This window comes from Hevea brasiliensis, chromosome 12, assembly GCF_030052815.1.
Source record: "Hevea brasiliensis isolate MT/VB/25A 57/8 chromosome 12, ASM3005281v1, whole genome shotgun sequence".
NCBI classification, from domain to species: domain Eukaryota; kingdom Viridiplantae; phylum Streptophyta; class Magnoliopsida; order Malpighiales; family Euphorbiaceae; genus Hevea; species Hevea brasiliensis.
In genome coordinates, this window is record NC_079504.1 from 13,721,956 (window position 1) to 13,794,044 (window position 72,089).

General features: G+C 33.2%; 1 protein-coding gene, 1 long non-coding RNA gene and 1 other non-coding gene across 3 annotated transcripts; all 3 read right to left on the minus strand.

The window, feature by feature from the left end:
- Positions 1-24,577: 24,577 nt before the first annotated feature.
- Positions 24,578-24,683, minus strand: LOC131171629 (small nucleolar RNA R71). Its single transcript, XR_009142288.1, has one exon. It is a non-coding gene; the product is annotated as a small nucleolar RNA R71 (small nucleolar RNA).
- A 17,089-nt stretch (positions 24,684-41,772) lies between these two features.
- LOC110672152 (putative laccase-9) lies at positions 41,773-45,612 on the minus strand. The gene is made up of 7 exons (XM_021834847.2): positions 45,457-45,612; positions 44,068-44,219; positions 43,717-43,961; positions 43,497-43,622; positions 42,813-43,395; positions 42,353-42,711; positions 41,773-42,258 (listed from the first exon to the last, which is right to left on the minus strand). The coding sequence occupies exons 1-7, from the start codon at positions 45,565-45,567 to the stop codon at positions 42,065-42,067; spliced, it is 1,770 nt and encodes a 589-aa protein (XP_021690539.2). The 5' UTR covers positions 45,568-45,612; the 3' UTR covers positions 41,773-42,064.
- A 19,046-nt stretch (positions 45,613-64,658) lies between these two features.
- Positions 64,659-67,083, minus strand: LOC131171072 (uncharacterized). Its single transcript, XR_009141817.1, has 3 exons — positions 66,823-67,083; positions 65,977-66,057; positions 64,659-64,965 (listed from the first exon to the last, which is right to left on the minus strand). It is a non-coding gene; the product is annotated as an uncharacterized LOC131171072 (long non-coding RNA).
- Positions 67,084-72,089: the final 5,006 nt, after the last annotated feature.

Consider the following 72,089-nt stretch of genomic DNA (forward strand, 5'->3'; position numbering starts at 1 on the left):
AATATTTTTCTAGCACTAATTGCTGACACCAAATTATATGGAGCCACACTCCTGTCACCATCAAAGCTAAACTCTTCCACACCAGGTATGTGGAAATACACCTTTTTGTTCCTGCAGTCTAAAGTGGCATAATGAGTTACCAACCAATCTATTCCCAAGATTACATCGAAATCCATTACTGGTAGAGGAACCAAGTCTGCTGGGAGGATCTTTCCATCCACTACTACTGGGCTACTCGAAAAAACCATGTCTACATCTATGTTGTCACTAAGTGGGATAGCTACAGACAAAGGGCATTCTAAAGTTATAGGGTTCCTACCCAATCTCATGGCAAACACTGAGGAGACAAATGAGTGCGTAGCATCCAGATCTATTAAAACACGAGCCTTATAGGAATAGACCAGAAGAATACCTGTCACAACTGCATTGGAAGCCTGAGCATCCTGGTGGGTCAGGGTGAAAACCCGAGCTTGACCCCTACCCTGAGTGGCAGAACCCTGATACTGATTTCTACCTCCTGATCTGCCTCCAAATCCACGTCCCCCTTGTCCTCGTACATTGTATGAGCCCGACTACCGCCATCTTTGGAAGCACCAGGATACAACTGACGAGAAACATTTGCAACAGAACCCTGTGACCCCATCTGTGGCTCGCTGAACACGGGGCATTCCCTAGCAAAGTGACCTGGTTGGCCACACCTGAAGCATACTCCTGAACCCATCATACAAGGTCCTGAATGTCCTCTTCCGCACTGTGCACAAGGTGCAAAGGAGGATCCTGAACCAGACCCAGAATTGCTGTACCTCGAACTATGACCACTGCTGGATCCGTACCCTGGCCTGAACCCTCGAGGTTTGTGTCTAAAATCACTATTCTTGTTTCTACTTCTTCCTCTGTAATTACTCTGGCCACCACTATCCCGAGCACCCATGTGGGGAACACCTGAAGAACCCTCTGCTCTATTTTTCTTTGTCCTTCTGCTGTTATCCATAGCATAGCTAATCTCAATCTGTCTGGCTCGATCAACCATCACATCAAAAGACTGATCCGACATCATGGCCAGGTTTGCATACCTCCTGTCAAGCCCCTTTAGGACCCTCTTCACCTTCATAGTTTCTGTAGCTACTGCTGTAGGGGCATACCGCCGATTCGAAGTGCAGCATATTCATTCTGGACACTGCCATTACGCCTTAAGGCCTCAAAGGCCCACTGCTTTTGAACTCTGAAACTTTCTGGTACAAACCGGTTGATGAACAGTTCCACAAACTAAGTCCACGATAAACCCTCCATCCGAGGTAATACATAGTCATTCATCCATTATCTAGGCATAGGCCCCATGACATGCTGCACACACTCTATGAGTCTCCTATCAGTCAACTGCAACTCTGTTCCTGCCTGTCCGCAGGAATCCAAAAATCGATATGCATCGTCTGACATATCATAAGTACCAGGCACCAACTTCTTGAAATTGATTATCTGTTTGTAAGGTTCCCCTCTTGGTGCGGTGGACTGCTGCTGCTGTGGAGGGTGGACCATATACTGTGCCATCATATCGATGGTTCTAGAGTAGCTGCCATTGGGTCCATGGGACCCTGTGCCATAAAAGACTAATCCTGAACTGGTGGCAGCTGCTCTTCTACTTGAGCAGCTCTAAGCCTCCTACGCTGCCTCCTCGGGGCAGGCGCCTCATCCTATGCCGACACCTCGTCAGGCACATCTGGTTCTGGTGCAGTGGCAGCTCTCATGCTTCTACGTATTTTCCTAAAATTCAGCAGCATTAGCCCACAAAATTCAAAACAGCATGTTACACAGCTCTATAGACTCATATTTACACACAATTATATGAAGTAGAAACTAGAAGCAAAGATGACAATGCAAGACGAATGTGGACCCTATTTTCTGCATATGACTCCTATTAGACTCTTCCCAACATTTTAGACAATTATTCCTTATGAATCTGGAGCCTAAGCTCTGATACTACATTTGTCACGACCCAACCTATGGGCCGAACCGGCACTAGGACCTGGGCCAGCCTAAAGCCCCCGAGGCCCGTAGTAAGCCTAACTATTCCTTAACCCAACCATAAGGCCCATTTGGGCTCAATTTCAAAAATTCAATCGGACAGAGTCTGACCATAAAGTGGACCTTTCAACGGGGAGTTTTTGACTCACCGGACCTGTAAACACAATATATAATCAGTTGGGGGGCTCAGCTCACCCTCCACATACTCAATAGGTCATAAAAATAAATGGGAGCTTAGCTCCCTTATCCAGTCCAACAACCATGCACATAATAATAAGTTTACAGGCCCAACATGGTAATTATATTACAACCCAAATCAAATAAATATTTCTGACACATGCGAAAATTCTAGAAGTTAACAGAATTATACAAACATTAATAAACAACCTGCGAGGGAGAAAAGCAGGTTAACCTCAAAAAATATCCTCCTGTGGCCTAGAAAAATATTAAACAAGAGTGAGCGTTCGACTCAAAGAGTAAAATATCAATTTTAACCATAATCTCTATAACTATCTAAAGCTAATGCATCATGTAGAGTGAAATGCAACATCAGCAATATTTTCACATCATAACAGCAAAAAGGTAGTTTGGAGCACTCACACACCCAGTGATGTCAAACCATAAATATATGAGAGCTGATCCCCTATACAGCTCTCTTAAATCCAACCTGTGCCAGTGAAGAACTCAAGCCGGACTTTCGCTTAATAAACCAAATCGAGGTTCCAGCGAAGAACTCAAGCCGTGTCTACCCCGAAGGACCGGGTCCCAGCGAAGATCTCAAGCCGTGTCTACCCTTCCTATCCATAGCCAACACCACATCACACGCACACCAATGCACGCACACTGCTCTAAATTACCACAACAACATCCATGACACTTTAACAGTTGTGAATGCAACATAAAACGTGCCTAGAGTTTAACTACATAGATATATGCATATAAGTGATGCATGGGTATGCTTGAACATATAATAATATCGAAATTACAATTAAAATTAATATTTTACTCACAGACTTGATAGCAGTCACTGTGGCGGCTGGGCGGAGGAAAAAGGCTGTCTCGACTCACCTGACAATTTTATTACAATTGTTTAATACAATTGACTCAATATAAACCAAGAAAAGACCAAATACGTCATAAGTCGTGCCGAAAATCCGGCAGAGTCTCCCCTATACCTAGGACCTACCCAACCTGCAAATGGGTTTAAAACACACTTCTATATCCACCAACCATACACCCACAACTTAATCATATCACACAGCCCCTCCTAGGCCCATCCAACTAATCATCAATCATAACATGTAAAATTACAGTTTACTCCTTATAATTGACCATTTTTTGCAAAAACTACCCAAATAAACTCTAAAAATTCTAAAACTTTGCCCCGCGGTCTTTAGCAATATTACAAGGCTAATGCAAAAAGAATCATAATTTTCTGAGCTACCACGAATATTTTATGGATTTTTAATCTCATTTAAGCACTAGAAAATTACGAAAAAGTAAAGTTTGGGTTTACCTATGCCGATTCCGACTCCGGGGACGCGCTCGAGACGTCTGAGAATGGAGGGGTAGCCAAAATCTCGATCCAATTCGGAGACCTTTTCAATAGCCGGTCTGTCTGGTCGGAAATTCACAGACCCAGACAACTGTCGAATCTCCGCGAATTGAAGATACCTACACAAAGCCCACAACATGGGGGTTAGTACATAAATTTTACGGAATTTTCTAAGCTCATTTAATGCTCGGAAAAACACTACGAAGTTTAGTGGGACCCATCGAAAAACGATGTCGGAAAATTTCAAAATTTATATTGTCGCGAAGCTCTCGATGAGTGGAGCGCTCTGGTACTCTCGGTTTCCTCGTGGGGTTCACGGTTTGTGAGAAATCTAGCCCGAAAGTCAAAATGAGCTAAAACTTCTCGGACAAAAATTAGACAAATCGCTCAATGGATTTTGGTGTTCTTGGTGTTTATGGAAAGCTCTCAAGGTGTAGATGTTGTTTGACACAAGACCCGGCCCAATCGGTGGCCGGATCGGCCAGATTTTGGCCTGGAAGTTTAAACGGTGTGCGCGCGTCGGGTGGTCTTCGCGTGCGTTTTTCGGCCGCCTGGAGCGTCGGCCGGCCGTGGGGAGGTGGTGGGGCTGCGTGCCGGCGAGGTGGGGTGTTGGTGGGGCGGCGCGCCGGCGAGGTGGGGTGGCTGGGGAGGCGGCGGCGGCGCGACCTGGGGGTGAGGGAGGAGAGAGAAAACCGGAAGGGAAGGAGGGGAGGTCGGGCGCGCGAGGGAGAAGAAGGAAGAAAAAGAAAAGGGCCGGTCCGATCCGATTCGGCCGGTTCGATTCAGGATACAAAATTTTGAATTTTTACTCTGCCTTGGGACCTAAAACAAGGTTCAAAAATTTCGAAAAAATTCTAGAAAACTCAGAAAAATTCGTAGACTCCAAATATATTTTTAGTTTTGCCACGTAATCTTTAAATTAATTTTTAAAAATTATCAAAGTTTTTATTTTCGGAAAATCGAACCCGATTTCTAAAATCCGAAAAATTTCAAATAATGTTCTAAAATTCAAATAAAATAAAATATCAATATTTACCCAAAAATAATAAATTTGAAAATTAGGGGTGTTACATTTTATCTCCTACTTCTGTTGAAAAGGCAGGCGCTTTTTTTTTTTTTTTTTTTTAATGAGGCTTTGATTGAGCATTAGATTGGAGATGAGATAAATCCAAATTTGAGGTAACAAATGAGTCATATGGTTTTGAGTCATCTCGAGTTTTTTTTTTTTTTTTTGTTCTCAATAAATTAAATTGAGTTATATCATTTTGAATTGCAAATTAATTTATTGAATCAAAGGAAGAAATGCAGAGAAGAATTCATTGATTAATAAGAAGAGTAAATGATTGTTTTTGCACTAAATTATTTTAATCAATTTGGATGTGTTAAAAGTTATATGACCTTTTATTCACATGTGTGTAGGATTATAGGTATATCAGGGACACTAAGATTTCAATTATCTAGTATAAATGTGTTAATTCATCTTTTAATTAACCTGAATGATTAATTATGTAGCAAAAAATAAATGACTGAATTTTCTTTTGAATTTCTTAACGATATTGGGATGCGTTTCATCATCAAAATCTCTACCATATCAATTTAGAAATTTAAGAAAACTGTAGGCTACGAAAGAAATTTGTGAGCAAACGAGTGATTGAAAATGAAATTACTAAACATTGCTAAGAAAATATGTACTGAGAGCTTGGTTGTAAATTGAAAACAAAAATATGGGGAGTGAAATTGTAAGACTGAGATATAAAATAAAAAATCGCTTGAAGAAACGTGGAATTGATTATTTAAATTAAAAGAGCATTGTTGCATGAAAGGTAAAGGCTATAATTGAAAATTAAAGGTTGTTTATTGCTGCAAATGTAAAATATTACATTTAAAAAATAAAATGTATAGAGAAATGTAAATTATGTGCTCTTTAGAAAAGTAAAGTTCTTGTAGTGCAATTGTAAATAATATATGTAGAAAAGCAAATGAGGGCTTTGAAAAAAATTAAAAAAATTAATTGCTGAAATTGAAAAAAATAATAATAATAATAATAAAGAATGGATTGATCTCAGGAACTAACTGTTGATGTTTCTTATCTTGTGCAACAACTTCTTCATCTTGAATCACTGATTCTTGAATATAGGAATAGTATTACTTAGCTCCCCACTCCAAGAAACCACTGCATCTTGACTTTTGCTTTCCCTTTGACACCAACAATGGCTGGACCTTTTTATGTGAACAACTTGTTTTTAATTCTCAAATTCATAATTAATTTAAATTTAAAAAAAAATTAAAATTCGGTTATGGTGGAAAAAAACACACAGCTCAGTTATATATATATATATATATATATATATATATATATATATATATATATATATACAAAGAGCAGATATCTTGCACGTGGAAACTACCCAACTAACTTTCTTTAATGGAAAAAAAATTAAATTTAAAAAATTAACTGTTCATCAACAGAGCAGATAGTGCACGTGAAAACTATCCTAACGAACTTTATGCTTTGACAATGTCTGCTTTTTATTTAAACTGATTAATTTAAAGGTAATGTAGTTTTTAAAAATAATTCGTAATTTGAAAATTTAAAAAAAAATATATATATTTTTAGTTGAATATAGCATTTCACACCTTAATTTAAAAAGAAAAAAATTCAAGACACCTAAATTTTTAAAATGTCTGTTAGAGTCTAGTCCAATTGGAATTAGGAAGTATAATTAATTTAAAAAGTATAATTAATTTAGAAAGTATAATTAGTTTATGAAATTTAGTAGAATTTAAATTATGAAGTTTAATAATTATAATGATAAAAGGACTAGGTTTTAGTGACTTATATATGTAAATAGTTGGTTGACCATTATATGAAATGTATTGCAGAGAGCCTACAAAGTGGAGAGATGTGTTGAATTTCGTGAGTTTTATTTGAGTGATTTTGATAGTGAGAAAAATAATTAGTAGTTGTAATTATTTTTCCTTAATAGTAGATTTGTTTGGTGGGGTAAACTTACGCTGAACTACGTTAAATTTTGTGTTGATGTGATTTTTCACAACAAGCCTGGTTCGAGATGTCAAAGATGGCGAGTATAAAATTTGAGGAAGAGCCGTTCGATGGGAAAAATAATTTCAGTTTATGGAAAAGCACCGTGAAGTATGTCCTTGTACAATAAGGATTAATTAAAGCATTGAACGAGAAGAAACCAATGACCATGAAAGATGATGATTGAGAGGAGCTTCAACAAAGGGCTGTGAGTACGATTAGATTGACGTTAGCCCCAGATGTGAAGTACAATATCTTAGAGAAAACCTTACCTGTTATTTTGTGAAAGAAATTGGAGAGCCTGTACATGTCAAAATCACTCACAAATCGTTTGTACTTTAAGAATGAGTTGTACCAACTCAAAATGGATGGAAGTACTGATGTGAGGGATCATCTTAATATTTTTAATAATTTAATTACCCAATTGGTTAGTGTTGGTGTGAAGATTGACGAAGAAGATAAAGCCCTCTTACTTTTAATCTCTCTCCCACACTCTTATAAAAGCTTGGTGATAGTTCTAACAGTTGGAAAGGAGACTTTGAAGGTAGAGGAGGTTACTGCAGTTATCTTGGATGATGAAAAGTTCAAGAAGACAAGTAGTAGCAATGAAGGTGGAGCTTTTGTTACTGATTCTAATCGTGGTAGAAGCAATTCACATGGAAATAATTGGAGAAGGAATAATAGATCGAGTTTGAGACCATGAGTAGACCATGAATATATATAATACTACTACTGTCATGAGAAGGGCCACATTCAATACCATTGTATAAAGATAAAGGAAGATCTTGTAGAGTTTAAACAATTCAAAAGGAGTCGCGAAAAAGAAAAAGAATGAATTGCTGCAATTGCAATGGATGATGGTATTGATAGTGAATGTTTGAATGTGGATGATGATAAGGAAAAGGCAAAAGATCCATTACAAGGTGAGTGGTTAATGAATTCTACTTGCACATTCCATATTTGCTCAAAGGAAGAGTTGTTTGATGTGATTGAAGAAAAGAAAGGAGAAAAGTGAAGCTAGCCAATGGGAACAAGATGGAAGTTGAAGGTATTGGAAGAGTGAAGATCAAGCTGCATGTTGATCAAGTAAAAGTGTTCGATGAAGTGAGATATATTCCTAAATTTGAAAGGAATTTAATTTTCTTGGGTAAATTGGATTCTTTGGGTTATGGGTGTTCGATTCATGGTGGAGTCATGAGAGTTAGTCGAGTTGCTCTTGTGATCATGAAGGGTGAGAAGATTGGTACAAAGAATCTCTACAAATTGGAAGGAAGCACATTGATTGGAAGAATACAAGTGGAAGCAAGAGACAACATCAACAATCAAGAGTGCAAAGAAGTACCAAAGAGAAAATTGACTTTTGCAGAAATTGTGAAGACTAATTCCATTTGACTTGGAGGTGGAGATTATTAGAGTCCAAGTCTAATTGAAATTAGGAAGTATAATTAATTTAGAAAGTATAATTAGTTTAGGAAGTTTAGTAGAATTTAAATTATGAAGTTTAATAATTAGAGTCTTAAAAGGACTAGGTTTTAGTGACCTATATATATGAATAATTGGTTGGTCATTATATGAAATATATTGCAGAGAGCCTACAAAGTGGAGAGGTGTGTTGAATTCTGTGAATTTTATTTGAGTAATTTTGAGAGTGAGAAAAATAATTAGTGGTTGTAATTATTTTTCCTTAATAGTAGATTTATTTGGTGGGGTAGGCTTACGCTGAACCACGTTAAATTTTGTATTTTTTATTTTGTGTGAGTGTGATTTTTCATAACAAGGTTCTATGACAAACTTTCAACTCCTGTAAAATGGAATTAAAATATCTTTAAAACTCTGTGTGAACTCCAATCGCGCTGGCATGGTAGTCTATTGACTACAATCTAAATATATCTTAATTTCAATTTTATAAGATGTAAGGTGTGTTATGAGAGTTTTACATTAATTCAGATGTGTTATGAAACATTTTAAAAGTTTAGAATATCACGAAATTTTTTTAGTAAAACTCAGATGCCCATTAAATTGGTAAGAGAACACATTGCCTTGTCTAATACCTTGAAGGAACTTCAAAACAACCTTAAAGGTTTTAAATACTTTTTCTTTTCTTCAATTACCCTTTGTCTTTAAAATTAATCCATTTCAATTCAAAGATTTAGCTAAATTGAGAAAAAAGTTTGCTTATCTTGGAAAGTCGAAGTTCATACTAAAAAAGAAGAGATTTTATTTTCCTATAAAATTTATTGATATCAATGTGAATAATTTGCCTTTAATAAAATTATAGATGAAATTAATATAATTTAAAAAAATTAATGCGTATAATTGATTTTTTTTATAGAATTTAAAATTATTAATTATTTTAAGATCATATCTTTTGTGATTATCTCCACTCAATAAACCAAATGTTCATGTTTTAGCCTCAATTAATGTATTAGCTCTAATTTATTTGAAGTTAATATTAGGCTTATAATTTTATTTTATTTTATTTAAGTTTCATGAGTTTTGGTCATCAAACATTTCAGTCCATTACTTTTGATAGTTAGAGAGACAGAGCTTTCGCCATTGAAACTGCATAACTCGATGGCTAAATGCTTTATTGCTTCGTAGCCTATGACATTTTTTCCTTATAAGAATTTTCAGTGTGCAAAAAAATAAAAAAAATAAAAAAATTGACCATTAAGATTTAATCCTTGAGAATTAAGTCATAAAAAATAATTATTTTCTTTAAAAAAAAATTATATTTTAAATTTAAAATTAATTAGAGCAAAATTTAGGGAAAAAAAAAATCAATGCACAAGCTGCACGTGCCTACCTATCAGGTGTCCATCTAACTTTCCTCTTGGTATATCGGTGCTCGTCGGTCAGTTCATATCGGTTTGATTTGAGTAATTAAAGATCATAAATCAAAATTTTTAGTAGATCATATCAAATTGAATTGAACTAAACAAATCAAAACTTTTAACATACACAAATAAATTGAGCTGAATTTAATCGATTTGATTTGATTTATATTTCATCTTGGACTTTTTTGAAATTATTTTGGACTCATTTCAGACTCGATTTTAGCCATATTTACTATTTTTTCAATCTAATTTGAGGCCTAATAATAATTGATTAAAGAATAAGTTGTTCACTTTAGTTCAACCGATTTTTTAAAAAAATCGAATCAAATTAAATAAATTAATTTTTTAAAAATTTATAAATAAAGTGAATCGAATTACTAAAAAAACCAAACCAAATCATTGAATTAAATCAATTTAGCCGATTTTTTTTTTTTTTTTTTTTTTTTTTTTTTTTTTTTTAAGTTTGAACTAAATCTGTTCTCTGTTTTCCCTAAAAATCATTTCCAACAATCCACTAAATTTTGAACGAGTCAATGAGATTTCTTGAGGTATTAACATTATCTATAGCTTAAAATTAATTATTAGGCTTTCTTTAAGTGTTAAGAGTTGATTACTCAAATCAAAGTTGCCAGTAATTCAGTGATGGACTGTTTGCGTTGTGGGTTTAAAAGAAATTTGTGATAAATCAAAAATAAAAAATATAAAAAAAAGCTGCTAATCAAAATGAGAAGAAAAAAAAAAAAAAGAAGCAAAGATCACAGGAAGCCATATTGATAAATACAAAAACAGGCGATGAAATGCTTCCAGTGATTTTGGGTCTACCCAAAATTCAAAACCAAGTCATAGAAGAGAAAATTGAACTGCCTGACATTTTGATAACTCGTAATTTAATTTATGAAAAAGAAAACCAAGTTCTACCTGGTCCATACTATAGGCTATATATGTACCTAAACTATTCTATTATGTATGAAAGGGAAATGGAAATGAATGTTAGGAAACAAGAGTCCCACGTCAGTGGGAAACAAAAGGAAAAAGTGAGAAATAAAAGGAAAAAGGGCTATATAAAGAATTAGCAAAAAGTAACCATTTTTTGATAAATCGACTTGGAATTCAATAATGCCAAGACTCATTAAACTCAAAGCCATTCTACACTCTCCAAGGCTCACAATAACTCTCACAAGGCCCACCCATAGTGAAAAGCCAACAAATGGTATCAAAACCCAAATAGCTTACCAGCCCAAGAAGATCCTGGATCCAAGTCTAAGAAGAGAAGGTTCAAGAAGATCATCCTGGGTCTAACAAAAAAATCTCTTTGAAACCCCAACAAAGGAAGGCGCATCTGGCTTGAGACTCGAGGAGAAGAAATCCAGGTAAATGACGGAGGACCCATCTTGAAGGATGAAAGAGTCATAGGGAGGAAGCTGCTTGGATTGAAAAGCCCAACAAAAGTAGAAAAAGCTAGAGTTGAGAGAGAGAGAGCTAAACTGAAAAGCTCACTGTGCATATTGCAAGTAACAAGCCCAATTCAAAGAAGCCCATGGTGCATGTTGCAAGTGACAAACCCAATTCAAGACAACTAATGATGGACTTGGACTTGGACTTGCCTTTGAAGGGGAGTGTTAGGAAACTGAGTGTCCCATTTCAGGTGGAAACATAAGGAAAAGTGAAAAACAAAAGGAAAAAAAAAAGGGGCTATATTTGATAAATTGAGCGGGAATTTAATAATACCAAAGCCCATTAACACCCTCCAAGGCTCATAATGACTCTCACAAGACCTATAGTGAAAAACCAATATTGGAAAAGGAAAATTATATGAAGATGAAGTGAAAAGTTACAGAAATTAAGTGAATGTTTATGAACTTGCTTTCTTATATATATTTTATTCTTTACCTTCCTAATCATCTAGCTATTTAGATTTAGCCAACAAGTCAGTGTCAGAGCATAATTACCAACACATAAGCAATATCCAACAACACTTGTATGGAATCATAAAAATTTTCTAGAGTTCAGTTGTTGGTGGATCGGCATATTAGCTAGGGGTTAGCGGAGGGCAGCCTCAGAAGTTCCACCATTCTTCACTATAATAACTGTGTTTATTCCCCAACTTAAATGGCGATCTAAGTGAGTGCCATAGCCATACTCCTGCCAAGATTAATCAGTAGTTAATTAGTCCATTGTTTTCTTAACAATGGACTTAAAAAGATGATTATGTTATTAATCATCTTGATAAAAAAAAAAAAGGAAGCTTGCCATGATTGAGTGCTTTGAATCTAACGGCTAGCCATCCATTCTTGCGAAGAGTAGCAGTGTTCACAGATGGTGGATCAACCAAATTGTATGTTTTTGGGTCTTCTTCGAAATCAAAATTGCCTCCTCCAGATCCAACTACATAGAAGCTTTGACCATGGAGATGCATTGGGTCATCCTGTGATGCATTCAATACATTAGATGACTGGAACACAATCTCCACTTCTTCTCCATATGCCAGCACCGTCACCTTCGTCCCCATCAAGGATTGTGGTATTAGGCAATAATTCTGAAACGAAGTCATAGAAAGTTGGAGGCAGGTCTGGGGAATCTTCGGTATAAAAACTACTCATGTTGCTGTAACCAAGATTTCACTTTCAGCTTTTAACTTATGTCCTGAAGTCAATAAAAATACTGCTCTGTAAAGAAATTAAAGGGTGCATAGAAAAGCATACCTGTAATAGGCATGAAGAACATCCACATTTGGATTTACCCAAGTTATTCTAACTTGCAGCAAGAGAGAGTAACTTTTCCTGAACTGTTAAACAATAATTTGTTTTGAGGAGCAACAATGTACTTCTGGGTACTAATGTTTTCGGGGACTTTCTGCTCACTAAGGCTCCTCAATTTATTTCTGAAAGTTATTCCAGTAGGATAATCCACGTAAAGAGGGAAGGTGTCGGATGGGAAAGAAGGAGAAGCTGGGGGAGTGTAGTTGCCTCTATATTCAAGAATTGCAGTAACATTTGCTTTGTCATATCCAGTGAAGGCTGCTTTACCTGTGTAGAGTTGCCTGGCAGCCATGTAATACTGGCCAAGAAACTGGTTTGCTGTCACAAGAATGTCCATGGCTCGTCCGTGGCCTATCATCATATAGTAGCTTGTGACGAAGGGTTTAAGGTATGATGCATCCATTCCCACCACACTGAGGTTGTATCCAGCAATGACGAAGAATACTTCTCCATTCATGATTGCATTAACAATACGAAGAAGATAGGCATTCAACTACTGGATTATGACCGAAAATCTAGGTCACAGAGGCCAGGAATCTGATTAAGGGGTCTGTTTACTTGATTAGCTTGGGAGGAGATGATTACTTTAATTTTGCTACAAATTATCCCAATACTACAGAGGCTGAGATGGAAGAATTTTGTCACTTTACCAGTAGAATTTAGAAACATGAGTTTGCTTATCTTAGAGAGTCAAAGTTGATACTTATTTAATTTTCGCATAAAATATATTAATATCAATAACAAAATTATAAATGATCTTAATACGATTTAAAAAGTTCGTGTACAATTGACATTTTCTAAAAGAATTTTAAATTACTAATTATTTTAAGATTAATCATTTGTGATACGCATGTTTAAGGGTCCAGGGTGGGAAAGTAACACATGTTGTGGCAGTGGGGCATACAGGGATCTGATTGTGGAACAGAACCTCATGTGCTCTAATAAAAATGTCACCAATATCTTGTAACCCATAAAAATTTCCTTGATGATCATATGAATATGATTATATCTCTACTCAATAAACCAAAGGTTTCAAGCTCTTGGAACTGATGTTGTACCATGCCTCAAAAGAAGAATTGGCTCCAATTTATTTGCACTTGCCCATGTGTCCATCCATCCAACTTTCATCCTGGTACATTGCAACTTGACTTTAAGATAATCAAGTTGTGTTCTTGGCAGGCAAATGTCCTCGCATACCCGTCTCTGTTCTGTGCTTTCCGTAAGAATCAGTTCCAACTATCCACTAAATTTTGAATGAGTCATTGAGATTCCTTGAAATATTTGTTAGGAAGCATTAATTCTCAATTAAACAAGATCAACTTTAATTAAGTATGGAATGGTGATAATTAAAATTTTATTGTTTAGCAAACTTAACTCAAACAGCTTGAGAAATTTTCTGACCACCGGGCCGGGTTGTAACAAACCACCAGCAGTCCAGATGTCCGGCCTCTGATGATATCTACTCAAACCGATTGTGAGAAAATTCTCCAAGACACTCTTAGAGAATATTGAGAGTTTTGAATGCTAGCTCCTTTCTTTTTCTTTCTTCACCTTTGAATGGAAGACAAGCTTCCCTATTTATAGGGAATAACATTTTATAATTATAAATTTAATGCTTTAAATTTATTAATTATAAATTGACCTCTATAGGAATTATAATTCACACAATTAATTCCTATAATTCTAGAAACTTTAAATTAAGTCTACACTCAATTATTAGGATATTAAGCAGTCTAAATAAAATTTATATTTCAGTCCTTAAGTCTCTAGAATTATTTTTATTAAGTCCAACTTGATAATTCAATTTAATTCCTCACTTACAGTCTTTATGTGTGACCCATTAGGTTCCTAATATGTTGGCAACAAATATAATTAAATAAAATTAATACTTTAATTTTATCAATAATTCACAATTGATTAATTATATTTGTAGATCATTATTGGCATCTAGCAATGTGTAACGACCATCCAAATATTAGAATTTGTCAAAGTGGTTTGACTAACCTTTCTGTGATCAGTCTGTCAGTGTAATTAATATCCCTTCATCATAATATTTCAATTTATACATTGATGCATGGAATATGTCTGCTATATATAAATCATTTCTGTCCTCCCAGTATGATTGATTAATTAAATAAGATCTCAATCTTATTTTACCTTGCGCAAGGATTTAACAATCCATACTGGCCAAGAACAATTGAAATATTTTTCTTAATTATCTAAGGTGATGAATTCTATCTTGACAATTAAATATCTCCACATAGTTCATACTATATCCAACAGCCGTCACATTCATTATCTTTATATAGAATGACATGTGAGCAGTATCAAAATACAGTAATTCCTATATAAGATAACTTAATGTCTCAAGTCTAAGGATCATTTACACTACTATCACATGAGTCTTTCCATAGACACAAGTAAACTTTCATATGGAATCCTCGTACGGGTCAGTTCAGTAAACTTGTCACCACAAGCACTTACATGTTGGTTCTAGGTATCTCACATACCTCAACTTAATGAGAACTGCTGCTTCCTTTCATAAAGGAAAGAATGCAACGTGTATTGGTCTCAATAGTTATATCAATGTCTGATCTTGATATAACATTGACCAAGAACATTTTTGAAACAATGCTATAATGCAGTCAGAATCTCATAATTATAACAATATTATAATTTTCACTGCTATGCATATAAGTCCCATGGACTTTATCTTTATTAATTAATATTCATTAAAATTAAATTAAACATTAAAGATAAAGCAGCCTTTTATTAAGAATAAAGTATATATACATGAATTAAGTGATCACACTTGCAATTAACACATTGGTTGCAGTGCACATACACTAACAATCTCCCACTTGCATTAAACCAATCACCTATGTATCTAATACCATAACCCTACAGGTGGTGATCGTGTCTTTATTGGGACAATGCCTTAGTAAAAGGATTTGCAAGATTTTCTTCAGTGTGAACCTCTTCTATCATTGCATCTTTTCGCTCAATGATCTCTCTGATCAAATGGAATCTCCTAAGTACATGTTTGGATCGCTGATGAGACCTTGGTTCCTTAGCCTGTGCTATGGCTCCATTGTTATCATAGTACAGAGTTACTGGATCAACAATGCTAGGAACCACACCAAGTTCAGTGATGAACTTTTTGATCCAAACAGCCTCTTTTGCTGCCTCAGATGCAGAGATGTACTCAGCTTCAGTTGTAGAATCTGTTGTAGTTTCCTGTTTGGAACTTTTCCAACTCACAGCACCACCATTAAGTATGAAAATATAACCAGACTGGGATTTGCTATCATCTTTGTCAGATTGAAAGCTGGCATCGGAATACCCTTGAACTACAAGTTCACCATCTCCATAGACCAGAAACATATCTTTAGTCCTTCTCAAGTACTTAAGAATGTTCTTTACTGCTGTCCAGTGACGTTTACCTAGATTAGCTTGGTATCTACTAGTTATGCTTAAAGCATAAGATACATATGGTCTTGTACATAGCATCGCATACATGATAGATCCAACAGCTGAGGCACAAGGGATCCTATCCAATTTCTCTTTCTCAATCTGTGTCTTAGGAGACATATCTTTGGAAAGACAAATACAGTGCGATATAGGAAAGAATCCTCGTTTTGATTCTTCCATATTAAACCGTTTTAACACTTTGCCTATGTACACAGATTGTGAGAGACTAAGGAGCCTTCTGGATCTATCTCTATAGATTTTAATTCCCAAAATATAGGCTGCCTCTCCCAAATCCTTCATGGAGAATTTCTTGGATAACCATATCTTTAAGATTGGAGTAATGGCACATCATTTCCTATTAATAATATGTCATCTACATATAAAATAAGGAAAATGATTCTATTCCCACTAACCTTCTTGCAAACACAAGGTTCATCCACATTTTTAATGAAGTCAAACTCTTTGATTGTTTCATCAAAATGGATGTTCCAACTTCGTGAAGCTTGCTTTAGTCCATAAATGGACTTTTGAAGCTTGCATACTTTGTTAGGAAATTCTTTGGATTCAAACCCCTCAAGTTGTGTCATGTACACATCCTTTTGCAAATTCCCATTTAGGAATGCGGTTTTGACATCCATTTGCCAAATTTCATAATCATGGTATGCAGCTATAACAAGCAAAATCCTTATAGATATTAGCATGGCTACTGGCAAGAAGGTTTCATCAAAGTCAATGCCTTGCCTTTGCCTGTAACCTTTAGCAACCAGCCTGGCTTTATATGTTTGTACATTGCCATCCATGTCAGTCTTTCTCTTAAAGACCCACTTGCACCCAATGGGTTTTGTCCCTTCAGGTGGTTCAACCAAAGTCCATACTTGGTTAGTGTACATAGAATCCATCTCAGATTTCATGGCTTCAAGCCATTTCATGGAGTCAATGTCACATATTGCTTCCTAAAAGTCAATAGGCTCTTCTAGTAAGAGTGATATGTCATTATCAGCTTCTATTAAAAGATCCAATCTTGTAGGAGCATGACGTATTCTATTAGACTTTCAAAGTACATGTTTTACTTGAGTTTCAGGATGTGCATCTGATGCTACAGTCTCACTCATCGATTCCATTTGGATGGCAATTTGTGGTTCTTGAATTTCTTCAAGATCAACCTTACTCCCACTGCTACCTTTGAGAATAAATTCCCTTTTAAGAAAAGTAGCATGCCTTGAGACAAACACTTTTTGCTCAGTTGGATGGTAGAAATAATATCCAATTGTTTGTTTTGGATATCCAACAAATTTGCATTTATCTGATTTAGAACCTAGCTTATCAGATATTTGACGCTTCACATAAGCATCACATCCCCAAATCTTTATATTTGACAGTGAAGATCTCTTGCCCATCCATATCTCATATGGTGTCTTTTCAATAGATTTGGATGGAACTCTATTCAGAAGGTATGTAGCAGTTTGTAGGGCATAGCCCCAAAAAGAAACTGGAAGGTCCACATTGCTCATCATGGATTGCACCATATCTAATAGGGTTCGGTTCCTTCTTTCAGAAACACCATTGTGTTGTGGCGTTCCAGGAGGTGTCAACTGGTGAAGAATCCCATTTTCCTTTAAATAATCTTGAAACTCCCAGCTTAAGTATTCTCCACCTCGATCAGATTGAAGTATTTTGATACTCTGTCCAGTTTATTTCTCCACTTCATTTCTGAATTCTTTGAACTTTTCAAAAGATTCAGATTTATATTTCATTAGATATACATGCCCATATCTAGAATGGTCATCAGTAAATGTAATGAAATATGTGTACTATGGCATGAGTAGTCATTGGCCCACATACATCTAAATGTATTATGCTCAATAATTCAGTAGATCTTTCACTCTTTCCAGTAAAGGGTGATTTGGTCATTTTTCCCATTAAGCAAGCTTCACAAGTTTCATATGATTCATAATCAAAAGGATCAAAATATCCTTCCTTATGTAATTTTGTGATTTTTGTTTCATTTATATGACCTAATCTACAATGCCATAGATAGGATGGATTTTGATTATCTGATTTTAATTTCTTGCTATTTATGTTAAGAATAGGCCTTTCAAGATCAAGTATATACAAACCATTTGCATAAATACCAGATCCATAGAAAATATCATTATTATAAAAGGAACAACATTTGCCTTCAATAATAAATTTAAATCCATTCGAGGCCGTGCAAGAATACTATATGATATTTCTAGTTAGTACTGGAACAAAATAACAATTATCAAGTTCAAGCAAAAGGCCCATAGGCAGAGACAAAATGCATGTTCCTACGGCTAAAGCAACAACCCTTGCTCCATTTCCAACCCGTAGGTCCATTTCACCTTTCTGTAAAGGTCTAGGTCTTCTTCCCGTGATATTATTACATATTATTACATCCACAGAGATCCACATATACCCAAGAACATGAATTTGACATAGATAAATTTATCTCAATTATAAACATACCTGAAGTAGAAGCTTCAATAAGCTTCTTCTCCTTCAGTGCAGCAAGATAATCAGCACAGTTCCTCCTCCAGTGACCTTCTTTGCCATAGTGATGGCAAGTACCTTTGTCCTTTTTAATGCCCCCAGTAGGCTTAATTTCTTTAGGGAAAGTCCCTTTCTTCTTATTGTTCTTCTTCTTGGACCCTTTGGATTTGGTCTTAGAAGATTGAACCATAAGAATAGGGGACTTGTTCTTCTTAAGTTCCCCTTCAGTAGTAGTTAGCATCCACAACAGTCCAAGCAATATAGTTTCCAACTGATTCATGTTGAAGTTCATTATGAACTGTGATAAGCTAGGAGGTAGAGACTGTAAGACCAAGTCAAAACTTAACTCATGATCCATGACAAAACCCAATTGGCCTAATTTTTCAATATAGCCAATCATCTTCAGAACATGAACATTCACTGAAGATCCTTCTGTCATCTTACAGTGGAACAATTCCCTTGATACCTCATACCTCTCATTCTTGCATTTGAATCAAACAACTCCTTGAGATGCAAAATGATAGTTCGAGAATCCATATTCTCATGCTGCCTTTGAAGTTCAGGAGACATGCTAGCCAACATCACACATGTGGCTTGCTCATCATCATATGTATGACGAATGAACTCACTTAGTACCTCTTCAGGAGCATCACAGGGAATAATACTGGTTTGCACATATAGCCTACATATAGCTTTTCTTGCTTGAGAATAATTCTCAAGTTTCTGTACCAGTCTAAGAAATTTAGTCCAGTCAACTTATTAGCGTCCAGTATGCTACGTAGGGAATGGTTGTTACTCATGGTGATATTAGTGATTTACAAATGCAAAGATAAAATTGTATTAATTTCATGTATATAATTTTCATTAACCAAATTAATATAAGGTCTTTAATATCTATTTAGTCTCCCACTATTTTACTCAAATTAATAGCCCTCACCATGAATTCGGGAAATTCAACGCATTAATTTCCTTAGTGGGCTAGGACCCCATTTAATTTTATTTGACCTTGAGTGTGCTCAACAAATCAAAATAAAATTAAATTAGGTAGATAACTATTTAACAATCACATCTCTATGTGACTCCTAAATCAGTTAAGTGACAACTATTTGTGATTAACATAATTTTATGTTTCTCCTAACTATGCCTCTGACTCTACATGATCATGAGTGTGCTCATCCAAATCAGTTAAGTAAAACCCATTGTTCAGAAATATCCAATATTTCATAGCCATAAACATGTTCGAGAGAAAAGCAACCTTGAGTGTGCTCAACAAGTTAACTTTAAAATAGAACTAAGGTTTATACTATGACAATGGAAGGCATCATGTTCATAACATGTACTTAATATTTGAATGAGGGATTTTAGTTCTATGCCAATTATTAGGTCTTATTAATTAACATGCCAGCAATATCATACATCACATAAATATAACATACACCCCTAGCATGCATTTCTAATTGGATGATTATGGACTTTACTAAATAATTCTCTCGAGCAATTTGAGAGAATTATAGGGTCAAAAACCTAGGTAGTAGCATTGTAGGACTTCATAAGTCTTTTTAGCAGCTCCTTGAAGTATATTCATCAGCTCCTCTTTCTGCTTACATTCACAAATAATTTTCTTATCTACTCTTTCTAAAACTATATAACGTTTACATACTTCAGAAATAGAAACCTTGAGTTACATTCGAGGAGAGTAAGATGGGAAAAGAATTTACAACACAGAATATAAGAGAAGGCAGGGAACACAATCCCTATTTATGAATAAACAGACACTCAACCATATAAAGAGCAATCACATTGGTCTTTAGTCCATAACCATCCATCATGCATTATAATCAAATTAAAATGCATTAATAAATTTAATCATCCTCATTATTGTTTTTGGTTTCATATGTAATTAAAATAATATTTCTAACAATTAGAAATATTAAATCAAAATATATAATGTTCCTCCCACTGAATAATTCTATTTAATTGTCTTGGAAACAATTTCCTTTAATTAATAAGTAATTTAATCACAATTAAATACCTATTAATTTAACAAAACAATTAAATCAAATTTTATATTACCCAATGCAATATATAATTTAGAAACAATTTTCTAATATTATATATATGTGAGTTAAACAATTTAATTCAATATCTAATCAAATTAGATAATTAAAATCTAAAACAATTTTAGATGCTCCATAATTTGCCTTCAATTTTAGAAAACACATTTCCAAAATTGATATTGAATTAAACAATTTAATTCAATAAATTCCTTTATTTCAAATGCCCTAAATTAATTTTAGAAACTAATTTCCAAAATTAATATTAAATTAAACAATTTTAATTTATCTTCCAATTGAACTAAAATAAAATTACAATTTTATTTATTTAAAAACCAATAGTAGAATTAATTTTAATAAAATAATATTATGTAATTATTAATTTTAGTCAACAGGAAATTCAAGGGCAAAACTGGAACAAGGAAATCATAATGGTATAATTGCAAATTCTGCCAAAACAAGAACCTATCTACAGCCACATGACCGATGGCAATTTTGTAAATAAATAGCAGTGCAGTTTTGCAATTACAAGCAGAATTAATGGCAATATTACATAGTGACAAAACTGTAAATATCATGAAATAGAAGGGCAGCAGACTGCCCCTTTCTCCTTACTCGTCCAGTCTAGTTTTCCAAAAAACCAGCAGCTCGCACTTGAAACCACCAAGTGCAGCAGGTTCAGCAGCCATCACCAACCATCTCCATGGCTATTTCCGGCCGCAGGTCAGTGACATCGCTAACCCAAAGAAGCAGACATCAAGTTGCCATTCTCCGTCACACAAAAATTTAGCTGCATGGCTTTGATAGCAATCATTTGAGGCACCGATGACGATCGCCACCGTGAAGACCATCGGCAACATCCGCATGCATTCGGATGATCCTCCTTTAACCAATCCACAAACGAGCTTCCTCGATCCGAAGACCCTCAAATGGGTTTCAAAAAAAAAAAAAATCCAGATTTTTCCTTTTTTAATTTTATGAGGAAAATTTCAAAATTACTTTGATTAAAATTAATTTTTATAGATTTAAATCTATAAGAAACAAAACCCAAATCTTCAAAATTTTCAGATCTAAATTTGAGCAGAGGAAAAAATATTTGGGAGAAACAATATATAATCACATGAATTTAATACTCAAACTAACACCAACAACAACAAACCATTCCATAATTAATTAAAATAGCTCTGATACCACTGTTAGGAAGCATTAATTCTCAATTAAACAAGATCAACTTTAATTAAGTATAAAATGATAATTAAAATTTTATTGTTTAGCAAAATTATCTCAAACAGCTTGAGAAATTTTCTGAACACCAGGCCAGGTTGTAGCAAACCACCAGCCGTCCAAATGTCCGGCCTTTGATGATATCCACACAGACCGATTGTGAGGAAATTCTCCAAGACACTCTTAGAGAATATTGGGAGTTTTGAGTGCTAGCTCCTTTCTTTTTCTTTCTTCACCTTTGAATGGAAGACGAGCTTCCCTATTTATAGGGAATAACATTTTATAATTATAAATTTAACCCTTTAAATTTATTAATTATAAATTGACCCTTATAGGAATTAATTTAGGAATTATAATTCACACAATTAATTCCTATAATTCTAGAAACTTTAAATTAAGTCTACACTCAATTATTAGGACATTAAGCAGTCTAAATAAAATTTATACTTCAGTCTTAAGTTTCTAGAATTATTTTTATCAAGTTCAACTTGATAATTCAATTTATTTCCTCACTTATAGTCTTTATGTGTGTGACCTATTAGGTTCTTAATATGTTGGCAATAAATATAATTAAATAAAATTAATACTTGAATTTTATCATCAATTCACAATTGATTAATTATATTTGTAGATCATTATTGATATCTAGCAATGAGTAACGACCACCCAAATATTAAAATTTGTCAAAGTGGTTTGACTAACCTTTCTGTAATCAATCTGTCAGTGTAATTAATATCCCTTCATCATAATATTTGGATTTATATATTGATACATGGAATGTGTCTGCTATATATAAATCATTTCTGTCTTCCCAGTATGATTGATTAATTGATGCATACATTTTGCATAGTCATTTAGGTCTAATTTTATAGCCATTTTATTCTATTATTAGTTATCTTTAGCTAATTTCATTAGTAAATTAGTTAGTTTTTCATAGTTGTCAATTTTGCATTAATTTGTAATTTTTACTTTGTTTTGTAGGAAAAATGGTGTTTTTGAAGGACTGAAGAGAATTTTGCCATTGAGGAGTGTCTCCTACAGCCAAAAGATGTCAAAAACAGGTTTTCAAGCTGAAATATGCATTGACCAAGCTGTGCATAACTTGTCGCATAAGCTATGCAGATCTGCATAAGGAGAAAGATCATCGCTTGTAACCAATTAAATGTGCATAACGAGATAGCTTATGCACATTCTCGCCTCTTATGCACCTTCACGGATTGTGCATAACCTATGCACTAAGTCATGCATTCGCATAAGTGACCCAACAGTGAAATCAGATAGGATCGCATAACTTATGCACCACTTATGCAAATCCCATGAAGAGTTCATTAATGAGTCGGTGAGATTCCTCAAATAATTCCTCCTAGAACATACCATTTTAGGGCTCCATGTCAGAAAAATGCTATAAATAGTCTCATTTTCCCATTTAAAAAGGGAGGCAAGGAGCAAAGAAGAAAAGGAGAATTTGAAGAGTCACCTTCACCTTCCACACTATTTTCAACCAAGATTTGTAGATTTCTTTCTTCCCTTATATTTTTCTACATTTCTAGTGTTTAATTTCTTACTTCTTAGCTTAGATTAAAGCTTTATTTCCATTTGAACTCATCATATCTTGTAAGCATTATGGATAGTGAGTAGTTTACTTTTGATTCGAGTAAGGGTTGTAATATTTGAGATATTTTGTGGATCTTGATTGGGTAATCCATATTTTGTGGTCTTAATGAGTTTTATTCATTTCTTTGTATGCTTAATGACATGCTTAGTGTAGGATCCCATTAAGTGATGTTCTTAATCCATGCAATCGAAAAGGAAGGCCTTGTGATAGATAATCAAGAAATTGGACTTAATTAACTTAGACCTAGAAATAGGCTAAGGATTAAGAGGATTCACTACAGATTAATTAAAGAACTTAATGGGTCTTAATTAATTCTAACTCCACGAAAGTAGGATTAGTTTGATTAGGGACTCTTTGTCTCACTCGAAAGGGAATTCAAAGGATTTAAGAATTAATCTCCTTAAAACCCATTAGTTTCATAAGATTGGATAACCAATTTAAAATCCCAAAATAGCTCGAATATGAAATCTAACTCCGTAATCACCTTTTTACCATTGTTAATTTTCAATTGAATTTAATTGCATGCCATTTTCAATATTGCCATATTTGAACTCGTTTATTTCAATTTGATGCAATTTTAGTTTAACGCAATACATTGTTAAATAGAATATTGATTTTGCACATATAGATTTTTACCCATTACTCATCAATTAATTTCATAGATACTTCGATTTAGTCAACTTTTATATCGAAAATTCAATCATTAACACAACTCGTGGATCGATATTTTCTATACTACTTGTACGACCCGTGCACTTGCGGTAGGGACGATCAAGTTTTTGGCGCTGAGCGGAGTTGTTTGTTTAAGATTGAATTCTTGATTATTTTAGTTGATTATAGTTTTATTTTTGTTATCTTTTCATTTTTGTGTTTGTTTGTTTCTTTTTTGTACTTTTAATCTTTTATGAGAAGAGCTAGAAGCTCAAGTGATACATCCTATTGTTCAATCTCAAATAGAGAAATTTTGTAAGGCCAACAAGAAAGAAACCAAAAGGAAGGAAGCTTTGAGAAAATTGAAGCAGATATGGTCGATGAAAGAATTAGAATTGGTGTTGGTAATGCCGGCCAAATGGTCAAAACAATGAAAATGAAGCCCAAGGAGAAGAAGTTGTTAATGCAAACGTGCTCTAGGAAGTATGATGGATCATGCTTTTCCCTCGCTTTGATGACTTGAGGGAGAGCATAGCAAGACCAAGGATTGATGCAAATAGTTACAAGATGGATTTTGGAGTTCTTCAAATGATTCAAAATTCTCAATTTGGAGGACATCCTTCAAAATCCACACACACTCAAGAAGTTTGCTATGATTTGTGACATGCAAAAACATGGAGTGTCTGATGATGCAGAAGATTGAAGCTATTCCCATTCTCTTTGAAAGATAGAGGAGCACCTGGATTGGCTTGATTCTTTACCTCACAACTCCATCACAAATTGGGAGCAACTCATGCGATGCATTTCTTGCACAATATTTTCCACTGAAAACTCAAGAGCCGAGGAATCAAATGTTTCTTTGCACCAAGAGAAGATGAAACTCTCTATGAGTCATGGATGAGATGGAAGGAATTAGAGAGATTATGCCCACATCATGCCATTCCAAAATGGATGATAAATTTTTACACAAATGTCACTCCCCGAGAGGATTATTGATGCTCAAACAAGAGGAGAATTTATTAAATGAAGATGAAGCTTATGAGTCGTTGGAGAAAATTGGAAGACTCAAGAATCATCTTTGAGTAGTCCAAGAGGACCAAAACTCAAAAGAAAAAGTCAGGGAATGTATGATCTTGACCCATTCAACATGATTAATGCAAAATTTGATGCACTTACAAATGTCCTTGCTAAGAAGATGGAAGATTTGAGTATGTTGGTTAGTTCATCATCATCAGCTGGAAGTTCACAACAAGTGGCTTATGCAGAGGAAACAACCAGCTGTGGAGTAGATTATGGAGAACAAGCAGCATATGTTGGTAATTATGGAAACAATGTCACACCCTACCCCTCTGTAAGGCATAACATGATCCCGTAGTATACCTAATGAATTACCAACTCCGTCTACTGATAACCCATTAAATACACTACAAGGGATTTTCAAAACTTTTCTTACTTCTTTTACAAGTGAGCACTATTTAGTTAAAAACCTTTTTGAACCATGATAAAACTGACACATTTGACTTATTTTGGAATCAGAAAATTTTTGCAGAGTGCCATCTATATTTTGGACAAATCAGTTCTTCAGAAAACCTGTAAAAAAAAAACACTTCAATATGTATTTGCAAATCTCAACTCCAACATATTTTTCAACACAACATATTTCTCAACTCAAATCCATAGTGATTTTCAAGATAAAGGAAATATAATACAAAACTATTCAAGTAAATGAAATCTCAAATTTACATTTACAATAATTTACATTTAATTACATACCAAAATATTTTACAAGAGTTTTATATACAATCGCCAAATAATTTACATACATATTATTACATGCTTACATCAAAACCTATGTACATGGGTATATCTATGATATAGTCGAAATCTGAATGTATCCTCAAAGCAACTTAATCATCGCTTCTGCTTACTCGCGAAGATACAAAGCTATCGTGAGTGGTGAACTTGGTGCATAACTAATTTAAAACATAGTACAATATACATTGACAAATTTCTGATAAATAATTTGAGAATCAAATTTAATCAAATTTCACAACTCAAAATATTCATTGCCAATAATGTAAATCATTTGTATAAATAACTTGGAGCACAAAATTCAATTTATCAAATCTTGACTATCCATTTAAGTAATTCCAACAAAATCAATTACACACAAACCATAATTGAAATCACCATTCCTTACCATTCAAAAGCCATTCTGTATCTCAAAATTATTTTGTATCTCAAAATCATATCAGATCTCAAAAGTCATTATGCATCTCAAAACAATGTTGTATCTCAAAAATCAATCTTTATCTCACTAACTATGCAAGACTAATCCGAAAGGGCCATATTCGATGTGATTCTAACTCCCTATGGTGGGAGGTCGACCGATTCTAACTCCCTATGGTCGAGGTCGAATCATCGTACAGCACCATCACAATAATGAATCTTCCGCAAGGGCCATAACGATAAAATAAACTTAGATCTAACCTCAAAGAGGAGGAAAATCTAAGCGCATTTCATAGTAATCAAAACACAACTCACTCCATTGTCTTCTCAACAAATGAGAGAGACTAATAACCTAGTCAATCTATAGTAGTGAGATATAAAACAATATCACAATCCTTTTAGCGAGCATAAATCACAATATAATTCGATTCAAAGTCAATTCCAATATCCAATAATTTTTATACTCATCACAATTCAAATTATAAATTCATTTTTTCCATGAATATTACCATCACAATTCAAAACATATTCTATCACAATTGTCCAAAACATAATTTACTGAATCCATAACAATGCTTAATACTTAGGGATATACCATTTGTCAAAGCCAATTTCATAAATACAATAACTATTTTCAATAATCATGGAATTAAATCCAATGCTTGTTAAACATAATTCATAAGAAAAATATATCATTTAATCATATGATATGAATATTCAAAACAAAATCGATTAAAAACTAGTTGTGCACAAACCCTCGATGACGTTTCCCGATCCGACTCAGTGTTTCCTTTCCTTTTGTCTTGTTAAATCGAGAAACACAATTTGAAGTGTTTCAAGATTAAATTAAACTGTCTCTATCGATGGTGTTTGGTAAATAATGCACCGAACTCAATTATTCACTTAATCACCTAATATACCGACCCTCATTGCGTTTTAGGTAAATTAGGTTTTAGTGTCGTTAATATGTCACATTCGATAGGGTTTAGGTTTGGTACGTTTTTAAAGTCATTTCTTGTTTAGTGCATTTTAATGCAAATTGTCGGATTCGAACTGACCTAACCGACGATCTAGTTCCTCCCCGGTCGGTCTCGGTCGAAACTACAAACTTGTAGATCTAGGTCTTATTGCACGCGGTGCAAAATTTCAGGTCAATCCGAGTTAAGTAGACCAAGTTATGGTCATTAAACTATTGCTGGTCAAATGGTACCATTTTAGGTCAATTTTAGGTCAAATTGGTCAATTTTGGTTCGGCCAGTTTTTGACCCGAACTTGTGCAAGTTGTTTGACTTGCTTATGGTCATTTCTGGGCTTTGGTGTCTTCATAAGACTTGTAGGTATGGGTCTTAACTATTCTTGGTCAAAATTTCAGGTCAATTGGACCTGGTTTGGAGTGAGTTATGGCCTAAACACTCACTGCTGCCCAATTGGTCATTTTTCAGGTCCTAATTGCACCTAATCCGAATTGGTCATTTTTTAGGTCACCTTGCAAGCAGAATTTTGGCATGGTTTCTCAATGAGTTGGCACATTTTGTGCCTAGTTTCACCTCAAATTGGTCTCATACCAATTGAGGTTACATTCAAGGTTATAGGCTAAAATATACACTGCCCTCAATATGCATTTCACACCCCAACTTCAAACACACACTTACTCATTTGTTTACTTACCTACTAAAAACTGTTTTGGCACATTACCAAAAGCATTTTCTACATTACATTAGCATTATTTTGGGCAGATTCCAATCACCCTCAACACACCAAATATCATTCACAATTACAATTTCTAAGTACCATTACAAACACACCTAAACATTACAAACTTTACATACACTTTACAATGTTAATTTACATACATATCATCAATCCTTCTAGGTCAATATTCTGCCCACACTTCCTTCAATATATACCATTCCTCAAGTGTCCACAAGCTGTCACAAACCATTCTTCAACATCACATTGTCGTCCCATATACCAATTTCCATCAAAGTGCATAATTCACCATATAAACATGAAATAATTCACTAAGTTACTAAATCACCATGATTAACATTATTTCTCATCAATTATATGCACAAATACCTCATCAAAAACGTGACTCATGGCTGTCCAAAATGAAAACAACAATAACCCTTCAAACTCAAAATTTTCCTTCACCAATCTAACACCCATAACATGAACATAAACTTTAACAAAGAATTTCTCAAAAATGCAAACTTACCTTTGATTGTAACTTGCTAAACCTTCACCAAGCTTCTCAAAATTGGTATCAATATCTTCCTTGTGATGTGTAGACCATTTTTTGTGAAGGAACCTAAGAGCTTGGAGTTGAAAATGGAGGATGGATCAAGCTTTACCCAAAATGGCCATGGAGGTTTTTGTGTTCTTCAATTCGGCATTCTTGAGAGAATATGAGGAAGATGATATTTCAGCTGGTTAGTGGACTTACTTCAGCCATATTTATGTGTTTATTTTATGCATTAGTGGTCCACTCATAAATTTAATCATATTATAAACTTAACTCCCACTTATTCCACATTTAACCCATGATTTCCACTATTTATTTTAGGTACCACCAATTTAATTTTTCATTTCATTTTCTAAGTGTAATATTATTTATTTTTAATGGACATTTAGGTCAAAAGACAATTCGGGATGTCAAATGACCATAATGCCCCTGTTCGGGTTACGTTCCCGATTTTTCGGTAAAACCGTATTTTGTCTGTTTTTCGATTTCTCACTTTTCTTTGTACTAATTATTTAATTTTTCTTTAATCTTTCTAATGAGATTTATAATTCAATAAGGTTCTATTTAAGTCCTAAAAATATTCGTGTTCCCGCATCCGTGTATAGTCAACGGTCCACGCCAGGATTTCCACCCATCGCTAGGTTTCCCGGCTCGTTTAACTTGATCACATTTCTTTGCTATTATTTTTCATTTGTTTTTCTTGTATTTTCTTTTCTTGTATTTCATTATTTTATGTCTCCTCACTCATATTGAAGTGTAGTTCTAGGCATCATAAGCTGGACAAAGATCAAACGAATGCTATAACGCAGAACTTTGGGGTGTTGCAAACAAGCAAATGGGGAATCCTTATTCTCAAACTTACAATCCAAATTGGAGGAATCATCCCAACTTTTCATGGGGAAATCAGCAAAATCAAGTTCAAAATCAGAATTTTCAACCACAACAGCAACAAGGAGTTCCATATCAGCAAAATAGGCAACCACTGCCTAATTTTCAGCAGAAAAATATGAACCCTCCAAAACAAAAGAAGAACGAAATTCCACCATCAAGCTTTATTACAGATACTTGCTAACCAAAATAAGCATGATGAGGAGATGAGAGAGGTGAAAGCAAGGGCTGAACAGATGCAAACATACAAATGTATCGCCGAAAACCAGATTGCACAACAAGCATCCTCTCCTCCTCAAGTGCTGTCTTTGGAAAGCTTCCAAAGTCAAAATCCAAGAGAAGCGATGTCAAGCTATTACTTTAAGAAGTGGAAAAGTTATAAATGATGAGAAAGAGAAAACAGTGAGAAGAGAGAAAATGAAAGGAACTGGGATGGGAGGAAAACAGAGAGAGAAGAAAAGATGAAAGAGGAGAGAAGAAGGAAGAGAAATATATACCTCCCTCGAACCCTACAAGCCACAATCCCTTTCCACAAAGATTTCACAAAGCCAAGCTTGATAGGCAATTTGGGAAGTTCTTAGAAGTTTTGAAGAAACTTTACATAAATGTGCCTTTGTTGATGCTCTTTCACAAATGCCCTTTATGCAAAATTCTTGAAAGAAATTCTCTCAAACAAGAGGAAACTTGAAGATGATGATGAAAAGCTTGAAAGAAGAATGTAGTGCTATCCTCCAAAGGAAACTTCCTCAAAGCTTAAGGATCCAGGAGTTTTTCAATTCCATGCCACATTGGAGGAGAGTCTACAAAAGCTTTATGTGATTTAGGGGCTAGTGTTAGCCTTATGCCCCTTTCCATTTATGAGAAGCTCAACATGGGAGATCTTAAACCAACCCACATTTCTCTTCAGTTAGCTGACAGATCAATTAAGTATCCTGAAGGGATTTTGGAGAATGTGCCTCTGAAGGTTGGGAAGTTCTACATACCTGTTGACTTTGTCATCTTGGACATGGAGGAAGATTTTAATATCCCAATCATCTTGGGAAGGCCTTTCCTGGCTACAGCAGGAGCATTGATTGATGTTAAGGGAGAAAAGCTGACTCTTAGGGTTGGTGAAGAGCAATTGGTTTTCAATACTAATAACACTATGAAAAAGCATCATTCTGAAGCTGATACTTGCTTGAGAGTTGATATTATTGATGAGCTAGTTGAAGAACACTTCAGAAAGAAATATCCAGAAGATCCACTTGAAAATTGTTTGGTTCATGGAGGAGGCATGGATTATGACAACTCTCATGTAGCTGCATATGCTCAACACTTAAAGGGAAGTCCACCATTTATTTCTACTCCAGTTTTTCAACTCACACAAAAGGAAAAAGTCGAATCTAAGCAACCATCATTCAAGGAAGAAGATGCACCTAAGGTAGAACTTAAGCAACTTCCTCACACTGTATGAATTTCTTGGCACTAATAACACTTATCCAGTAATTGTAAATGCAAATTTGAGTACATTAGAGGCTGATAAGTTGTTAAGAGTGTTGAGACAATTTAGGAAAGTTTTGGGATACACCATAGATGACATTAAGGGAATAAGCCCACACTTTTGCATGCATAGAATCAATTTGGGAGAAAATTGTAAACAAAATCTATTGAACATCGAGGTTGAACCCAAATATGAAAGAAGTTGTTAAAAGGAAATTTTGAAGTTGCTTGATGGATCATTTACCCTATCTCATATAGTACTTGGGTGAGCCTCCCAAAAAGGGTGGAATGGTAGTTGTCAAAAATGAAAATAATGAATTAATTCCCACCAGAACAGTGACTAGTTGGCGAATGTGCATAGATTACAGAAAATTAAATGTTGCCACTAGAAAAGATCATTTTTCACTTCCCTTCATTGATCAGATGTTGGAAAGACTAGCTAGGCATTCTTACTTTTGCTATTTAGATGGATATTCAGGTTTTTTTCAAATCCCTATCCATCCAAATGATCAAGAGAAAACCACTTTTACTTGTCCATATGGAACCTTTGCTTATAGAAGGATGCCATTTGGGTTATGTAATGCACCAGCCACTTTTCAAAGGTGCATGATGGCAATCTTCTCAGATTTCATTGAAGACATAATGGAGGTTTTTATGGACGATTTTTCTGTTTATGGATCTTCATTTGATATATGCTTGGCTAACCTTTCTAAAATTTTGCAGAGATGTGCAGATACTGACCTTGTGTTAAACTGGGAAAAGTGTTATTTCATGGTTCAGGAAGGGATAGTGCTTGGACATTTGGTGTCTAACAGAGGAATAGAGGTTGATAAAGCCAAAGTTGAAGTGATAGAGAAGATGGCTCCTCCTACCAATGTCAAGGGAATTAAGTTTCCTAGACACGGGTTCTACAGAAGCTTTATCAAGGATTTTTCTAAAATAGCTAAACCTTTGTCTAATTTGTTAAGTAATGACACACCATTTGTATTTGACCAAGAGTGTTTGGATGCCTTTTGCAGGTTGAAGCAAGCTCTTATCACTGCACCAATCATGCAACCACCCGATTGGAGTCTACCTTTTGAAATTATGTGTGATGCTAGCAACTATGCAATTGGGGCTGTTCTTGGTCAAAGAAAGGACAAAAAGGCTTATGCTATTTATTATGCTAGTAGAACACTGGATGAGGCTCAAACAAATTATGCAACAACTGAAAAGGAATTTTTGGCAATTGTCTTTGCATTGAAGTTCACTTTACACATATTTGACAAAAGGTGGGTTATTTTTTCAGATCATGCAGATCATATATTTGCAAAAAAGAAAAGGGAAAAAAAACATTAGCTCATTAGGTGGATACAAGATGTTGATTTTTTGATTAGAAGATTTAAGAGAAGAAAGGAAAAGAAAAAAATAAGTATTCTTAATCTGTAGGTTGAAATTGGATGGTGAAGAATTGGATGAAATCCCTATTGATGAGTTTTTCTTGGATGAACAACTTTTCTCTCTTGTTGCTAAACTACCTTGGTATGCAGACTTTGTGAATTATCTATCTTGTGGAGTTTTACCTCTAGGAATGACGTGGCAACAAAAGAAAAAGTTTTTGCATGAGGTAAAGTTTTATAGATGGGATGATCCTTTACTCTTTAGGAGATGTTGTGATGGTCTAATTAGAAGATGTATTCCTGAAGAGGAGGTACAGAGTATTTTGCATCATTGCCATGCTTCTGATTATGGAGGTCATTTTGGCATCTCTAAGACAGCTAGTAAAATTTTGCAAGCTGGTTTCTTTTGGCCAAATCTTTTTAAGGATGTGAGGAAATTTGTGTTGAATTGTGATAAATGTCAAAGGAGTGGAAATTTGTCAAAAAGAGATCAAATGCCCCTAAATAATATTCTTGAAGTGGAATTATTTGATGTTTGGGGAATAGATTTTATGGGGCCATTCCCTCCTTCATATGGTAATAGATACATCTTAGTTGGGGTTTACTATGTGTCAAAGTGGGTGGAAGCTATTGCAACTCCAACTAATGATGCTAGAGTGGTAGTGAAATTTTTGAAGAAATTTGTCTTGAGCAGATTTGGAGCTCCTAGGGCTATAATTAGTGATGGGGGTTCCCATTTTTGTAATAAGCAATTTGAGAGCTTAATGAGGAAGTATGGTGTAGTGCACAAGATAGCTACCCCATACCATCCTCAAACTTCAGGACAAGTTGAAATTTCTAACAGAGAGCTCAAGCATATTTTGGAGAAAACAGTGAACAATTCTAGGAAAGATTGGTCTATTAAACTAGATGATGCTTTATGGGCATATAGGACTGCCTACAAAACCCCTATAGGAACTACTCCCTTTAGGTTGGTGATGGTAAGTCTTGTCATTTACCTGTGGAGCTAGAACATAGAGCATATTGGGCCATTCAGACCTTGAATTTTGATCTTAAGCAATTTGGTGAAAAAGGTTGTTACAACTTAATGAGCTTGAGGAATTGAGGATGGATGCTTATGAAAGTGCCCGTATTTACAAAGAAAGAACTAAAGTTTGGCATGATAAGCATCTGAGGAAAAAGGAATTCAAAGAAGGTGATTTAGTTTTGTTGTTTAACTCAAGATTGAAATTGTTCCCTGGAAAACTCAAGTCAAGGTGGACTGGTCCATATAGAATTTCTAAGGTTTTCCCTTATGGAGCAATTGAAATTTGGAGTGAAAAATCTAGGAATTTTAAGGTCAATGGGCATAGATTGAAACATTACATAACTGGAGACCCAATAATAGGAGCAAGCTGTTACAAGCTCTCCACTCCCTCACCTCTTTTGATGAAATTCACGAAGAGTCGACAATAAGGACTATAAAATAGCCATCTTGGGAGGCATCCCAAGTCCTTTTATTTTGCTTTTGCTAATTTACTTTCATTTTCATTGATTTTGTTTTATCTTAAATCTCCCCAAATTCAATTTTTGACATTGTTAAATCTTGTCCCTTGTAGATGTAATTCAATGAAGAACGCAGTGAACTGTTGTGGAACTAATTCATAACTTGAAAAATTTTTTCCTTCAAAAGAATCGATAAGTTTTTCTTGCATAATCTGTCACGGGAGCCGCAATCTAGTTCATGCAGAGGAAAAATGAAATCTGCAAAAAAGGGTGTCTGCAGCAAATGGCTTGTATTTTTGGTGAGGTTGGATGTATATAAATGGAGGAAGGTTGGTGAAGCTATGAAGTTGCTATCCAGTTTATGCGAGCGAGAAAAATAAAATCTGCAGATCACTTAAGTTCTTGGTGAGGTTGGGTGTGTATTTTTTTATTTGTGCTTTTAATGTTATTTTTGTGGTAAGTGAGTCATTTTTGCAGTTTTGAGCTTCTTTGGGTTATAGGATACAAGGCAGAAATGCTGCATTTTCTTAGCAAATCTTGGAGAGTTCATTTCTCATTTGTGGTTAGATGCAACTTTATGTAGATTTTTTATGGAGTTTTATGTGCTGAATGTTGATTTGCAGAATTTGAGTCAAAATGGCATAGCTCTCAAAGGTCTTTTATGTAAGATCAATGTCTACATGCCTGTGTGATGCATTTTTGATGAACTTTGTATATATTGATGTGTTTTTGGTGAAAAATTCTCATGGTTTATGCTTCATGGAATTATATTTCCTCATTCTAGGGTATTTTTCACACTTGCAATCCATGTTCTATTGCATTCTTGATCTTGTTAAATTGTGCATAAGCAACTGCATAGCTTATGCAATCCTGCATAACCACAATTCTTGCCATTTTTCACCTTTATTGCAAGTGCATAAGGAGAGTGCATAGCTTATGCAACTCTGCATAGCCTAATTTTGTCAAATTTCACATCTCCAGAAACTTGCATAAGCAGAGTGCATGACCTATGCACATTTGCATAACCTCAAATTCTTCATTTTCTCTCTGCCAAAGTTTGCATAAGCGAGTGCATAACCTATGCATACGCATAACCAAAAACTCGAATTTCCAGTGCCGAGGGTGCATAAGCGAGTGCATAACCTATGCATACGCATGACGTAAATCGGAAAAATCAAACTTGCCGAGGGGTGCATAAGCAGAGTGCATAACCTATGCACTTCTGCATGACCAGAAACCCAGAAAAATCAAACTTGCCGAGGGTTGCATAAGGAAGATGCATAACCTATGCACTTCTGCATAACCAAAAACTCTGAATTTCCAATTCTGCCGAGGGGTGCATAAGCAGAGTGCATAACCTATGCACTTCTGCATGACCAGAAATCAGAAAATTCCAAAAGTTGCCGAGACCTGCATAAGCAATGTGCATAGCTTATGCACTTCTGCATAACCAAAGATTCAATTTCAAAACCCACGAAGAGTGCATAAGCGAGTGCATAGCTTATGCACATCGCATGACCACCAACCAAAATTCCAAAAATTGCCGAGCGATTGCATGAGCAGAGTGCATAACCTATGCACTACGCATGACCCACTTTACGAAAAACCGCCGAGAGATGCATAAGGGGAGTGCATAACTTATGCACTCCCGCATGACTTCTCTCCTCAAAATTTCTAGGGTCACCGAAGCTTGCATAAGGAAGGTGCATGACTCATGCACAACTGCATGACCACTAACCTAAGCTTTCAATACCTGCCGAACAGTGCATAGGTTATGCATAAATCATTTTTCACTTATGCAGTCTTTTACATAACTCATTTAAATCAAATTTTTTTCCTTTTTCTTTCCCACCTTCAACCCGATAAACCCTGTTCACTTCCCTTCCTCTCTCAAAATCCTCATTCCGGCATAACTTCTTCTCACACCTTCTTCTCCATTTCGATTTTCACGACATTGGCCCTAATTCTCCCTCTTCTTCGATTTTCTTCTTTCCCCATTATCTTTTCCATCTTCCCATCGGCAATGGATTACCCTCCACATTCCCACCCTGCTTCTCCTCACAAAGTCTCTCCATTGTCATCGATACACCCCACCCCCATTCCTCCTCCTGGCGACACCCCCACCGCCTCCCCCAACCACATACAAACGCAAAATCCAGTCCAAATCTGTGCGACCCATGTCCTCTGCTCCTCCTCTGTCCAAACGCAAAGACCCACCCACCCCATTGTCGGAACCGCCTCCCAAAAAGCCAAAAGCTCCAGCCTCTACACCCTCTTCCAGCAAAAAGACAATTTCGGCAACCTCATTTGTATCAAAGCTACCCTGGCCTCTCCCTGATACGATTCAAAAAGAAGCTTTTAAGCGACTTAAGGATAGGAAGGTACAACCCACTAGGTATATATCTGCTGATGCTTTACAATCTCTTGGTTTATTTGACAATGTAGTTGCATATCTTGATGGTATGGGTTGGACAGAATTTGTGCATAAGCAAGAGGTAGTTTATCCAATTCTAGTTTTGGAGTTTATTTCTTCATTCTCTGCTACCCTCAACTTGCATGATGTAGACCATAAGCCAATTATGAAATTTAGATGCTTGGGGCAAAATAGAGAGTTGTCATTGGACCAATTTCATAGCATTTTTGGCTTTGCAATTGATGGGTTCTTTAGAGTACCACATACTGGAGTAGAGGTAGCCAACAAAGGCATTTGGAATGCTGCCCAATTTTGGAGAATCATAACAAACCAACCTCAAACTTTCTCTGCTGGAAGATCAAAAACATCCCAAATCCTTGACCCTGCACTTAGGTTTATTCATAGGTGATGGCTAGCACCATATTGGGCGGAGGGACTAGTTCAGTCTTTGTGGGAAAATCTGAACTTTTTATGTTATGGTTTGCATTTCACAAAGTTAAAGTTTCTCCTGGTTATTTCTTTTGTGAGCATGTGCTGCATATTGCCACCAAATCCATAGGTGACATTGTTTTGGGTGGGCTCATCACTGTCATAGCCAAGCATTTTGGTTTTAATCCTGCAGAGCACTTAATACCAGCACTTGAGGACACTTCATATTTTGATACTGCACACTTAACCAAAACAGGGTTCAATTTGTCATGTTTTGATCCTGTCCACCTGCAGCAGCCAGGCCTATTGCACAACCAGAAACCTAACCTTTCACACCAGTCCCATAGCAACCTACTACACCTACCCCACCCCCTCAGCCTACTCAGGACATTCCAGCTACCTCTGCTCAGCCCATACCTCCTATAGATGAACCTTCCTCATCCACAGCACCTCCTGCATTCAACACTAAAGCCTTATTCACCTATCTTGAAAGGCTTAGTGATGATATATTCTTTGTGGATAGGAAGCTTGACACTGGTCTTGATACACTCAAGGATCGTCATGATCAACTATTTGACCTTGTCATGGAAACCAGGGACAAGCAGAAAGAACTGAAGGAGATGGTGAAGCAACTCATGATCTTTTTGGGCATGCCACCCCCACCTCCATCACCTCCTCCAGCACCATCCTTTCGACAGCCAGCAGCAGCCACCAGCCCCTTAGCAACATCCTTGGACAAAGGCAAAACAATAGACATAGATTAGTGTTTGTTTTACTTTTGTTCAATCTTGTAGGACCTTTTCTTTGTAAATATGTTCAAACATTTCTAGTTTGTTTCAAATTATGTTTGTTTGTTTTGAATTAGTTTGTTTTAAATTCTGTTTTTCTTGAAGTTTTATTGAATAGCTATTACATTAGTCTTCTTTAATTTTCATTACACTTATTGCCCTTTTGTACATATTTGACCATACTCTGTATATATTTCAATACTTCTACTACTGGTTGTACATTTCCCTTGCCAATTCCCATGCAGCAGCTTTTGTATACACTGCACAGGCTATGAATTTCCTCATGCAACTGTTTTGCACAGCCTGTGCAACCCTTTCTGCTACTTATGCAGCACTGCACAGGTTGTATTCCCCTTATGCAACTGTCCTGCATAGCCTATGCAACATATATTGCCTCTTATGCAGCACCGCACGGCTTATGCACCTTACTTATGCACATGTCCTGCACAGCTCTTAACTCTGCATGACCTATGCAGTTTCTTATGCATCCCTTTATCTTGAATTCTCATCTGCTACATACCAGGTAACACTTTCTTCTTGCTCTTAATCTTTACAATTCCTGGTAATTACTATTTGCTTTGACTTTTGCTAATACATTGCTTGAGACATTGAGGACAATGTCCAATTTTGAGTTTGGGGGTGCACATTCTGATTTTTGCTTAATTTTTGCTTCATTTTTCACATTTTGAGTATAAGAGCATCTCATCCCATTTCATTTACATATATTGTAAATATTTTACATATACATCCATACATACATATTCATTACACATTTACACACACATTATACATCACTTAGAAATTGTACAAATTGCATACAAATAGACTCCTTCCACTTAGTTAATGCATTACTCATTTTAGGAATCATGCATCATGCATTAAAATCTTTTGCCAAATCCCTTGAGTATTGAAAATGTGCCTATGAGAGTGATTTGACTCACCCTTTAGTTGGGTTTGTGGATTGAAAGTTTCCTAAAAGGTGCAAGGTTTTGAAGTTTCTATCCCTTGCCTATATCTTCTTAGCCAAAAAGCCACCCAACTAGTCATTTGGAGGTGGAAGTGTTTAGAGGGAGTTATTGGATATAAGGTAGTCAAATGATGTCTCACCAATCCTAGAACAAATTTTCTAAACCTTTCAAGGCGAAATACCAGCTTATACTTGAAAAGAGAGATGATTAGGCATTCTTTGATTTAAACCTTCTCATTTTAAACCTTTGGCCTTTTTCCTAATTAAAATTAACCCTTGCAAACCCCTTTGAACCTTTTTATTCCTAATTTTTCTTGAAACCCTTATTGCTACCTAGCCAATGAACCAAACACTCCAACCCTTTTCATGAGGATAATTATTCATAATATTAGGTACATAAAAAAAATAAATAAAAAAATAAAAAAATAAAAAAAAGAAAAAAAATACAATAAAAGGGAGAAGAAGTGCTTGTCATCTTGTAAAAGTGCTAGTATATGTGCTTTTCACTATTGCCATTCAAAATGAAAGAAATCCACCCAAAGTATTAAAAGAAATGAGTTTGGGGGTGGCATTTTTTTTTTTTTTTTTAGGGACAATTATCAAAAGAAAATGCAAAATACAAGTTAAAGTATCAAAATGTCCCTCCATTTTTATGTGTTTTATAAACTATGCTAGCACTTGGCAATCCTCATTATGTATTTCTCTCTCCCATATAAAAAAGGAAAAAAATATATAATAAAGTGTACCTTATGTTTCAAAATTGCAACATATTCTCATGCTTTGAATACTTTTTACCCATTCTTCTTCTTAGCCTCATTTTGAACCCCATGGCCCCATTACATCCCTAAAAAGACCTTTGATCTCTTGAAAGTACTTGCTACATTAGTGGAGATAGGAGTGGGGAATTTGCCTATGGGATTGGAAAACTATTCATTCATTCATTCAATTCCATCATTCCATATAGAGACACTTTGACTATTGATTGTTCTAGAATTCCTTTTGAGCATGACCCTCTCTTTTGATTGGTTGGTTTGGAGATTTTGAATGATAATTGACTTGATGGCTAAGCGGTGAAAGCTTGGATAAGCATTAGATTCTTTGCATTTTAAAGGATGGGTATATGGATTGCTGGTATGGCTGAAGGTGTGTTAAGTTACTTTAATAGGTGATTTTCATAGTTCTTTGGATAAGGCACCCCTAAAAACTTTGCACCACATTTTAAAGTTTGCTTGAGGACAAGCAAAAGCTTGAGTTTGGGGGTATTTGATGCATACATTTTGCATAGTCATTTAGGTCTAATTTTATAGCCATTTTATTCTATTATTAGTTATCTTTAGCTAATTTCATTAGTAAATTAGTTAGTTTTTCATAGTTGTCAATTTTGCATTAATTTGTAATTTTTACTTTGTTTTGTAGGAAAAATGGTGTTTTTGAAGGACTGAAGAGAATTTTGCCATTGAGGAGTGTCTCCTACAGCCAAAAGATGTCAAAAACAGGTTTTCAAGCTGAAATATGCATTGACCAAACTGTGCATAACTTGCCGCATAAGCTATGCAGATCTGCATAAGGAGAAAGATCACTGTTCCAGAACCAGCCGAAATGTGCATAAGGAGACTGCATAGCTTATGCACATTCTCGCCTCCCTTATGCACCTTCACGGGATTGTGCATAACCTATGCACCAAGTCATGCAGCTTCGCATAAGTGACCCAGAACCAGGTAAATCGCATAAGGGATTGCATAACTTATGCGATCCACTTATGCGATCCATGAAGAGTTCATTAATGAGCTGGCAGGAGATTCCCTCAAATAATTCCTCCTAGAACATACCATTTTAGGGCTCCATGTCAGAAAAATGCTATAAATAGTCTCATTTTCCCATTTTAAAAGGGAGGCAAGGAGCAAAGAAGAAAAGGAGGGGGCTGAGCAGAATTTGAAGAGTCACCTTCACCTTCCACACCATTTTCAACCAAGATTTGCAGATTTCTTTCTTCCCTTATATTTTTCTACATTTCTAGTGTTTAATTTCTTACTTCTTAGCTTAGATTAAAGCTTTATTTCCATTTGAACTCATCATATCTTGTAAGCATTATGGATAGTGAGTAGTTTACTTTTGATTCTGGAGTAAGGGTTGTAATATTTGAGATATTTTGTGGATCTTAATTGGGTAATCCATATTTTGTGGTCTTAATGAGTTTTATTCATTTCTTGTATGCTTAATGACATGCTTAGTGTAGGATCCCATTAAGTGATGTTCTTAATCCATGGTTGAAGCACCGAAAGGAGAAGGCCTTGTGATAGATAATCAAGAAATTGGACTTAATTAACTTAGACCTAGAAATAGGCTAAGGATTAAGAGGATTCACAGATTAATTAAAGAACTTAATGGGTCTTAATTAATTCTAACTCCACGAAAGTAGGATTAGTTTGATTAAGGCACTCTTTGTCTCACTCGAAAGGGAATTCAAAGGATTTAAGAATTAATCTCCTCAAAACCCATTAGTTTCATAAGATTGGATAACCAATTTAAAATCCCAAAATAGCTCGAATATGAAATCCCGAACTCCGGAATCACCTTTTTACCATTGTTAATTTTCAATTGAATTTAATTGCTTGCCATTTTCAATATTGCCATATTTGAACTCGCTTATTTCAATTTGATGCAATTTTAGTTTAACGCAATACATTGTTAAATAGAATATTAATTTTGCACATATAGATTTTACGCTCCATTACTCATCAATTCACTTCTTTAATTTCATAGATACTTCGATTTAGTCAACTTTTATATCGAAAATTCAATCATTAACACAACTCCTCGTGGGATCGATATTTTTCTATACTACTTGTACGACCCGTGCACTTGCGGTAGGGACGCATCATTAATTAAATAAGATCTCAATCTTATTTTACCTTGCTCAAAGATTTAACAATCCATACTGGCCAAGAACAATTGAAATATTTTCCTTAATTACCTAAGGTGATGAATTCTATCTTGACAATTAAATATCTCCACATAGTTTATACTATATCCAACAGCTGCCACATTCGTTATCTTTATATAGAATGACATGTGAGCAGTATCAAAATACAGTAGTAATTCCTATATAAGATAACTTAATGTCTCAAGTCTAAGGATAATTTACACGACTGTCACATGAGTCTTTCCATAGACACAGGTAAACTTCCATATGGAATCCTCGTGCGAGTCAGTTCAGTAAACTTGTTACCACAAGCACTTACACGTTGGTCTAGGTATCTCACATATCTCAGCTTAACGAAAACTGCTGCTTCCTTTCATAAAGGAAAGAATGCAACGTGTACCGGTCTCAACAGTTATATCAATGTCTGATCTTGATATAACAACATTATAATTTTCAATGCTATGCATATAAGTCCCATGGACTTTATCTTTATTAATTAATATTTATTAAAATTAAATTAAACATTAAAGATAAAGCAGCATTTTATTAAGAATAAAGTATATATACATGAATTAAGTGATCACACTTGCAATTAATACATTGGTTGCAGTGCACATACACTTAACATTATCTATAACTTCAAATTAATTATTAGGCTTTCTTTAAGGGGTTAGAGTTGATTATGCAAATCAAAGATGTTAGTAATTCAGTGAGACTGTTTACTGTTTGTGTTGTGGGTTCAAAAGAAATTTGTGGTATATCAAAAAATAAAAAATATAAAGCTGCTAATCAAAATGTGAAAGTCTAAAATCGAAATCAAGTTCCTTCTTTGGATAACTAATTCAATTACTTTTACATAAAAAAAGCAAAGATCACAGGAAGCCATATTGATACATACAAAAACACACCATGAAATGCTTCCAGTGATTTTGATTCTACCCAAAATTCAAAACCATGTCACAGAAGAGAACTATCAACTACCTGACATTTTCAATTAGTTATTTAATATAAGTAAAAGAAACCAAGTTCTAGCTGGTCCATATAATAATTGAAAGTAATATCCGGCAACAATTTGTATGAGATCATAAATATTTAATTCATCTCCCTCGTAGATTTCCAGAAACAAATTCAGATTTCCAGAGTTGAATTGTTGGCGGATCGCTACAAGCAGGCATAGTAGCTGGGGGTTCGCGGAGAGAAGTCTCAGGAGTTCCACCATTCTTCACTATAATAACTGTGTCCATTCCCCAACTTAAATGGCGATCTAAGTGACAATGCCACAGCCATACTCCTGCCAAGATTAATCAGTAGTTAATTAATCCGTGTTTAAGTGTTCTTGACAAGGAACTTAAAAAATTATTAGTTATCTTGATTAAGGAAGTTACCAGGATTGAGTGCTTTGAATCTAACAGCAAGCCATCCATTCTTGGGAAGAGTAGCAGTGTTCACATACGGTGGATCAACCAAATTGTATGTTTTTGGGTCTTCTTCGAAATCAAAATTGCCTCCTCCAGCTCCAACAGCATAGAAGCTATGACCATGGAGATGCATTGGGTGATCCTCTGATGCGTTCAATACATTAGATGATTGGAACACCATCTCCACTTCTTCTCCATATTCCAGCACCTTCACCTTCGTCCCCATCAAGGATTGCGTGGTATTAACAGGCAATCCTTCTGCAACGAAGTCATAGAAATTTGGTGGCATGTCTGGGAAATCTTCAGTGTAAAAACCACTCATGTTGCTGTAACCAAAATTTCACATTTAGTTTTTAACTTATGTCCTGAATTCAATACTCAAAATACTGTTCCGTAAACAAATTAAAGGGTGCATAGAACAGCATACCTGTAGTAGGCATGAAGAACATCCATTTTTGGATTTACCCAAGTCACATTGTTCAAGCTTGCAGCAAGAGAGATAGTTACATTGCCTGAACTGTTAAACAAGAATTGGTTCTGAGAAGCAACAATGTACATTTGGGTAGTAATGTTTTTGGGGACGTCCTGCTTATCAAGGCTCCTCAATTTATTTCTAAAAGTTATTCCAGCAGGATAATCTGCGTAAGAAGGAAGTGTGTCGGATGGGAAAGAAGGAGGATCTGGGGGAGTGTAGTTGCCTTTATACTCAAGAATTGCAGTAACATTTGTTTTGTCATATTCAGTGAAGATAGCTTTATCAGTGTAGAATTGCCTGGCAGCCATGTAATATTGGCCAAAAGATTGGTTTGCTGTCACAAGAACGTCCATGGTTTGTCCGGGGCCTATCGTGATATAGCTTGTGATAAAGGGTTTAAGGTATGATGCATCCATTCCCACAACAGTGAGGTTGTGTCCAGCAATGGCGAAGAATGCTTCTGAATTCATGATTGCATTCACAATACGTATAAGATAGGTCTTTCCATAATCAACTTGCCAACGATATGTGGATTCTGCAAGCAAAAGAGTGATCCCAATCAAGAAAAGGAAAATGTTGCTCAGAAGAAGAGGCCTTTAATTTATTTAGGTTTTCAAAGAGGAATAATTAGATTACCTTTGGAGCAGGCACAGAAGTCTCCTGGTTGGCCATTTATGGTATAAGCATCTGAAACTGGTAAATCAGCCCCAGTTGCAAGGTCCTGTTCAACCACTAAATTCACATCATAGGTATACCATGATCCTGCAAGTACGATAATGAAACAGAGGCTTAGAACATGTAAAATTCCATTTAGTAGGGAAAAAAGTTTGAAAGAAAAATGAAAATTCTTGCATACCCAGTACAAGGACTTCTTCACCGTCTGGTTTGGGATAAGGATAGGAGCTGCCTTCTTCAGGATAAATGACAATGGCTCCATGGACAGTGTTTCTTGTCCAGTCACTGTGGGCATGCCACCAGAGGGTGCCTTCCTCATCAGAAAATATGACCTCATAGGTGAAGTTTGTACCAGGCTGAATTCCACATTGTGTGATGTACTCTGGACCATCAGACCATGGGTTCCTTGGTTGCTTCACTCCATGCCTGCAAAACCATCACATTTATATCCTCTAATTGTTCCAAGCTTAAATTGGTACAAAATCCAGGTCAATCTTGGAGAACCCAGAAAAAAAAGAAAAAGTGTATGTACCAGTGAATGGTGAATTTATAGCCACCTCTGTTGTGAACATTAACGTACATTACATCACCCTTATTGACATAAAGCACTGGCCCTGGAAGGCTTCCATTGACAACCAGAGCAGATTTTGTTTCACAAAGCCTTGTAAAATTCTCATCTTTCACCTGAAAAAAAAAATTAAATAACAAATATGGAGCCATGTTGAAGATCTAAATACTTGAAATCCCATATTTCCTTTTTTGTTTCCTTGTCCAAAATAGCCATAAATTTATTTTCCTTTTATCATATTTCATGTTAAATTCCAAAACCCTTTTAAATTTCACATGCGACAATTGATTAATTTTCTAAAGCTAACTACTATCTTTTTTTCTGGTACCAAAACATCTAATCTGTCAAGTGCTAACTAACTAATTTGATGCCAAGAATTCAAATATTCTATTGATATTTAAAAAATAAATTTATGAATTTCATAAACAGAAAATAAAAGATAAAAAAAAAAAGGACGATAAAGCCTTAATATTTTGACTGTTGGTTTTGCTGGCTAGTCAAATATAATCAAGTGGGTTGGTCCGTAACGACAATTAGTAAGTTGGACCTTTATATTTATTTTGTTTATTAGAGGTCCAGCAGAGTCGGATCCTCGACAATGAGACCCTTTTCTATTTACATATTTGTTAATATCTTAAATACATTAATTAAAGATTATTAAAAATATTTTCATATTAAATTTTCTATATTTTAATTAAATTTCAAATTGATTAAATAACTTTTCAAAATATATTTTTCTAAAATTCATATTTCAACGTCAATGTTAAATAGACTTGTCGTTAAGGTTTTTAAAATGCCAAGTTGTTGAAACCATGAATTTAGAAAATTAAGAGTTAAGATTAATTATAAGGATGGAATTGGATTTAATCGGTATATTATTAAATAATTAATAATAATTTATTATTATAATTAATTAAATTTTAATAAATAATATTTTTAAATTGGTCGAATTCAATGATTAATATTTTTAGTAATAAATAGAATTTACATAAAAAAATAGAGAGAATTTAAATAAGAAACTTTTGACTCACTATAATCATAAAATAAAATGCAAAAGCAAAACTAAAATGAAAAAAAAATTGCTAACACTTACTTAGTGCAAATAGAGAAAGAAAAATAAAATAATGAATGCCCATATTATGAAATATAATTTAACTATAAAGTGACATTAAAATGATAAAAAAAAAACAAAGTAATTTTTATAAATTCAATCTATTATAAAATCAAGATATAAATATATGAGATTTGTATATTTAATAAAAAAAATTCATCATATATATTATATTTTAAATTCATAATTGAATGAATATAAAGAAGTGCTCAATGTAAAGGTTGAGAGAGTTTAGTACTTACAACAAAATCATAGTAATGGACCTTTGCTTCAACCATGCAAAGAAGCATCTCACTAAAGACCACAGCAGCCACTAGAAACTGGAAGAGAACACCCATCTTCTTCAACCCCATTGTTGGTCACCTCACCCTACTAATTCTAAGAGAAGACTGAAAGTTGAGAACTCTTGGATTTTGGTGACTTGCTAAACGTCTCTTTTTATACAAAAACAATGATTCGCTGACTTATGGTTAATTTGGTTAGGTAGAGACATTTTGTTAGAATATATTTTCTTTTTAAATTTTAATATACACAGCTAAAGGTCTATCTCTGTAATCTCCCCAACTATATATCATCTGTTCAACTTTAAGACACACTGAGACTGCCTTATTAGCTCCTTTAACAATGTAATTATTGTTAATCAAGTGCACGTGCTCAAAACCTCTAGTTATATATGTTAGCTCCTTGTTTTTTTTTTATTATTATTTTTTTTATTTTTTAATATTTTGTATTTGTTGAATGTTTTAGTTGCAGAAGAGGAATAGCAGTTAGAAACAAGTTGAGCATTAAAAACATGGAAACTTTTTTTTGTATGGCTCACAACTCTACATTCACACTACTAATAATAAGCCAATCATCATTAATATAGATCATTAAAAGCTTAGTTATCTCAAATTCTCTGATACTACATTAATTTTTCAGTTTTTAATTTAATTAAAATTTAAAAAAAAAAAATTTCATTGTTTACCTTTATATATATATAATAAAAGTTTTGTTTTTTGATTATTTTTTAAATGGAAAACAATGACTTTTCTACCATCAAAATTATACTACAATTTTTCAGAATTAAAATTAAATAATTATTTGAGAAAATATTTATTAATAATGATAAAAATTAATTATATTATTTTGAAATAAATAAATTACACATATTAAAATTAAATAAAATTTTAAATATATTTTATAATTATTTTTTTATTTTTGAATTATAAAATATTTTCTACAATTGATAAGTGAATGTATTTTTCATTTTTCAAATGAAAATTAATTATTTTTAAAAATAAAAAATGAAAAACAAAAATAAAAAACTATTTTACACAAATAATAAGCCCTAAAAAACTAACCTGTCCTCACGGCCAGTAGCCTCTTGAACGACGTGAGCAAATCTGACAGTTAGCGCAGCGCTTTTTTTTTTTTTTTTTAATTTTGATTGAGCTTTAAATTTGAAATTTAGCAATTTTAAAGATAAATTTAAAATTATTAATAAAAAATTCATTCATTACATCTTAATTATTTTGTTAGCATAATTATAGCAATTAGCATAATTACAGTAATTAATATGATTATAGGAGATTTATAGCATAATTATAGCAATTATTATTCTTGTCTAAATTAGCTCATATTTCTAAATTAGTTCATATTCTCATGTATAAATAGATGTAATATCTCTGTAAATGAGATAGACAAATACACAATCCTTTCCTTTATTACTTCTAACATGGTATCAGAGCCGTAAAGCTTTTATTTATAGTTTCTGGGGTCTCTCTTCTCTCTCTACAACATGTTCTGATTCATTCTTTTATTTCTGTTATTATACCAAAGTGCTGTTTCCAAATCCTGATCCAGGTGATTGTGATGTGCTCAATATTAGTCCAACTACACTGCACTGTGTTGATCCAAGACTGTTGATCGATGCATCCGCTTCTAGCACTACTCTTCGCCGTTCTACCCGTCGGTTTAATCGCATCGTTGAATTCGCACCAATTGTTGATCCAAGCACTGCGCTGCATTCGCTCCTAGCACTACTCTTCGTAGTTCTACTCGCCCGCTTTAATCGCTGTTGAATTCGCACGATTGTTGATCCAAGACTGCGCTGCATTCGCTCCTAGCACTACTCTTCGTAGTTCTACCGCCCGATTTACTGTCTCGTTGAATCGCACCGCTTGTTGATCTAGTACTGCGCTGCATCCGCTCCTAGTCGCATCCGCTCCTAGCACTACTCTTCGTAGTTCTACCCGCCCGCTTTACTGTCTCGTTGAATCTGCACGATTGTTGATCCAGCACTGCGCTGCATCCGCTTCCTAGCACTACTCTTCGTCGTTCTACCCGTTCAGTTTGATTCCTATCTCCTCTATCAGCTAAACCGCTGATATATTCACCAAAACGCATCATCCCACTCGCTTTCAGGATCTCTTAAGCAAACTCAAGTTGGCACATGTGCTACCACCTTGAGTTTGAAGGGGGGGTGTTAGCATAATTATATCAATTAGCATAATTACAGTAATTAATATGATTATAGGAGATTTATAGCATAATTATAGCAATTATTATTCTTGTCTAAATTAGCTCATATTTTTAAATTAGTTCATATTCTCATGTATAAATAGATGTAATATCTCTGTAAATGAGACAGACAAATACACAATCCTTTCCTTTATTACTTCTAACATATTTAATTTATATTATATTTTTTTAAGTTAATAAATGAGTCATATGGTTTTGAGTCATGTAGAGTTTTTTTTTTTTTTTAAAAAAAAATCAAATAATGTCATTTTGAATCATAAATTAATTTGCATTATTCATTGAGTTGTACGAAAAAGTCAATTCAAGTCAATTTTATATTGCAAGTCTTGTAGTTCCTAGGGCTGGGCTTTTCTTCGACTTGTTCGGCTATGAGTTAGGTTACATGTTCCTTCTGTGGATTGTGTTATTTTCTTATAGGGAAGTGTTTTTTTTGGGAGACTGCAAATCGTCGACTTGAGTATTCGATGTTGTAATGGCGAGTGGGTGCAGTATATGGACGGTGGAAACTCTTTGGGTTCCTGAGCCGATAGACAAATAGCCAATCCATTAGGTGCAAGTGAGTCACCAAATAGCTCTTCCACTTCCTCCTGCTACCTAATGTGATGAGCTATTACTTCCGTCAGTCCTTAGCCTGAGGTTCTTAATGCTTCGTCTATCGATGGTTCCTAACTCAGCCTACTTGATCCTTCTAGGGTGTTTTCCGAAGAGGACTTCTTGTTCTGATTTATTGCTTTGCTTGGAAGGTGTTTGATTCAACGCAGCTGATAGCTAATAGATACTCAAACAACAGCTAAATTTAGTTTTATCAAACATTTAACATAAATTAGCTATTATCAGTTATCAATTATCAATTTTCAGTTAATAATAACAGCTATTAACTAACAACTATCAGTTATATTCAATAGTTAAACTAAATAGGTGCTTGGTCCTTTTGTGCTATTCGATGAGTTACATACCCCTAAGTTTTGCTCATATGCTTGCGGTGGCAGTTCTGTATTGGTTGTCTCTCCCAACCTTGGCTAAGGTTTCTTGTGGCTGGGCTTGCGCCTGATGTATCTAGGCGTGGGCTTGGTTCTTCCATGGCGGGGTGTTGGGCTGGTTAGATTAGGTTCCACTGTACTTTGAGCCATGGGCTTGATGTTGAAACTCTACTTGTAATGGGCTTTCTGCCCTGCAACTGCCAATGCAGACCTTGCATATGAATCAAATCACATGCCAAAATTGTCGACATTTTGCTTCAGAATAACAACAAACATGTATCCAAATTCACCATCTCCCACTACCCAATATAAGCTGATCAATGACCTCCTAATCTTATTATCCCAACAGCAATGTCTTTATTTATTAGATTGATTCAACCCATATGTGAAATTATTGAAGCCATAACGCCAAAAGAGAAGAAAAATAGACAGAAAGTAAAAATAGATACAGGAAAAGTTTTCAAGCATCTTAAAGTCAACATTAATTTGGCATTAAAGGGAGCATCCATGCCTTTTCCTTTTGCTCTTACCTTTTGGCATAAATTTAGGAGAAATATCCATGAGGTCCGCAAGAAATTTGCTTTTGGTTTGTTGTTTTCATTGTTTCAAGAAAACATACTTTGAATTGGGATTACAATGGTATGATATTTTTAGGCACTCAATCCAATGAAATTTTATTAAAACAGATTCGAGTAGTATATAATTAAATTTGAGATGAGTTTAAATTTGAGAAATAATATCCATAGAAGTTCGAGTTTTGTATATTTAGAATGCATTATCTGAATATATTTATATAAATAATTAATTAAATATATAATATATATTTTTATAATAATATTTATAATTTTATGTATACTACCTCTTAAATAAGTAAAACATGAATATTTCATTGAATTATTAAATTTTAAAATATAAATTATTAATAAAACTATACATGTAGATTATTAACTAAAAAACAAAAAATCAAACATATTTAAATATAATAATTAAGTTTAAAATAGGTTTAAATAATTTAAGATAAATTTTAATCAAATTTAAAATGAGTTTAGATATTAAAAATAATAACCAGATTTGAGTTTAAGTAGGGTGTTGCCGTACATACCATTTGCCTTGTGCTGTGTGGTCAGAGAAGGGAGGACTAAGAGAAGAGATACAGATGAGATTAAGGCTTGCGGGTTCTGAGGTGGAGAGCTGGGCCTATTGGGATATGTGGGCTGAGGCCCATGCAGCAAGAGTTCGGTTATTAGAGGGGGAGATGAGCCACGTGAGCTGTTCCCTGAAGTGGGGGTGGTGACTATTCCAAAACTGCATATTCATATTCAATGAAATTATAAATTTGAATTAAACCATGATGGGATGATTTAGAAGATAATTCTTAAATAATTAGTGTTAGTTCAAGCTCTAATTTAAAATAATTTAAAAGTTAATTTAAAAAATGATAGTTTAAGATAGTTTAAAGAGTGATTTAGAGATGATTTAAAAACGATTTAGATAAAAAAATTAAATTTTTTTTATTAATTTAAAATTAAGTTATATTTGTAAAAATATTTTAATTTTTTTAAGAAATTTTTCGATCAAAATAAAATAAAAAAAGAAAATAAAAATAATTTATCTTTAAAAAATAATTTAATAAGAAGAAATTTAAACTTATTAAAAAATTAAAGATCAAATTATTTTTTTTAAAGAAATTAAAAAAGCACATAAATTTAATTTTACATATATATCCTCTTAAAATTTAGAAAAATCAAAATTTATTGTTCTATCACTTATCATTTTTCCAAAAATCATATAATAAAATTTGATAATTAAAAAAAATATAAAGAGAAAAAAAAATAAAATAGAGGGTATTCAAAATTTTATTAAGGACATAAAATAATAATAGAGAAATTAATATAGTATTGAAAATTTTAATGAATGTATAAAATAATAAAGTAAGAAAACTAAAAAATTTAAGAATTAAAAGAAGTATAAAAAATAATTATTGAGAGAATTTAAAAGAAATTTAAAGATATTGAGAATTAATCAGAATATAAAGAATAATTATATAAAAATTTTAAAATTTATATAAATAAATTAAGAATGAGTTAAGATATTTATTAAATTTTTTTATATTTAAATTATTAATTAAATTTAATTTAAAATTATGAAATTCAATCCGATTTAAAATTATTATTTTACAATTTTTAAAAATATATTAACTTAAATTAAATCGTAAAATGATAACTTCGATCGAATGTGAAGCCGGTTATAATTTTGATGGAATCTATTCTAATTCAGTTATAGTTGGCAGCACGCAAGGCCTCGGGAAACTCATGGATGGTGGACAGGAGATTGGGTGATGTGAGATTGTAGCTCTCATTCCCTGCAAACAAGCATGACAATAAGTTAGATTCCCCAGGGAACCACTTGGGTTGAGTTTCTTCAAACCACTTGGGACTCCATAGATTCCCCAAGAAACCATTGTCCGGAGAGATTCCTCTCCCAAGAGACGCTATAAATTTAAAAATTATGACAGGTAGAGAAGAGAGATCCTTAATTACTGAAGGAGACTTACGTTGTATTTGGATTAGAAGAAGAAAAGTAATGAGAAAAATAAACAACATAATAATATAAAAATACATATTTATAATAAAGAAAAAAATATTAAAGGGAAAATAATTTTATAAATAATAAAATTATAATCTATCTTTAAGTTAAGAAATAAAAATTTATTAAATATAGAAAAATATTTATAATTTTATTTTTATAATATGCAAACAAATTCGTTGAAGTTATTAATGAATAAAAAGTCAATTATTAAATTTAACCCATAATAAAATTATATATAATAGAAGGGGATGACCAAAGAAAAAGAAACTAATTTTGTGGCCTTCCCCTCTCTTTATTGCAGAGAAGCAAATATAATACTGATCAGGGCATTGCGACGATGAAAATGCATTTTGTAATTTGCTAGTAATTTTCTTCTATTATGTGATCAATAAACATAATGTCTTGTAGATAATTTGCCTAATCTGAAACTAACGTACTTACAAAATTGAGAGTCAATTCAATTGTTTAATTAATCCTCTTTAAAATTGACTCAATTAAATTTTATGTGCAAATTAAATTTGTTATTTTTCAAAAATAATATAAGATGAGTTATACAATTATTTTAAACCATCATATTTTTCCAAAAATTTTAATTTTTTTTTATAAAGTGATATGTTAGATTATTATACCTTATTCAATTTTATCTTTAACTAATAAATTTTATAATATTACTAAAACAATGTTTAGTGTTTTTTTTAGTGAAGCAACTTATTTTTTTTCTATTAGTAAATTTTTATAATTAATTACTTTACAGAAAAAAATATCATTTTATGAAAATGTTGTGAGGTGAATTTTATAATTGTGATAGAATATCATATTTTTTACAATATCTTAAACTTTTTATTAAGTTTTATATTTTAAATTGATAGATTTTAAATGATATGTTAAATGATTATATCTTAATTATTCAATTATTATTTTTGACTAATATTTTTTTATAATATTGCAAAAAAAAATTACATGTGTATTTTTCTTTGTGAAGTGATTTTTCCATTAAGTTAACAATTTTTCGTAATTAATTGCTTTATAAAAAAATATTATTTTAAAAAATTATTTTGAGGTGAGTTATAATATTGTATTAAATTCACCAGTAATCACTACAGTCACCTCCAAAAGAAAAAAACCCTCAAAAATAAGCTTGCTTTTGAGATATTCTTGGAATATAAATAAAAAAAAAAAAACTCCTACTCATATTGTTAAAATCCTTAAAATTAATTTAATTTATTGTGTTGAGAAATTATAATTATAAAATTAAATAAGATCCACTTATTCTAAGTCAATAAATTATATATGTTGATGTTCACCCTTCACTTCAGCTTAAATTTTCAGATGAAAAACAAAATTGATAATTTATTAACTAAATTAATAATATTAAAATCACATAATATAATTACAAAAGCATGTGAAATTTAGGTCTCTTGAACAATTGGTCTTCTTTTTTAACATTGGAAAGCATTAGCAAATAGTCATCAAATAAGATTTTATTTTCTTATTTGATACATAATTAAGAAATTTTAGTATTTCAAGATATTAAAAATTATAATCTTAATTTCTTATATGATCTGTACTCAATATATAATTGACCAACCAATTTAATGATTCAACCATAAAAAATGAAATTATTATCATATAAGCTTTACTATAGGATGTGATTGAAGAATTTAATATGAATTATGTGTTGGATAGGCATTGCAGCAAGAGAATAGAAAAAAAATGCTATAGATTTCACAAAGGTACATATACTTGATTGTGGAACATACAGTTCCTTGCTTGAAGAGACTGGAGCAAACTTTACCCATTAAAAGTGAGAAGTCTTTCTTCAGTCATAACTAGTGGACAAAGGCACATTTTTATTTTTTGCAAAGATAATTCCATTAAGAGCCCTCAGGTACAAGAGCAGATACATAGTTGACTTGACCTAAAGGGTTACAGAAAAAAGAAACATCATAAAGGCATTTTTGAGCTAAAACCTGAGCTGAAATATTGCAAGTCCTGGGAACAAACTTGAAAGATAGAGAGTTAATCGAGCTGCCCATCCATGCAATATCGCCCATTATACCTTACAGAGATGCAACTCTGTTCTTTCCTTGAGCTCCAGCAATTACTGATTTTGAGTCACCTTCTATGATCACTGAACTGAACCCTTTAGATGAGTCTAGACTAACAACCTATCTCCACGCCAAAGGTTCGAGAATCAACGGATCAGTTAAACCTGGGTATTTCCTCAAGCTCCAACCCATAGGGAGGCCAGCATGATCTCTAGCTTGCGCCGCTACTGCCCCTGACTTCGATTGAATGCTAACGGCTGCATCAAAATTCACCTTTACTGTATTAAAAGGAGGATTGGACCACCGATCATAATGCCTGTCTTCCACCTCCATAGCAGGACCTACTTGGCGATTGATAGCATTAAACTCCTCAAAAGAAGACATAGCCATGGAAATTACCTCTTGGAAAGGTATTAAATGATTGCGAAAAACCAATGGATTTCTACTTTTCCAAACAAACCATTGCCTACTAAATGGATTTTGGCCATTTTGGCTAGTATCCTAACGGGGAAGGTGCTTAAAAGTTCAGATTCAGAAGCCCCATTCTTTTAAAAATTTTTAAAGTACCAAACAAAAGATGTTCCTAATTGATCACCTGCAATTTATTTATCTTATCTTCTTTTTTGCCAAATTTTTTTATGTATTTTTTATTAAAAAATTGGCTTTATATCAATATTCTTTAAATTCATTAAAAAAAATGACATTTTACAAAATTTTTCACTCATATAACTATTTAAAATACATTTAAAATTCATATTTTGCAAAGTATTATTATTCAATGGCTATTGAAGTTTAGGGGAGGTTTCAATTTTTTTTTTAATAATCAATTTTTTTTTTTTATTAATGGAACCGGAGAAAAAAAAAGCAGTAGGAGTTTTAACCATGAGTATAGGTGAGCCTAATTAATACATCCTGCCTAATTAATTCATGGATGAATGTTAACGAAACCTGATTAATTAGATTTTAAGTTTGTTAACTTCTGTTTTTCTTCTTTACCCGTACTACTATATATTAATACTGATCTATTTTTTGTTGTTTGTAAGTTTGGTTTGTTTTTGTGCTTTTTTATTAACCTTAAACCTCTCATAACACACACAATGAAGTAGCTAAACTTTATTTTTTGAAAGATGTAGGGCTTTGGCATTGCTGTTGAGAAAATCACTTTTTTAAATATACTAGTTAGAGAGTGTTAAAAAATAATCAAAAATTAAATTTGATCAGTTTTAATTATAAGAATACTAAAATAACAAAATAACTTTTTCCAAACTGCTTTTCTCAACGGCATTTAAAATAATGCTTTTATTTAGAAAAATAGTTTCAGGTTTTGAAACTCAATACCAAACAGGGCTGTAATATAAATTTGACAATGCCTAATTCACACCTTTCTTGGGTGCCACATAAGTCATTATTGTTTTATTAAGCATCCTTGCAAATAAACATGACAACAAGCTTTCTATCCAGTAAAGAAGAAAACAAATGCAGAAATAAATCATTTGGGGCTAGAGCTCTTAAAATAACAATCAATGTATCTTTCTTCTTAGGGATCGAGCAGAGATTCCAAACAAAGAAGGAATCTTCCTAATTCCTTGAAAAGCAGCATCATGTATTGGTGTGCCATATAGACGATATTGCAACATTGCGAATACCGCCTCAGGAAAGAAAGCATCAGTAGAAATGAGACTCGTTGTCCATTCTTTCTCAGAACGAATGATTAGCAATGTGATGGCATGATGTGGCCCAACCACAAGTGAACTGGTCATTCAAGTGGTATAGCAAAGATATCATTCTCTCAAAGAATTGTGTTGTAAATTAAGTTTTTGATATAAAAATATATTAATCTAAACTAAATTTAAACTAACAATGAATTAAGTGAAGAGATTGGAATTAAATACTATATTTGTAAATTCAACAAAGAAATAACTTCAACGGAAAATTTCACTAAAATTATGAGAAATAGATTAAGCTAAATGCAATATGGCAAGAATTAAAATAATCAACAATTAAAATCAATTAAAATAATAAAAAGGTGATTTTGGAGTTATGGGGTTGATATTTAAGCTATTTTGAGATTTTGATTGGTTAGCTAAACATATAAAAATTATGGGTTTCAAGGATATTGATTCTCAAATCCTTTGAAAATCTTTCGAGTGAGACAAAGAGTGCCTTAATTAACTTAATCCTACTTTTGTGGAGTTAAACTCAATCAAGACGCATTAGGTTCTTTAATCAATTTATTAATCCTCTTAATCCTTAGTCTATTTCTAAATCTAAGTTAATTAAGTCTAATTTCTTAATTATCTATCACTGAGTTTTCTTCTTTTGGTGCTTCAACTAAGGATTATGAGTACAATTTAATGGGTTCTTATACTAAGTAGGTCATTAAGCTCACAAGAAATGGATAAAACCTCATAATAACCATAAAATATGAACTAACAAACTCAAATCCATAAAATATCTTAAATATTACATAATCAACTCCAAAATCTTTGAAAAATTATTCGCTATCCATATTTAGTACAAGAAATTCTAAGCAAAAGAGGAAATAAATCATAAAAATAAACTAAAACTAAAGAAACTTGATAGACGAAGTGCAGAAAGTGTGAAGAAGAAAAGAAGAATCTAATTTTCCGATCCAAAAATTAAAGTGTCGAGCCCCTTTTCTATCTTTCCTTCTTTTTCAAACTTTCTTTTTACAGCAAAAATGAGGTAAGAGTCCTTTTTATATCTTCTGACAAAAGCCCTAAAAATTGTGTGTGTGAGGTCACTGTACGGGTGAAAATATTCCTCTTTCAACCAATTAATGAGGACATACACAGGCTATGCAATATTTGTGCAGGATCTTATGCACATTTTAGCAAGCTCTAGAGATTTCCCGAGAAGGTGCACATGCTATGTAGGAGGTTGTGCAAATTCGACATGTGTAGACATATTTTGTGACAGGCAAGTTGCATATGCTGTGTAAGAACTTGTGCAAGTTTTGGTAGGTCTAGAGATCTTCCATGAAGGTGCACAAGCAAGCTGCATAGGTTGTGCAAGTTTCAGCAATTCTAAAGATCTTCCGTGAAGGTGCACAAGTGACTTGCATAGGCTGTGTGACATCCAGTGCAAGTCTTGGCAGGTTTAAATTTTCTCCCGTAAAGGTGCACAGGCTGTGCAAGTACCTTTTGCAGATTTCAACAAGTTCAAAAGTTATTCCAATTTATATACAAAAGCTACATAGGCTGTGAAAGTACCCTTTGTAGATTTCGGCAAGTCCAATTCCTTCAAATTTCAAGGTTTATTTTTAGCACTTTTGGACTTAAAAATTACTCACTTACACAATCACCTTTTAGTTTCTCAAGAACACCATTTTATTTACAAAATTAAAAAAAAATTATAAATTAATCTAAAAATTGACAATTATAAAAAATTAAGTAAATAACAAATAAAATTAACTAAAAATGACTACCAAACTAATAAAATGACTATGAAATTCAACCTAAATGACTCTATAATATGCATGTATCATGGCATTGAATGCAACCATGGTCGTGATCACCGAGAAGACGAGAAAAGCGAAGCCTAAATTTCAGAGCGATGGAGAGATGAAAATCATTAAATTCAAATGGAGAACTGAGGATAGAGATGAAAACAATAAATGAAGTTAGGGAGCTCGTAAAGTCAATCTTGTGCACCGCGAAAGCGTGTAAACTGCAAAGAAATAAAATAAATACACAAAATACCAATATTTATGTGATTCACCCACTCAATATAGGGCTACATCCACGGGCATGCCATCTTTCACTATCAACAAATAAATAAATCATCAATACAAGCTTATAGCTATGCTACTCATCAACTCAATTACACCCAAGAGAGCCCATACTACATAACTCATAGTAAATATATTAGTTAGTCCCTCTCAGTCTCTTCTATACATAACCCAATATATTTACTATTACAACACTGTACCACAAAGGGTGCCTTCAACTATATAGGCAATAGCCCTCTCACCAATGGACAAGAATCTCTTCCTCTTGAATTCTATGTCCTTTCTCTACCTTAGGCCGAAGCCTCTCTCTATTGCAATGGGCAAAAGCCCCTCATCAATGGGCAAAAGCCCCTCATCAATGGGCAAAAGCCCCTCATCAATTGGTAGAGCCAAATCTGCAGCAATTGGCAAAGCCCCTCTCTACAATGGGCGACAGCTTCACTCCATGGGCTGAAAACCATTCTCTTCAATGGGCAAAAGCCACTCTCTTCAATGGGCAAAAGCCAAATAACCTTTTCCATCATTCTCCTATTTATAGTGTTAATTCCCTCAATCTTTATCTGATTAGGAGTCCCACTCAATTTAGAAATAACACTAAAATAAGAGTTCTACTCATTATAGGAAATATTCCTCCATCCTATTAAGGAATATTTCTCCCACTCAAATTAGGAAAAGATCTCTCTCCAAATCCCATTAGGATTTTGAGTCATAATTCTAACAATTTCCACCTTGACTCAAAATCCATCAACCATTGCATACCTCAAATTTTTGGGTGTCATCAAATCATCAAATCTCCATGCTTGAGCTTGAACCCTTCAAATCATTAATTCTTTAATCTTCATCTTGGGTGTAACTTGCTTTATTCTTCAAAAAATCTTCACGTCATCAACCATCTTGATTTTGCATCAAGAGCTCCACCTTAAATTCAACTCTCCACTATCACCATTATTCTCTCACTCAAATTAGAAAAACATCTCTCTCTAAATCCCATTAGGATTTTGAGTTATAATTATAATAATCTCCATCTTGACTCAAAATCCATCAACTATTACATACCTGAAATTCTTGGGTGTCATCAAATCATCAAATCTCCTTGCTTGAGCTTGAACCCTTCAAATCATCAATTCTTTAATCTTCATCTTAGGTGTAACTTGCTTTATTCTTCAAAAAATCTTCATGTTATCAACCATCTTGATTTTGCATTAAGAGCTCCACCTTAAATTCAACTCTCCACTATCACAATTATTGCATGTGCGATTTTCTAATGTCGCAACAGCTCGACCTTTAACCAACTCACCAAGATCATCTCTATGCTCTGATATCAATTTGTTGTGCATCGCGGAAGCGTGTAAACTGCAAAGAAATAAAATAAACACGCAAAATACTAATATTTATGTGGTTCACCCTCTCAATATAGGGCTACATCCACGGGCATGCCATCTTCCACTATCAACAAATAAATAAATCATCATTACAAGCTTATAGCTATGCTACCCATCAACCCAATTATATCTTAGAGAACCCATACTATATAACTACTCATAGTAAATATATTAGTTAGTCCCTCTCAGTCTCTTTTAGACATAACTCAATATATTTACTATTACAACACTACACCACAAAGGGTGCCTTCAACTATATGGGCAAGAGGCCTCTCACCAATGAACAAGAATCCCTTCCTCTTGAATTCTATGTTTTTTCTCCACCTTAGGTCGAAGTCTCTCTCTATTGCAATGGGTAAAAGCCCCTCATTAATGGGCAGAGCCAAATCCGCAGTAATTGACAAAGCCCCTCTCTACAATGGGTGACAACCTCACTCCATGGGCTGAAAACCATTTTCTTCAATAGGCAAAAGCCACTCTCTTCAATGGGCAAAAGCCAAATAATCTTTTTCTATCATTCTCCTATTTATAGCGTTAATTCTCTCAATCCCTATCTGATTAGAAGTCCTACTCAATTTAGGAATAACATTAAAAAAAGAGTTTTACTCATTATAAAAAATATTCCTCCATCTTATTGAATAATATTTCTTCTACTGAAATTAGGAAAATATTTCTCTCCAAATCCCATTAGGATTTTAAGTCATAATTCTAACAGGTAATAATATCCATGACAGTGAAAAATAAGAAATAAGGAGCATGTAGGAAAGCAGGACGGCCCCTTTCATTAACACCTCCATGTATAGTGTAGGCAGCAGCAAAAACAAAACAGTGGCAACAAGAATAGCAGCATTATAGCCTGACTGACAGGTTTCCTTAGTCCATGTCTGCGCTTCTTCGAGTTGTTTCTTGTGCGTCAATTCAAAGTGCATTCTTGGAGTCAAACGATTTATGAATTCCTCTTCTGGAATCACACGTGCAAATTTTAGCCCATTTTGGCACTCTTATCTCATTTTTGCTTCAAGCATGGGATAGTAAGAGGGAACAACCGACTTCACACTCTGCATAGAGATGATGTATATGCAGAGTTCCTCAATCAATTAATTCATCAATCAATCAATAATAATAATAATAATAATAATAAATTTAGCAGAATATATATATAATTAATGGTGTTGCCTTTCAGTGGCCATGTGTTGTTATGCTGACGGAGGCCAGAATAGCAGGAATGAATGCTCCTTTGCACAGACTAACCTCCACAAATAAATTAAAAAGTAATTGTTTGAATCAGTTAATTTGGGTAGCTCCTAGCATCTGAATTTATAGGGTATTCTTCATCTGGTATCTTCACTTTGCTTGTTTAATTTGTAAAGTTAAAGCTTATTATATCATGATGAGGATACCAATTGCAAAGGTAAGGTTATAATTTCTTTACAGCTAATTATTAATTAATTTTTTTTAATATTTTTATCTCTAAATTTTTCAGAATATGTGGTCTTGAAATTATGTACCCTAAAACAATTGAGATGGATTATTTCACTTTATATAATATTTCAAAAACTTCTTTATCTGTTAAATATTAATTAAATTGTCAAATGGAATGATATTAGAAAAATGAATATAAGATATATATATATATATATATATATATATATATATATATATATATATATAGAAAGAGAAGTTCAGCCTCTAATTAAAAAGGTTCATCAGGTAATTTTGTTTATAATAATAATAATAATAATAATAATAATAATAATAATAATAATAATAATAATAATAAACTATAAATGGGAAGACAAATTTGTAAACGGATACAAATATTTTTTTTTATATTATTTATAATATTAAATTAAACATTATAAAATTTTTTTTTGCATAATTTATGAAAAAAGAAAATATATTTTCTTAATTTCTATTTTTTTTAGAATCTGAAATCTTTTATTAAATAGATATAAAAAAAATTCATTAAAATTTCAAAGTTTTAATATCATTTTAAGTATTCATATATTTAATTAATAGTAAAATAGAACTATAAAAAAACTAAAAAAAAAGTTTACAATGAGAAATTAAATAAAAGATACAAATATGAGAAGACCAAAAAAAAAAAAAAATCTGCAATGGTAAAAGTTTTATTCTTATTACGTGATTTATTTGTAAAATCTAAGGAATCCACAATATGATTTTTTAAATAATTAATATTTTATAAATATTTTTTAAAAAATAAAATATTAAATATTAGTGAAATAATCAAATAAAATGAATTAAATAATATAATATATTTCCAATACTTATCAATATTATTAATTTAATTTATTTAATTAGAGATTTAATTTATTAATAAATGTGAGACTATATATTTAAAAGTAGGCATCATAATTTGAACATCATCAAGGGGCTATTTTCCACTAAGGGTTCATCAGTGTCACCACTTGCAGCGGCTCAATGCTCATTGGCAGCACAGAGTTGAGTTTTATTAACAAGGTTGGGCTTGGAGTCTAATGGAATATGATGTCTTTGCATATGCTAGGCCCACTTCTGTCTCAGCCATGGAAATTTCAAAATTCCCGACTCCAGAAAAGTTGACCCTGGAAAGGAAGGATTGAGATCTCTAATGAAAAACACATTTGATATAAAAAGGTAAATAAATAGTAATTATATATATATATATATATGTATTATTATTATTTATTAAATAATATTATATGGATCAAGTTGATACATATTAATAGGATAATTTTATAATTTCTTATTTAAAAAAAATTAAAAATTTATATTGATGCTCTTTTATATATTTTCTTAAAATTATATGTGAAATTTGATTTTTAAATTCTCTCTTATACATTTATATTAGCTTTAAAAGCACTACAAATTTCAATACAAAATATAAATTTTAATACAAATTACTACTTTTTGTATTCTTATCATTAGAAAAGTTTAACATTCATTATAATTTTTAAATTTTTTTTTTATTTTGCTAAAATAAAAATTAGTAAAAATACATGTGATTTGAATATATAATTATTACTCTTTATAATTTTTAACCCCTCATTAATATTATTTTGAATATATAATTAAGCAGAATTGGAGTTATAACTTGATTGGGATATATATATATATATAATAAATATTAATTTTTATTCAAATATTTTTAAATTTCAACCATTAAATCTAAAAATTCTTTTTTTTTAGAATTTTATAATTTTCTTAACTTTTCAAATTCAGATATTACAAAACTATATTCATCATTTTATATATCCCTAAAATCAACTATTTTTTTAATTAAAATTTTAATTACATTAAAAAAAGATAAATTATTTTTAAAAAATTATATATATAATTATTCACTAAAAAAATATTTAGAAAATTTACACATATATTTTTAAAAATATTTCTTATATTTAAAATATAAGAATTTTGATAATGATATTTCAAAAATTGCTAAGTGGCATATATGTTTTTTCCTATTTAATTGATCTTTTTATCGGTATATGTGAAATAATTTAAAGAATAATAGAAAATAATATAGTAATCAATTTATTTATTTATTGAATTTAAAAATAAAATTTTATTATTATTAAGATTTTGTAATATAATTATGAAAATATAAAATATATTAAAATATATATTAAATTGTGTTATTCAAATAAAATAATAAATAGTATACCAATGTGCAGAGAAAATCTATATATCTATATTAAAACAAAGTGTTAAAAAAGACTTTATAAGATTGTGTCACATAAATTAATAAGAGTACTTAAAAAATTATCCCATGAAACCTCTTTTTTATCTTTATTGTTAAAGTTATATATAAAAATTAGCTTATCATATTAAATATTAATTTTATCTAAATATTTTTATGTTTTAATTTTTATATTTTAACTATTAAAATTTATCTCGGCTATTAAAATCTAAAATTCTTGTTAGTATATTTTTCAAAGAATTTTTTAACAAGAATTTTAAACTTCTTTTAAATTTATAAATTTAAGCATTATAAAATTATACTCATCATACTATATATCTCTAAAATCGATTATTTTTAACTAAATATTTAATTACATTAGAAAAAGGATAATTTATTTTTTAAAAATTATGTATAATTGTTCACTAAAAATTATTTGAAAAATTTAAATACATATTTTAAAAAATTTCTAATATTTAAAATATAAGAATTTTAATTATGATATTTCAAAAATTGTCAAGTGGCATATGCATTTTTTTTTCTATTATCTTTTTATTGGCATATGTTAAATAATTTAAAAATAATATATTAATAAACTTATTTATTTATTAAATTTGAAATAAAATTACAATTAATTAAAATATATTATTATTTAAATTTTTAATATAATTATGAAAAAATAAAATATGGTAAAAAATATTTATTAAATTATTTTATTAAAATAAAATAATAAATAGTTTGTGCTATGCATGAAAAAATGACTATTTTTTTAATTGTAAAGTTTATATATAAAAATTACATAATTTTAAAATATTTTAATTGTAAGAAAGCCTTAAAAGATTTTCACCTCGTTACTCTACCTAATTTTTATTTTGAGGATATACACAAAATTAATTAATTTTAGTATTAAAAAAAGATTTTAAAATTAAAAAATAGAAAAAAATTATCAGAATTTGAACATATTTACTTTTTTAACCATTAGGTTTATTCACTACAAAAAATTAAAAATTTAGCTACTAAAATTACTAACTATTTTAAGAGAATTTTAGTTGTCCATTTACCGATTAAATACCGACTAAACACAATTAGCATACTAATTAGGTTATAAGTAAATTTTATCTATTATCCACTTTTAATCGATAAAATTACCGACTAAAAAGTTAGTCGGTAAAATTATTTGATCAAATATTTAACAGGTAATTCATGAGCAGATCATAGGAATGAAGGAATTAACTACTATTTACCAACTAAAATTATTTAGCCAGTGATTACCGATTAATTGCCTGACTATTTTAGGATAGTATACGTGTGTAATTACTAATTGAATAAAAGGTAGGTAATTTTTTATATTAATTTTTATTTTAAATAATATATTTTTACAATAAAATAATAAAAAATACCTACCATTTTATTTAGTCTGTATTTTTTCAGTTATTGAAGAAAATAAATTGGTAAGTGATTTTTCATATTAATTTTTATTTTAAATAATATAATTTTAAAATAAAACAATAAACAATAATACCTACCATTTTATTTAGTCGGTAGTTTTTATTTATAAATTTTTAATATTTTTAAAATTTTAAATAATTTAATTATTGATTTAGAAATTAAAAATTCATCAACAATAATAATAATAAAACTAATTAATGCATATAGGTAATAAATTAAACATAAAATCCATATCTTTAAAATAGAACATGCCAAAGTGCAAAAGTCAAAGTTAAAGCAAAAATCATTAATCCCCAATCAAAGCCAAAGGCTCATGTTACTTTCTACCAAATGTCCCAACCATATAAGTCATCCCAAGGCACTCACAAGACGCTTCAAGAAGTCATCCCAAAGCAATAATCAGCGGAAAATACATATCACAGTATAGGCAATCATCAGCAGCATAAAAAATAGCTTTGATCTATTGCTCATGATCGATGCAGCAAAAGAAGAGACATCTTCTGGCTGACAAACGAAAAAAGTTAAAATTAAAATCAAACATCAAACCTTCGAGAAAACTTATAAAATAGATAGTCCATGTTAATCATAGAATTAAATAAAATAGTATTATCGAAAGATTATGTTCAAACTTCAAAGTGAATTTTTACCAAAATCTAATAACAATGACCTTTATTATGGACAATTTAAAGTTGAGTGGTTTCAATAGAAGGATATATGATGTTATTTGAAAACAGCATACCACAGCTTAGGAAGCAAATGACCAACAAATCCCATTTTATTGACGATTTTTCTAACACAAATAAATCATTGTAAACAGCATAATGGGGAAAGAAAACACTAATAACATCAGTAAAAAAGAAAAAACAAAAGAAACTTAAGAATGAGAAACGATGCACTTGGGAAAAGAAAATATATTCCAAGCACAGAAGAATTAGCAAATCTGATGCACTATAATTCACTAGTGACAAAATATATTTCTTAAAGAAACACTCTGGATACATCCTATAAATGAAATTATTCTATTTTCCAAGCGCAGAAAAAAAAAATTAGCAAATCTGATGCACTACAATTCACTAGTGACATATTGCAGGAAGGCGGAAATTTCTTCCAGATTTTTAATCTTGGCTGTACCTAAACAATTCCATGAAGGCATTTATTGCAAACTGGAATTTGGTACGTTGATCTAAATATCTGTAGTTCAAATGAAAACATGAACAAAAGGAGAAGTTGACTTGCCAGGGATGGGAACCACATCTTCTCCTTGATTGAGAACCCAAGCAAGGGCAAGCTGAGCAGGAGTGTCTCCATATTTTATGGCACTGCCTGACTGCCAATAAGCAAATGTCGTGCCTATAAAGATTTCAAAGGTTAGCTCAAAAAATCAGCATTCAAATTTTGAACTACACAGTTTCTAATAATTTAATCTTTACATCATTGAAATATAGAATAATTATTCAATGTAATCTTTGTATATATAATGAAAATGATTCTACCATTAATTGAGGTGAGATTTATATAGAATCCACCATAATAAACATTATAAAAGGATCATATTGATTAATCTTCCAAAAAAGATGGCTATAGTTTGTATTTCCTAGGTTAAATAACTACGGAGACCTAGCATAAAAAAAAAAAAAAAAATTCAATGAATACAAATATACTTGAGACTGCTTCCATTTTAAAAGGTGGAAAAAGAAACATTTATTGCTCATAATTAACCCTTTTCATTTTTCTAATCAGTTGGATGTGTCCTCTTCTCCATAGAGTTTGATCTCTCCTTTATTGAGTGGTTGAATTGGTCTTGCATTTCTCTCTGCATACTGCAAATTTTGTTAAAAACCTGAGATTAGTGATGCTTGAAATTTTCTCATTTACTAATTATTTCTCTCTTCTATAGGATAATTTTTTTTAAATAAAAATATAAATTCACTAGCTTTGATCATTTACGTAAGATGGACTTATCACCAGTGATCTCTCATAACTAATTTGCTCGGCTCTTATAGATACTCCTCAAGACTTTCTCTTAAAATCATAATATAACCGAAGTGCTTGGCTCATAAAAAAGCTCCTCGAGTCTTTCTCTATTATAAATAGTGAGCCAGAGACTTATTAAGCCTCACTTGGTCTTACCACATAATATCATGCATAATCATAATATATAACATATATGTACTATGGGGAAACTAGTGGGTCATCCAATATCTATCGTGCATCAACAATAATCATGCAATAATGTAGTATATTCGTGTTGTAAATATATACAACCTAATAATAATATCATGAAATGATGCATGTGAATAATCATAGTTCTCATTAATAATCATTAAAAGAGTTGCATTCTTTTAGGATAGTATTACTAACCTCTTGAAGCCTATTAAACACCGTATTCGTGAAAGGTAACGAATCCTTAATTGTAGCCTTTCGAGTTCCTCACATCCGATCCTATATTAGACAGACCCTAATGAGTTATCTGAGACTCTAAAACTCTATACATATATTACACAACATAAATTAGGTCCATAAGATGTCTAAGAATAAGTTTTGGAGCCCCAAAATAAAAATGAAAATAAGGCAAGCTGAATCAATTTTGGCTATCGAAGTCTCAAACCTTAAATGCTCTTTTTGGGTCGTAAATACCTGATTGTGTCCTGAACTTCAAAACCTCCCAAGAAGCAATAGCTACTCTGGCTACCGAAACAATAGTTTTCGGTAGCCAAATCTGGAGATTTTTAAAATATTCAAATTCAAATTCTGCAGAATATGCATTCCCAAAACCCATCCCTTATGCCCAAAGCTCCAAAACTCCAAACAACCATACTTTCATGCAAAAATACTCAACAACTAGTACTCTTGGACTCAATATTTCAACATGCAATAGGAAAAGTCATACATGCAAACACAAAATCAAACTTCTCCTAACTAAAACCACCCAAAACCTTGATGGTAAACAACACAAAACATCCACATTCCCATGCTTTCCTACCTAGCTTTACTTCCCAAAACTAAAGGGATCAAAATCTATAATGCTTATAAACTTTAACTCCCCTCGTTAGTTTCAACAAAAGCCAAAAACAACACATGCATCTAAAACATCTCCAATTACATAACAATTTCTTCTTTTTTTCCAAAACTTCAAAACAAGGAAACATAAAATAAATCAAAGTATAAAATCTTAGTAGAAAATTCATAAGCACCAAAGAAACTTACCTTTCTTTAACCTGTAAATCTACCCTTTGAAAGCTATAAATTATTTCTTGCTTCTCACCAAAACTAGATTAAAATCATATACTCTTGATCAACAAAGAAAGATTATTGAAAAGAAGGGAGATTTCTGAGAAGAATTTTGTTAAAACCCCAATTGCATGTAACAGTAACCAGAAGAGAGGAAAACTGGATTTTTCTTTAAATTTTTAATTTAAAAAGGCTATTTATATTCCTTGTTGTCGAGAGGACTTTTGGCTCCATATTGCCTAGAAGGACACCTCAACAGTATAAAAAAAAAAAAGAAGAGAATTTGGCAGCCGAAAGTTGGATTTTATATCCCCGAAGTTCATTTTGCCCAAAAAGACCCTTACACTCTTCACTTAGCAAAAACCAACAAACAAACAACAATTCACATAGACTCTATAACACATCATTTATACACATTAAGAACTTACTACTATTTTCCCTGTTCATGAAATTCTAAGTTTCACAAGAATTTTCCATTAACGACATGAATTTCGACATTGGAAAATGGTAGATGTTACACCGTTATTATACAAGTAGGATTTTCAATACACTAGTAGTGGAAATATAAAGGTTATTATTACATAAGTGGTGTTTCCAATTACACTAATAGAGTAAATACAGAAGTCCTCTTTACACAAGTGATGATTCCAGTCCTAACTCACTCATCACCTTAATTAGTGGGTGGTGAAGGCATGTAACCATTTCTCTCCTTGGCCTTTTTGCTTTTAACTATTTGTCTCTAGTAGGTAATTTAGCATTTTAAAATTTCATTTTATTTTTAGGTTTAATTTTAACTATGTTCTAAGTCCAATTTAGTCAGTAATTACCAATTATATTGAGTTGTTAGTATAGTTTTTGAGCATTTTAAAATTTCTTTTTTTTTTTTTAATTTTATCTACTAAATTTAGTAGTTGGTAATTACTAACTAAAATAATAGTCGGTATATTTTTTGAACATTTCAAAATTTTATTTTTTATTTTTTTTGTTTAATGTTACCTACTAAATTTAACATAGTCCGTAATTACCAACTATATCTAGTAGTCGGTATACATTTTGACATTTTAAATTTTCATTTTTTATTTTTTTAATTTACTACTAAATTTAATTTAGTCGGTAATTACTAACTATAAAGAGTAATTTGTATATTATTTAGCATTTTAAAATTACATTTTTATTTTTTTTTAATTTTACCTACCAAATCAAAGTTAGTGAGTAATTACCAAATATATGAAGTAGTTGGTATAATTTTTGAGCATTTTAAAATTTCATTTTTTATTTTTTGTTTAATTTTACCTACTAAATTCCTTTTAGTCGGTAATTATATGTTTTGCATTTTAAAATTTCACTTGCATTTTTATTTAATTTTTTTAATTTTACCTACTAAAATTAGTTTAATCAATAATTATCAATCTTAATATTTGATTGAAGAACCTAAAGGAGAAAATCAAATGGTAGATAATCAAGAAATTAAATTTAATTAATTTAGATCTAGAAATAGATTAAGGATTAAGAAGGTTTTATAGATTGATTAAAGTTTTTAATTGGTTTTAGTTGATCTAAATATCGTGAAAGTATGATTTGATTAACTAAGATACTCTTTGTTTCACTTGAAAGAAATTTTAAAGGATTTTAGAATTGATCTCCTCTAAACCCACAAATTTCATGAATCAAGCTGGTTAGTGAAAATTCCAAATTAATTTGACTATGACCCCTAACTCCGAAATAGTCTTTTTATCCATTGTTACTTGAATTTTAATTTTAAGTGCTTTAATTAATCTTGTTTTATCAATTTTCTTTAACAATATCTTGTTGACTTAATGTTAGTCATTTATTAAATTAACTAGTTGTTTAAATTGAGTTTTGCATTTCATACCTTAAATTTTAAATTTCTTTTATTTGTTTGATTAAAATATAATTTTAACATTGTTTGTTTTACATTAAAAATTCAATTGAAAACACAACTCTTTATGTGAACGATATCTTTTTTAATATTACTTAAACGACCTGTGTACTTGCGGCCAGTCTACATCAACTTTCTTTTTTTTTTTTTTTAAATAACATAATGGTGAAGACCCTTAGCATATCAGTGGATAAAAATATTAAGATGTTAAAAATATTAATTAATTTGACTAATTATTATTAGGAATGGACTTAGTAACTATATTAATTAAAAGATTAAGTAGAAATTAAGCAAGGTATATGTACTACAGAAGCACATATGATGCTGTTACCTTTTCAGTAGCCTTGTGCCGTGCTGACGGAGGCTAGTGAACAGATTCAAATCTCCACAAAGAAATCTTCTTATAATTAATATGGTGGAAAAACTACAAATTAAGAAGTAAGCAAGTTGGACAGCTTCTTGCGTGTAAATTTATAGGGTACCCTACATCGTCTAACATGTGATGGTGTCGACACCATATTTCGGCCAATCCCCAGAATCAATAAACTTCGAAACCGATCCCCAACACTAAGTCTCCCTTTGCCAGACAATTACATTTCCGATCTCTCCTTGCCAGTTAACCACATTTCCGATCTCTCTTTACCAAGAATTGAATCAATGCTAAGTCCTCATATCAGTTAAAGCCTTACCGGTCTCTCAAATCACTCACCGATCTCTCAAGCCAATTGTCAAATATCCTGACCAGTCAACTACATTCCCGATCTCTCTTGTCAAATAAAATTGAACCAACACTAGATCTTTATGTCACCGGTTTTATTGCTGACCTCCCTTTTAAAAGGTTAGGAATAATCAAGTTAAGGTTCCACCCCAGTTTAATGATGATCTCGATCTTAAATGTTCAAGTCAAATTTCCAATTTTAATCAAGTCCCGTTTAGCGTTAGTTCCCTGCCGATCTCATGCTCATTATGTTTTCTGACCTCTTACACTTAGATTAATAATCACTCTTAGTTATTTCAATATACTCAGACAATCAAGTGTTTAAATAATTTAGACATTTTCGATCACATTCATTCACTGGACAAAAGAAGACTTCATTTCATATTAAAGTTTGTACAAGTCATTCGGCTGGAGGATCACCCCCAGCCTGATCTACATTTTGCTCGCCTTCTCTCTCACCCTCGGTCTCCTCCTCACTATCCTCACCCTCACCCTCGGGAGCCAGGTCTGCCATCCAGGAGAAGTCCTCTTCCGGGTAACATTTCTTGAGTTCGGCCAAGAGATCCTTGTGAGCATTCACATAAGCACCGGCCACTCCTGTCACCATCTCTTCTTCTTTTGCCTTGAGCTCCTCAGTAAGGTGAGCGATATGAGCAGCTTCATCGGTCCGAAGTGCTTGAACTTCCTCCAGAACACGGGTTTGCTCGGCCAGAACACGAGACTATTTGGCCAGCTTGTCTTCATAGAACTTCATCCGCCCCTCAATTTGAGATATGTAATCCTGAGCGGATGAGAGTTGGGATCGGAGGGAAGCCACTTCTTGACTCTTCTTCTCGACCTCCTTACCCAAGCGGTGAGCCTTTTCCCGGACTATGTGCTGATTCACCAAGCACTCTACGTTCAGACTCATGGATCGGGTCAGGATGTCGTCAAGTTTGTCCGGAGACAGCCTGTCCCGATCCTTCCGAAGGCAGATGGAAGACCCCAAGACTTTGGCGAAACCTGGGTTCTCCTGAACAGTCCGGTTCTTCTCCAGGGAAGCGACCAGCACTTGAGCGCCACGAGAAAGGGGCCTCACAGAAGGTTGAGAAGGACCCCTTTCTGCGCTTGGATCAACTGGAGGAGGTGGAGGCGGCTCTTCTCGGCGAGGAGGAGATCGGACAGCTTCTACGATCGGCGGTCCCGAAGGTTGAGGCGGGCCTTCTTGTATTTCCCCGGGCTCATGCCTGGTGTTCGCATTTCTCACCGCTTCATCTCCTGCACCTTCCGGGAGATCTCCTCTTCGCCTGGTTCTCCTTGGAGGCTTCGTCTCTTGCCATACCTGTACAAAGAAGAGGTCAGTGAGATCGCTAAGGTCCAAAGATTTGAGATATAGAAAATACCGATACCGAGGTCAGAGAGCTGAAGCCCGCGATCTTGGCCGGTGACCAGCTGTATAGTCCAATGGTGCAGCTCGGCCGTCACTGCATCTAAATAAGAAAACTTCTCTCGGCCCGCCTGATCCTTCAGCTCCATCACTATTAATCCTTCTTCTCTATTCAGGGTGATACGCTTCGGGAGTAAGGGGCCCTGGTGCCGCCAGCTGCGAGGAAAACCCTCAAAGTCATTCGGTATTTTTCTCCTCAGGATAAAGAAGCGTTCTTCCAATTCTTCAGGAGGAAGGCAGTCGGTAAAAGCCCACAATGGGGTTTCGCACTGAAGAACCAATACTGCCTTTTCAAGTAGTCACCGATGTAGTTCAAATAATACCTTAGTCAGAGGTTTGATCCCTTTGGCTCGCAAAGGCCCCAAGGCTACCAGATCCGCCAGAATTCGTGAACTCGCTATGCACACTTGGTGATATTTTAAGACTTCCTTAAAGAAGTAGTCAAGAGGGAACCACAGCCCGGCTTTTAATTGTTCCTCGTACACCATGGTCATATCGTCCTCCTCAAAGAAGTGATCGGCATGAAGATCGCCGTGACACCGGATGAGCTCGTACAAATCAGGCTCGATGTTGTACTCCTGGCTGAACGACTGCAGATCGGTTTCTTGAAGGACCGATGGCAGTTCGTCCATGGGAAGATTCTCTCTCCCTGAAGAAGGCGCATGCCTTGATGATGCCACTTGCCCCCAAGCTGGAACGGAGACCCTAGGAGGTTCAGGTCGCGCGCTTGGCCCGACCACCTCTACTTCATCGGACGACCACGAGAACTGAATGGAAGGAGGGCTCATCGCTCTCTGACCTTCGGCGCCGCTCATTTTCAAAGGAAATAAAGAATTTAAACTAAAAGAAGGATCAAAACCCTTACCGGAGCTTGATCGGAGTCGGAAGAACTTGAGAAAACGTGAGAATTTTGGAGTTGTTCGTGAGAGACTGAAAATGGCATAAGAGAGCAACTGGCTAACCCCACCCCTATTTATACTCGTCCGAGCATTTAATGCTCACGATGTTCCAGGCAATGCATCGGTTAGCGAGACTCGCCAGCTGTTCTGACACGTCTCTCGAATATTCCAAAATTCCATAACGAGATCGGCTAACTAGAGATCGACATATTAAGATAAATATTTCGAATTGCGGATCAGTTAAGGGTTGTTCAGTTAGGAACCAGATCGGATAAACACATCAGAGATCGGAAAATAATC

Bases quoted from the DNA above. Each gene is read 5' to 3' on its own strand.
- LOC110672152 (XM_021834847.2), bottom strand. From the start codon at position 45,567: ATGGGGTTGAAGAAGATGGGTGTTCTCTTCCAGTTTCTAGTGGCTGCT. The intron at 42,712-42,812 runs GTATGCTGTTCT...TTTTGGTTACAG, and splicing joins GTTCTTCATGCCTACTACAG to CAACATGAGTGGTTTTTACA. The intron at 42,259-42,352 runs GTAACTTCCTTA...TAATCTTGGCAG, and splicing joins ATTCAAAGCACTCAATCCTG to GAGTATGGCTGTGGCATTGT.